The 72,089-nt window shown below is 33.3% G+C and overlaps 2 protein-coding genes across 3 annotated transcripts; one reads left to right on the forward strand and one right to left on the reverse strand.

Moving 5' to 3' along the window:
* The first annotated feature begins 797 nt into the window (after positions 1-797).
* Positions 798-26,525, forward strand: LOC144965139 (cilia- and flagella-associated protein 221-like). 2 transcript variants are annotated; one of them, XM_078900117.1, is made up of 23 exons: positions 798-1,312; positions 3,769-3,956; positions 5,277-5,372; positions 6,092-6,192; positions 6,409-6,512; positions 7,334-7,490; positions 7,986-8,133; positions 8,314-8,428; positions 8,730-8,776; positions 9,076-9,228; positions 10,265-10,357; positions 10,693-10,788; positions 11,219-11,312; positions 12,006-12,145; positions 12,485-12,565; positions 13,077-13,184; positions 14,101-14,343; positions 16,301-16,450; positions 19,204-19,304; positions 19,748-19,840; positions 20,265-20,381; positions 23,387-23,458; positions 24,712-26,525. In XM_078900117.1, exons 1-23 carry the CDS (start codon positions 1,144-1,146, stop codon positions 24,836-24,838), a joined length of 2,793 nt encoding a protein of 930 aa, XP_078756243.1. In that variant the 5' UTR covers positions 798-1,143; the 3' UTR covers positions 24,839-26,525. The 2 variants fall into 2 exon arrangements, with proteins under 2 accessions (XP_078756243.1, XP_078756244.1); XM_078900118.1 differs by lacking the exon at positions 23,387-23,458 and having other exon boundaries at positions 999-1,312.
* A 1,842-nt stretch (positions 26,526-28,367) lies between these two features.
* On the reverse strand, positions 28,368-39,384 carry LOC144963678 (defense protein l(2)34Fc-like). Its single transcript, XM_078897636.1, has 3 exons — positions 38,749-39,384; positions 29,698-29,935; positions 28,368-29,193 (listed from the first exon to the last, which is right to left on the reverse strand). Exons 1-3 carry the CDS (start codon positions 38,996-38,998, stop codon positions 28,983-28,985), a joined length of 699 nt encoding a protein of 232 aa, XP_078753762.1. The 5' UTR covers positions 38,999-39,384; the 3' UTR covers positions 28,368-28,982.
* Between the last annotated feature and the right edge of the window lie 32,705 nt (positions 39,385-72,089).

Below are 72,089 nucleotides of genomic sequence, written 5' to 3' on the forward strand. Positions count from 1 at the left end.
CGCAGTCCCAGGTTCAATCCCCATTGGTGCCCACTTCCTATAGTCTCACTTCATTCCCTTCGGTACCCAAATCCCATAGTCCGGCTTCAATTCCCACTGGTATCCATCTCCCATAGTCCCAGGTTCATTTTCCACTGTCCTCTTCCCATAGTCCCAGATTCACTCCCCATTGGTGTATACCTACCTGAGTCCCAGGTCCCAGGTTCACTCACCACTGTTGCCTACTTCCCATAACTTTGTTGGATATTGTTGGGTTTCGAAAAAAAAGTAATTGCTTTTTTTCTTTACGAAACCCATTCCCTGTTCATTCCCCAATGATGTACACTTTCCTGAGTCCCAGGTTCACTTCCCACTGCTGCCTTCTTCACATAACTTTGTCGGGTTCCAGCGGGTTTCGTATAAAAGAACGCTCTTTTACTCACATTCACTCACCGTAAAATAAAGTACGTGGCCGTACTTGTCAGGAAAAAAATTGATAACATCGCCAAACTGGCGTCATGTCTCGTTTGTTGCTGTTGTTTAGGGACCCCTTGTAAAGCGCTTTGGCACATTTGGTGGATATTGTTCTATAATATAGATAAATGCGCATGTCTTTTTAAAAAAATATACTTTTGTTCGTTTCACACAATAAAAATCGGGATAAACCTTTGCTCCATGGGCTCTGTACATTATATTATTTATTTGTTATTATTATTATTTTTTTAATTATTTATTTTGTTTTTGTTTTTAATCAGTGCACGCGAAAACTTGGAATATAAATAGAAATACAATAGTAAAATCCAATCCAACAATACTGTAACCATGGACAGGGAAACTAGTTCTTAGATAGATATTACTCCGCTTCAGCAACCTTAATGTTTTAAAAAAAATTGTTGTGAAATAAAGATTCACGAAACCTATATGAAGCTAAATTTAAGAAAGCAAACACTACCTACAAGCATTATCTTGGATAACATTCCATTCTAATTTGAAATTGATTCAATAAAATCAGCGGATTCATATCCGTTACTGAGAAAGTGCCGAGGGAGATAAACAATATGGCGTCGCCCTCAAAACTAACAAGAATGAAAGAATTTTTATAACTCATTTTTTTTATTTCACAAAATGCACCCAAGTTTGTAGTATTTATAGTTTTTTTAAAAGATGCCGACGGTACTTGAACAACAAGACAGGGCCGTTGAAGGCTCTGTCATAAGCGAAATCGGTTCAGGAGATGGCGAACCTATCAACGAGAAGGCGCTTCTCATTGAAAATATGGAGCTTGTTGAAGCAAAGAAGGCAGTTCATGTTCCTAACCATATTTTGGAAACCAGTAAGAAATTAATCCACCATTCAATTAGTCAAAGTCAACCTTTTTTTTCATACTATAGTTTGAAATGTTTTCATGATCCAGGCCTATCATTTTCACGGCTGAACTGATACTGTTACTGTTACTGATAATAATATAATATAAGGATCCGTAATAATAATAATAATAATAATAATAATAATAATAATAATAATAAAATAATATCACCGACATATTATCTTTACTAAATTTTTCCTCAAAAATTTGCAAGATAACTTTTTCCGAATACCATTCACCCTTGAATTGTCCAGTGATTAGTTAATCTTACTCACGCTGGTATACAATGGTCTCTGTTTAGAAGTAGGCTAAGCATGCGGCTATTCGGACTCGAGTCTGATTAGTCTCCCGTGGCGATTCAGACTTCAATCCCAATGCGCATGTGCAATCAACAGGTTATCTGGTCTGAATAGTCATCCTTGGCAATGTAGTTTGTTGGCAATATATTTTTTAAAATATTGTTAATGAAATAGAATAGATGCATGACAAAATAGCAATTATAGTAACTTTATTTGATAAGAAAGACAAAATTATTGATCAAAAGTAACAAAAGTAAGTTAACGTAACTGCGTTCTAAAGGAAAAGCTTTGTTAAAAACACAACGCGATTTCCAAACAAAATCAGGACAATTTTTTAAATTAACATATTCTAATAGTGTTGGACAAGCAACAATCCTTCTACAGTCCGAAGCAGGGGTTATGAGACTCATGAATAATTTTGACATGAAAAAACAGAATTTCTTCTGAACTCTTCTTCTGTTTCTTTATCAGTTCTGCCCACTGCCACACTGTGTTTCACACATTGGAGTCTGAATAGCCACGGGAGACCATTCAGTCTCGAGTCCGAATTGCCACTTCATTCGGCCATAAGAAAGCTCGATGCATGAAACAGAATTAATAATTTTACCATATCACTTTACCCCCATAAGCACACAACGAAAAGGAATCTGCTTATAAGCCCACCCAGTTTTCTGGTCATTACTTAAACAGTACTAAAGAAATAAGTAAAAAGGAAAACATTTAATTTTCGAAGTGGCAATTCGGACTCAAGTCTGAATAGTCTCCAGTGGCTATTCCGACTCAAACTCCAATGTGCATGTGTATACAGAGGGGAGGACGACACAATGTGGGCAGTAGGCAGAGGGTGGAACTAGAAAAGAAATAGAAAAAGAGTTCAAAAGAAATTCTGTTTTGCCCATATTACACTGATTCAGCTCATACCCCTACTTTGGACTGTAGGAGGATTGTTGCCTGTCTCACTGTATTAGAATATGATATTTTTAAATTATTTATTTTTGTCCTGATTTTAGTTGGACATCGTGCTATGTTGTAAGAAAAGCTTTTCCTTTAAACCATGGTTAATTTGACTGTCTTTTGTTAATTTTTACAAGTTTTCACTCTTTCTTTTTAATTTCTATCTGGTCTTCCAATTTATCTATGATTTTATCTTTCTTGTCAAATAAAGTGGGTTTAGACTACCTGTTGATAGTTACTAAAATCGTAATTTTGATTTGCATTAATTTTATGTAGTTATCAATAATTAAAATATTAAAAAATGAAAATACAAACTTTACTGCCATGGGTGACTATTCAGATTGAGTCTGAATAACCTGTTGATTGCCCATGTGTGAGTTTGAGTCCCAATAGGCGCAGCCTTTAATTTTTCTGAACATTTAAAAGATTTACTATCAGGGTTAATAGAAATAATCAAAATACTCTGCATGCTTTGTAAAGCATATGAGCACGATTAGTGGATATTGCGCAATATAAGAACTCAAGTTTTTTAAATATAAAAAAAAATATTTAATGAATGGTTCAGACCTCACTGTTACGAAATGTCAGAAATACTCACCGTTCAAGAGTCATTTTGATGACCACTGTTTGTTTACAGAGGTGTAAGGTTTACTTACAATGTGAGGTTTGTATACAAGGCTCGCATCTGTACTCATTGTACTCAGTGTCTTTCTTGATTTCATGCATGATAATTAGTTTTCTAGTAGGGTTTTGTGATGTATATAATTTTCATGGATAATTCCATTTTATGGTGCTATTAGGCAAATTTTGTTACTTGTGGTAACGGTTGTAGTGGTAATAATGATGATATGGTAGTTGAGAAAGTGGAAGTGCTAATGATAAAGCATTGGTGGTCGCTGTAGTGGTAATGGCGATGATGATGATGATGATGATGATGATGATGATGATGATGATGATGATGATGAAGGGAGGGGGGGGGGGAGTTGTGGTGACAGTGAAGATGATGCACAACTTTTAGTTGCTTGTATTGAGTGGGATGATAAAATCAAAGGTGCAAATAGTCAAAAATATTTATTATCACCCAGGGTGCAAACAATCACTTTGTTTTGAGAATCCCATAAATGTATGTTTTTGAACTTTTATGATCATATTTTTATTATTATTTTTCAGAAACGTTTGCCAAGGTTGGACTCAATCCTTACATTCATACAAAACCAGCTGTTCTCCATTTTGAAGGATTCGAGGTCGGCCAAAAGCAAAGCAAACGTCTTGTCTTATTAAATGCATCCTCTGATGTTTTACGAATGCACATAATTCCCCCACAGACTAAACACTTTTATGTGAAATACAACAAGCCGGTAAGACATGCATTTTTGCATTAAATTTGAATTTGATTAGGACCACGTAACTTAGCAAATTAAAAAACAAAAGATCCCAAAAGATATAAGCTTAATTTCATATTTTGATTATCCTATCAACTAAAATATATATAAGGAGTAATTTGGTATATTGTAAACTCTTGAATGTATATAGGGAACAGAAGATTTTTGAACGAGAATAAATTGAAAGTAGGAAAGTTGTCATAAATATTGTTGACACGGTAAACAATCTTGGAGCATTCTTAGGTTTGGAACTGTCGATGGACCATCAAATTAAGTCAATGATCCAATCATTGATGCGCCATTTGAAAATATTGGGTCTACTCGACAGTTCCTTTCTGATGATGTTACCAAGAAACTCGTCGTTTCTCTTTTATTTTCAAAACTGGATTACTGTGATGCTCTGTAGTTTGGTGTCTTGGAAAGTAAGCTCAGGCAGCTGCAGATGATCCAAATTAATGCTGCCAGATTTGTCTTTCAAAGGCAGAGGTTTGACTCTGCCACACCTCTCCTTCGAAGATTACACTGTTGAGAAAAGGGTCAAATTAAAAGCATGTGTCCTAATTTATCGTTGTGTGGAAAATACTGCCCCTCCTTACCTCACAGAACTTCTAAAGATATATTCGACAACCCTACCTTTGCATTCCTCCAATTACACCACCCGTTTGGCTATCACACGCATTCGTACAAAGGGATGAACAAGGTCCTATTCTCATTTTGGTCCATCTGTATGGATCACCATTCCACAGAGCATTCAAGAATCCAAATCATTGTCTGTTTTCGAGAAATCCTTGAAAACATTTCTTTTTTGATATCATGTAGGCCTACTTCCGATATTGTTTTGTGTTGATGGAATTTAAAGTCTCTAGAGCCTCATTGTTGAGGATGCCATGTACTCTATATGAGTATTATTATTATTATTATTATTATTATTATTATTATTATTATTATTATTATTATTATTATTATTATTATTATTATTATTATTAGTATTAGTATTATTTATTATTTAGTTTTAAAAGAAGAAACTATTTATTTTAAGTTGTCTCATGGAGCGGAGCTGATCTTGGAATTGTAGGGCTGTGTGCTATTCTATGGATTTCATATTCTATCACAGTGTACTTTCTGCGAGATCTAACAGACCCATCTTTCCTATCATTGCTCAATGGACAAAATAAAACTTCTCTAGGTCAAAGCTTATCCCTTTGTTTGTGAATTGAGTGCTCTGCATATTGTGTTATCTTTATCCTTTCAGGACCTTCCATGATTCATTTTAAGTACCCACATTTTCCTTTGCAGGCGAGAATGGTTGCTGGTATGACTCTGGATTGTACAGTTGAATTCACTCCTGATGAGTGGAGATATTACTATGACTGCATCCGCATCCATTGCCCGGTAATGTAGTTATTATATTTTTCTTTTTACTCTTTGGACTCACAGTTAGACTAAGATTATGTTTGAGGGTTCAAACCAACGATTACACTCATTGACGATATGCCTTAAAAAAGGCATTTTACCTTCACATTTGGCCTATGAGAGACATGCATTAAATTCAGTGATTCCATTGTTTTAAATTGAACTCATGTCTAATAGGCTGCATGCCTCATTCTGTGTCAAATTTACAGTTCCATTATCAGGAGTTTAATGTGGTGTTTAGTGCATACAAGAGTCATATGAACGTTTTTTTTTGTTGTTTTTTGTTGGGGGAGGGGGTGTTGGGATTTGAATACTTAATACAAAATACATTTTGCTAACATTTTTTGAGGTGGGCGAGTTGAGAAAGGAATTTTATATGTTTACGACATTTTTTTTTTTTTTGAGGTGAACAAAGATAACTATTATTCATTGACATTACAACACATTTTCAAAGCATAGCTTCACTTTTGCATTTTATTTAAAACTAAATTTATTTGATAATGCATGTTTCTTTTTTTCTTTTTTTAGTAAACAATGCTTAATGAAATTTGGTTTTTATCAAGCACTTTTTAGTTGATAAATTCACTAAGAGTGAAATAAATTGTGAAAAAGAAAATGCATTTGGCGGTTTCTTATGATATTATTTGTGATTTTTTAGCCATTTGAATAGACTCATCATATTTTAATATTTCTTTCAGGGTGAGGAAAATTTGGTAGTTCCAATCCATGGTTATCCTATAATGAGTACAAAGGACTTTCCCAGAAACTTTACTTTTCATCCGATTCCTGTAGGACACAGGTAATCATTTATTCCCGTTTTTTATCTTTGTTTTTTAGATCAGGATCAAACCAATGCTGTTTGTTTAATTTTGCAATTTCACAGTATCCCATAATAGAGTTAGATCCATTTTAATGTCCATGTTCATGAATGCTATTCATCGCTTTATCTGTTTGAATCAGGATTTGTAAGAAAAAGAATTTTAAAAATGAAAGTTTTTTTTGTCTTTCTTTACAGAATGTGTAAGTCATTTCCTTTGAAAAGCATGGCGCCAATTGACTTTGAATTCAACATTAAATATGTCCAGCCTCATCCTGCTTTCTTAGTTGAACCGCTGTCAGGTAAGTGAGAATGAATATGATGCAAATGACACATATTACTTATATTCTTTGTAACCATCTTCATTTTATTTAAAACTTTATGTTGCATTACCAGTTCATACTCAATATTCCAATTTAATTTCAAATGTTTTTTATTTCTTTCTTTTTTTGTGTGCTAGGGTAGGTTGTGCCAAATCAGACTCCCTACAATATTCACTTGACACTTAAGTTAAATAAAATAGAGCTAGGTTCCGCTTTAACACTGCTAGAAATTAATACCTGATAAATTAAGCCAATTTCAGTCCTTTTCTATTTCATCTAATCAACAAATTGTTCTTATTATCCTTGTCTCGCTTGGAAGATCGGGTACAAGTTTCTCCCATCACTTTTTTACAAATTCAAGGCACCTTACAGTCAAAGTAGCAATATAAAGCGGCAACATCAGCAATATAATTTCGCACAATTGAAAAGGATTTTTCTCATTTTGTTTTTAAATTTGTGTTGTCATGCATAATCTAGAACAAAAATCTATTTATATCTATGCCTCTTTTCTCGATTTATTTATTAAAATAGATCTTGAAAAAGGTTGCCACCAAATCATCACTTGTAATTCAGCCATCCATTCATTTCAATTTTTAATGTCAAACCCTTTAGGTGAAAGATCTATCCCCGCATTATTTCATTTTTTTTTACATTTTAGCAGTAAATGTCAAGCAAAAAAAAAGTATAGGAGGGAGATTAGAACGAAGTGTTTTTGTGCTAAATTTCACAATGAAAAATTATACAATTGTTTGAAAAATACATGTATCTTTTAACGCAACCTTTGCCTTTTTCCTTTACAGGAATAGTTCCAGCCAACAGCGAGACTGAAATTTCTGTGACTTTTGCCCCTTTTGAATTTCAAACGGCCACCATGAAATTAGAGCTTGCCATCTCACAATTTAATTCGAAAGGAATTGTGTGCACTTTTATTGGAAATTCACAGCCGGGATTACTCAAGTAAGAATATATTTTATATATTATTATAAAGTAAAGGCTATGAATGCTATCATATAATTTATTCTATTTATGAATTATTGTATGAAACTATGAATATAATAATTTTGATTCTATTTATGAATTATTGTAATGTAAAAGATATGAATGCAATAATTTTGATTATATTTATAAATCATTATAAGAGAGAAGCTATGCATGGACTAATTTTGCTTCTATATATAAATTAGTATAAGGTAAACGCTTTGCATGCAAAAAAAATTGATTCTCTTTATCATTTATTATTAGGTAAAAGTTACGCATGCAATAATTTTGATTCTGTTCATGTTATTATAAGATACAATATATTCATGCAATATTTTAAACTCAATTCACTTGAGATGAGTTTGGAAAATGGTTCAATTCTTATTCTGTGCATACCTCTACTCTTTTGATTTTACTTAATCTTACCAAATCAAGAATGCTATTTCAAACTTATTTCTGATATTTTCTTTTTAGGACAAAAACAATGACAAGCGTCCAAACAGAGGTGTTAGATCCTAGGTGTGTGTCCCCTTTAGATAGGGCACGTAATAACAGGAAGAGGGCAAAGGGTGTGAAGATTACAGAAGATGGAAAGAAGATACAACCTACACAGAGTAAATCAGTAAGCTTTGAAAGGAATTTAAGTTTTAGTCCTTTTTTGTTTTATTTGTGATTCTAGAGCTCATATTTGGAATACTTTTAATAATACGAAACTAACCTTTTAAAAATAGTTTTTCACTAACCTGCTCTTTGTCAAAGTTTTATCTAATAATTCTCATAAACTTACTAATATTTTTTGCAGGCTGTTTTCGAAAAAGGGGGAATTCGTTTTCCTTCCAACTTGAACAATCCACATGCAATTGCCAAAGTAATGATGCAAGAGCCCGGCAAACTTAAAGTTAATGAAATGAGAGAAAGTAAGTTTAGAATGTATGTAGTTAAGTCCTCAGTTATGTTATTATTAGAGCATGCTATTTATTAATGAGAAAATATTATTTTTAGGTAACAATTGATAAAGATGTTTCTTTGCAATAAAATTAATAATATCAAAACAAGACAATCAGCCAGCATTGAAGTTTATTTGTTGAAGAGGAGATTTATATATAGCTAAAGAAAAAAGAAATTGGAAGTGAGTATGATAATTGGACTGATATTTAAACCAAAATCAGTTTAGAGAATAATTTACATCTACAATATTTCTTTTTCTTTTTCTTTTAGCAATGCTTGCTAAATCCACATCCAGTTCATCAACACGACAAATGAAGGTAATGATATGTTGTGACGACAAATAATTTTACATTTGCTTTTTGTTCGAGACTAGAATACATCTTGTTATGATGAAAGAAACGAAAATTAGTTTAATGAAATATAAATTATGTTTTATAAAGTTTTACTTAGCCTATTCCTTTTTTTTTTCTTGTATTTTTTTTTTCATATTGCTTGACAAGCTAAATTTTGAATAGTTTGATAATACCTTTTCTGTTTATTAACAACTCATTTATCTGTTTATTGACTTAATTTAAATGTGTTTATTGGTCAGCCTAATCTGATTTATATTTTTCAGGAAGCCGTATTTGATCACTCGGTGCGGCAAAATGTATACGAAGAAAGACAAAATCAGCTAAGGTGGCAAGTCAAAATAGGAGATGATCCAATTTCAGCCAATGATCGATATAAAGTACTGGAAGACAGAAGGAAAGCTTTGGATTTTTACATGGTAAAATTATTATGCAAATGTATGTTTTTTAATGATATTTTCTCAGAGATGCTAATAAAATTCCTGATGTTTGATTTGTCTTTCTGATTGTAATTATAAAAGAAAAGGAGTCCCTTTGAACCACCAGCCCAATGGATATTGGACTTTATTCCAGATTTCTTTTGTGTGTATTGAAGAGTTACAGTAGCTAGATTCTCAATTTATAGGAGGCTAGTCTATTGAAGAGTGAGAAGCCATGACCTTTGATATAGCATTATATAGCATTAGAGACAATGTTGTTACTCGTCAGATACTCATTTCATATGAGTATGGTGAGAAAATATAAATAAAGAGCCTTTTTCAAGGATATCATTTTGTACTGTCATACTAAAATGCCAAAAAAGGCGTACTTTCCACTAGATCTCATAGAAACATAACTACCCAATCGATACTGGGTGTACATGGAGTCCAACAATTTGAGATAAATTTGTGCTTGAGTCAGGAGCTTTGATAATTGACTTTGAAAAGTATATTTTTACAACTACAGTGCTCACTGGATTCTAGCATTTCGAATTCCAGCATACTCTGCCATGTGGACGGTGGTCATGGATGACTGAATTTTAAATATATGATAAGTTGTTACCCTCCATGAGCATCAGGTCTGCACTTCTTCCAAGAGCATGCTGCAACCCAGCGAGTATTGTACAATTTTATCAACGTTAGTGTCCAAAACCATTTTTATTGAATGAGTTGTAGAGTCTTGATTGACTCTAACTTAATGATATACTCATTACCAGACTTGCATATTTCAAAGATGTATTTGTGCTCATAAAAAATATAAATGTGTCATTTAATATATGTAATTTTAAAAGTATCTATCTTTTGGGGTTTTTTTCTTCTCTGTTTTTTTTTTTCAAAAAAATTACAATGAACAACTATTTAGAACAGTGAATATATTAATATATGATTATTAATTTTTTTTTGTCTTTGAAACCTCATTGCGATGTTATGAATGAAATCCTATAAATAAAACGTTTTCATCTTTTATGTTTTCCAGTATAAAAAACGAGGTGATCCTGTTATTGAGGAAGAATACTTAAGATGTAAAACAGTTTGTACTTATAAAAGAACACTAAGGGATGCTGAATCTGTAAGTATAGATAGTAAAAGTTTGTTAAAATCACAGAATCACAGTTTCATTTTGTAAATAAAAAGTGTTATATGACAGGTGCATTAACCTGCCCTTGTTTGATCTCTGTACCACTGCATAGCTGTCTTCTAATACTAATATAAATTCGTAATTTTCCTAGAAATTTCATAAAAATCAGTACTAACAATTTAAGAAACTAGGCAGAACTGTTATCTTTACCTGCTTAATAGAAACATAAATCTATGAATTTAATGTGAATTTTTTATAAATTTGAATGTTCAAATGTCACCAAAGGTAGATACATACTTAAAATTTGTTTTCAATGTTTTCCATAGCTGGGATCTACAGACGCCATGTTTGACACCTATTCTAATGACCTTTGGGCTGCAAGGCATGCAGCTCTTGATAAATTTGTACAGGCTGCTAGAACCGTGAGTTAATAGGAAAAATTGATATTTTTAAGTATTTCATTTTAATAAATTATTATTTTTATATAATACGTTGTCGAGGAATAATAGGACACAGAGGAAGGCGATCATCATGTTTGATATTTAGTTTCTATGTGAACATATTTTCAAATTTTATAAAGGGACAAACATCATGGGCCCTTTTAATCATTTTTGAAATAATGAGAGCATTTTGTGCGGGTTTTATAGTTTTTTTCCCTAACAATAGATACATATAGTTTAGGACTCTTCAAAACAAAATTTTAAATCTTACATCATACAATTGTTGAGTTTGAGGGGTAGACTAATATGACTTTAATCGCACTATAGTCACTAGTTGAATGGCTTGATAATATACTCACATCATCTAACTCATATAGTATATTTTATTAACTTTTATTGCTTGTCCTTACAGATTATTATTCGTCTGAGAGCTGGAAAGAATCTAAATAACCTGAAACATTTTGTCTCGGACTGGAGCAAGAAAAAATTGACAGGAACTCAAGATTGTTAGTATCTCAGTTCATTTGCATAAGATTACTAGTATGTTAAATTTGCGTGTATAAATATTGCAAATATATTTTTTTAACATGATCGAGTTTTGAGCATAGACCTTCGTCAACAGCTCAGGATTCAATAACTTTTTAAATGATGCTTAAATGATTTGTAACATATTCGCTTTCTAAAATTTTCCTTACAACATTAGTACAGAGACGTTATTCCTTCCAAAATTATGACAGTGGTTTATGTTTTCCTAAGCTGCTATACTGCCCATGGGATTTTGAAGCCATCTTGGGATATTATAATGTATATTATTATAGTAAAATTCTTGCCCCTAGAAATGCCTTTAAATTTAAATATATTGAAGATTGAAGATCAATCGTCTGGAATGCCTTACCAAAAAAGAAGAAAACATAAAAAAGTATATATATATATATATATATATATATATATATATATATATATATATATATATATATATATATATATATATATATATATATATATATATATATATATATATATATATATATATATATATATATATATATAGAGACCAGAAATGTAGAAGTGATTATTAAAAAAAAAATATGCTACATAACACATTTTAGCATTATGGAATAGACATATGCATTTTAAAACTTACTTAAATGATAAATTGTGTTTACATTAATTATTAAGTTATGGTTATACTTTTGCAGCATTCGATCGATCCAAAGTGGAGGATATGGAGCACTTAGAAAGCCTGAACAATGATTTGAATTATTACCTCTTCAGTGCTGAGAAGGTTCAAGGTCACAAGTTCCCCACATACGTCACACCAAATGTGAAAGATGACATGGTAAATAATTTTTCTTTATTTAGAAAAGTACAACTTATTTGTTTATATATTTATAGTTTTGAAATTTATCTTATATTTTCTCTTTTTATTATTATTTTGTTTTATTAAGCGTGAGACTGTCCCTCAGGGTGTATGTGGGTTTCTGTATGGGTCTGTATGTGTGTGTTTGCACGCGCATGCATCAGAGCTTATGTGTGTAGGAATGTGTTTGCGTTTTGTTATTTTTTAAACATGTGTTTGTGTGTGTTGAAAAGCTTAAAGCAAATGTTTTAAGAATAATAATAATAATAATAATAATATGTGCGTTCTGATTTCAAGAACATTTGTATTTTTTTTCAGGCTCCTGATGCTCTTGGACAAGTTCCTTACAAGGGAACAGAAGTTATAGTCAAACGAGACGTGCCTTTCTTCAACTTAAAGGTCTGCATTGATAAACCTTGGATTAATTTTCATTACATAAAAAATGTGAAATGAGATCAGTTGAATACAATATACTTCTAATTTAAGTTCTTGAAAAGATTCCATGTAAGTTGTATTACCTGCATTGTCTTCTGTGTTATTGATGGAGCCAGATGACAATGAAATAGAACAGAGAAACAAATCGAAATATTCCTGATATCTGTTTTTGTAATGTTGAATTCTTCTTCTTCTTCTTCTTCTTCTTCTTCTTCTTCTTCTTCTTCTTCTTCTTCTTCTTCTTCTTCTTCTTCTTCTTCTTCTTCTTCTTCTTCTTCTTCTTCTTCTTCTTCTTCTTCTTCTTCTTCTTCCTCCTTTTTTTTTTACTTCTTCTTGTCCTTCTTCTAAACTGATTGACTCAATAAAACTGATTATTACTTTAATACCGATTTACATATAGAAGAAATAAGAAACTTAATTTTTTTTTTCTTCTTTTCATAACTATTTATAAAAAAAAAAAAATGTCTCAACACAGGTGCCACATTTCTACAAATTGCAAGGCTACAAGCCTCACAACTCCCATAATGCCTCCAGCGGATATGTTCCAACGAAAAGAATCCGTTCCCTAAGAACAGGAGCAGAGGTAAGTTTGTCCTAGATGAATTACTCCATATAATGCGAGAAATTTAAGTATGAGGAAAGTTTCTTTAATATAAAATACAGTCTTTGTTTTTAAAAAAGTATTAAATAAAAAAGGAAATTGGATTTTCATCCATCAAAAGAATAATTGTCTATCTTCAATCTTCAATGGCTTGTATTTGGAAAAGGCCCCACGGTCCCATCACTGCACATGTTAAGTTACAGTCCAATCAAAACAGGGAAGAGTCACAAATTACTTTGACGAGCGAGTCCAATGATTTTGGTTGAATGTTTTCCCATTACAACTTATAGATAGATTATTATCTTGATATCAGGCAATTGATAAATTTCTTGGACAGAGGCATCCATCTATTACTTTAAAGAAAAGTGGTAAAGATCAAAATCTAATTGAATTAGACCCTGATGCTTCTCATGGAAAGTAATATATTCTGTTTGAATGGTTTAATTGCTTTGTTGGAGATGGACTTGGAAATAGGATAATTTCTTTAAATGACATAATTTTACGATATTTAGATGCCAACTCTTGTAATTGTCATAAATCTGACAATGTCAAAACATTGACTGAACAGGATCATTGTCTTTATGGACCTCCATGTTCTATTTCTTTTTCTTATAAATCAACTGGATCAGTCAGACTTAGCATAACTGTCGACACCGATTGTGAAGATAATTTTTAAAAATTGACTCATTAAGCTTTGCAGTTTAAAATGAGGTTTCTTTAGCATTATAGAGAGAATGTAGATTGTCATTTATGAACAATTCCTCATGGTGCCCCAGTGACTAAATTAGGATAGTGATTAACATTTTGAGATTTATAAAAAGATAATAAATGTCTTGTCAGAATGTATTGTTAAAAGTAAAAGTTATAACAAATCTTTTATCACATTTTTTCGCTATAGGATGAAGTCATCAAACTGCCATCAGATGAAGCACCTGCTCTACCTTCACCTCGTGTTGGGGAAAGTATTGTAGATGATCAACAGCTGGCTACCGTCCCTCCCACAGGAGCAACCACAGCACCATCCACTGTTGCTGCCGCACCAACTGACATCATCCCCACCACATCCAATCACCAACCTGTCTCACTGACCCCTCCAGAGTCGTTATTTAATTCTATGGATTATCCCAGTCTTCATATAATGGTGAGTTTCTTAACAAGTCTATCTGTGCATGACAAAATAACATCAGTGCCTGCTCCTAGTGTTTGAACTTCATATTTTCATGTCTTCTAGAATAATACATATTCCTGGAGGTATCTTTGTCTTAATATTTTTAATTTCATGCTTATGTTTGAAACTGATACGGATGTGGAAAAAGAATTTACAGCACCATATATGATACTTTATGTGATGAATACAGTTATTAAATTGCATTATTGTAGTTATCCAGAGTTGAGTATCCAAAGTAGGGGCAATGCGGCTCATCAAACGGTCTTTGCTTAGTACCCAAAAGGTACAGAGTTTGCCTACCTGCCTCGTTGTGTGGCCTTGAGCAAGTCACCTCGCCCTATCTCACTTTGCAGTGCTGCACTGCGGCTAACGCCTGGGTATTCCTGTCTTCCCTTGGAATAGACCCTAAAGACAAATTTCCCCTTGGGGACAAATAAATGGAATTTATTTTTATTTTATTATTTTTTTTGGACAGCTTATATTTCTGGTATACAGAAATTTCAAAGTGGATCACCAGACGTGTCAAGCTGCTTTTTGAGGATGATTTTGTCTTTGCTATTTGGGGATTTCTTTTGTTCGAATTATTTTTTTCTTTTCCAATTGGAATTATGCAGTACTGAGAGTAATGTAGGAAGAATGTCAAGAATGTATATGAATAGGTCATATAAATGATCATATATGACAATAACGTTCTAGATTGTTCCTATTTGTAATTATTCTTGAAACTTTTATTGTTTTTTTTCTAAGTCTTTGTGACAAGATTCCATCCCTTTCGTCCCCTTTAAAACACTTTAAGATTCTGACACTGTATTAAGCAATTCAATTTTATGTGACTTTGAAGTGATTTATCTCAGTTATCATTTCAAGTTTTATAAGTTTAAAGTCTTCTGTGTCTCCCAAAAAATATTGCACACTTGCAAGGTGAATATTTAGAAGCTTATGAAAAATTTCGGATTATTTAAATCAAATGACATTTCAGGATAATATTATATACCCATCTAGCAATGTAGAATGGTAGACTCATATATGTAATTGTTATATTACAATTCACATATAGACCAATATTTGTCGGCAAGAAAATCACATCTTTTGTCTTATAATAATAATAATAATAATAATAATAATAATAATAATAATAATAATAATAATAATAATAATAAAAATAATTATAATAATAATTATAACAATAATAATAATAATAATAATAATAATAATAATAATAATAATAATAATAATAATAATAATAATAATAATACATAGCATTTATATCGTTCATTTTCATCACTGTGCTATGCTCATCAGACGTTACAACTAAATATACAAAATTTACATATATAAAACGTATTTCACAATGCTATCAATAGAAGCAGTGTATGGAATATCGTATCAATATCATGGAAATGTAACGATAAAAAGGCAGTGCTTTAACATGATTTAAAACTATCAATAGATTTTGCTTCTCTTATCCTTCTGGGCAGGTCATTCCACACAAAGGGCCAAGTTTGGGTAAAGGAACGGCCACCATAAAATTTATAATTATAATTATTTCTAAAAGCAAGCTTAGATTTTTCAGTCGAGGATCGTAAATTCCTATTTGGTACATATATTTCTAACATGCTTTTAATGTAGTCAAGTGCTTCATTATTTAAGCTTTTAAAACAAAACAGGCAATCTTTAAAATGATTCTTTCCTTGACAGGCAGCCAGTGCAGCTCATACAGAATAGGCAGTGAGTGTGCCGGTCTCTTTTGTCACTAATATAATAAAGATAACATTTCCAACCTGTCTAATTTGGAATATTTTTATATTGCAGAGGGATATATATATATATATATATATATATATATATATATATATATATATATATATATATATATATATATATATATATATATATATATGTATGTATTTACATATTTTTTCCTCTCTAGAATCCTACGCCAGGCCTTCAAGTATTTCAAGCACCCAAACCATACGCCGAGGTTGACTACGATTTCCATTTGTGTCCTTTGCCACGTTATCCCAAGAATGACCCAACAGGAAGGCTGCCTCCAACTCAAAAGAAGTTCTTGGACAGAGAGGTGAATTTTTATCTTTATTTTATTTAGATTCTTTTCATCTATGTTTAACCTTACTCAGCCAACTCAAGAAATTGAGTTGGTGCCAGTTATAAAATCTGATTATTCCATTTTCTTAAAAAGTAAACGTTTATAGTACAATTTAACTTATTACCCAAATATCGGTTTGGTGATTTAAATTTTGTTCTCACCAATCACAGTGGTTTACCAGCGGATCACTTAGTTGAGATGCTAGGTCAAGAGGTCACTACTCTCCTTCTCTTTACCTGCGCTCTGGTATGGCACGTGCCTGCAGTCAGTGAAGCGAGCAGTCTAATTGGTCTGATAAATAATGGCATAGCCAAGCCACAATTATCTTAAATGTAAATCTATATCACTCATGTTATAGATTGAAATCCCCCTCACACAGTGGACTAAATATCATAGATATCATCAGTATATTTCTTTCTCAGGAAGACAGCAAAGTAGACTCACATTTTCACTACATTTATCGTTTAAATCAAATGTTTCTGGAATCCCTACAACAACAATCGGACGTTGCAGTTTATTATTATTCACAATAGTACATAGTACAAACCGTCTACTTTCTGTTGCACTAATGTTAATTCAGTTCAACAAATATGTAACAAGTGTAGGGGTGGGGTATCAAATTTCACTGGGAATATCTAGCAGTCCATGAGATGTCTAGGCTAACGTGGGTGATGAATTTGGACCAGTTACACAATGTAAACAATGTCGTAATCATTTTCTGGACTCCCCACTGACCATGGAACACTTTACTACACCAATTCTATAGTTTTATCATTAAAAGTTCCCACGAACATGGTAAAGGAGTGAAGAAGTCATACTTATTGTAGTACAGGAACGTATATATATATATATATATATATATTATATATATATATATATATATATACACAAACACTCTCTCTCTCTCTCTCTCTCTCTCTCTCTCTCTCTCTCTCTCTCTCTCTCTCTCTCTCTCTCTCTCTCTCTCTCTCTCTCTCTCTCTCTCTCTCTCTGCAAGTAGCCCTACAATAATAGTTCTTAAAGACACATCTGTTACTGATTTAAGAAATATGAAATGAATGGGTCTGTTTCAGTCATGTCTCTGTTGATTGGTGTGGGAAGGTTTTATTCACCAGCTGCACTACTTGTACATTATATTGAGAATAATGTCTGAATTCTGTTAATTCCTAGGTGGTGCCACTATTATTTTCTCTATCTTGGCTATGTTTGAGTACTACCCCCACCCCCCCCCCCCCCACTCCCCCTCTTATTTTACCCAGTCAAACTTGCCTTTGTGGAATACTATCTGCTGTACTAACTGTTGATGTTATATCGTTGTTGTCAGTGATATGAATTAGGTGTAGTGTGAATGTGATGCATTTCTCTTAGCCTGTCTTTTACGTTTGTATCTGTGTATGTATGCATGTGTGTATGTATGTGTGTGTGTGAGAGAGAAAAATAAAGAAAGAGAGAGTGAGAGAGAGAAAGAAAGAGAGAGAGAGAGAGAGAGAGAGAGAGAGAGAGAGAGAGAGAGAGAGAGAGAGAGGGGGGAATGCCTTTTTCTGCCATATTCATTGCTTGTATTATCTACTACGCCACTGTGATGGTGTTGTTGTTTGGTGTAATGATGGTGGTTTTGTTTCTATTTGGAATAGTCAAGTAAAACCTACACACACAATATATTGCTTTATATGTTCTTTAGGAGTGTGTTAAATTGTTTAATCCACTTATCTCCATATCTTTTAAATACAATAAAAAATACAAATGAAGAGAACATACCTTATGTCCAGCCCATTACATTTATGACCATTAAAAACGTAGTAAAAATGTGTTGAATCAGAAAATGAATGTTTTACTGTGTGTAATAATATTAAGACTGGACAAATCATTAATTAGTTTCGGAATCCAACGTCTGATTTTAAAGATTTGAATTTTTTATTGTCCGCACAACAACAAAAATATTTTAAAATAGTAGGGATTTTAAATTGCTTATAAAACCTATCAGAATAATCACAATAAAACGAAAAAAGAACCAACATAACAAGTGAAAGTAGTACTGTCTGTTCCATAATTTAATATTATTGTAATGTAAGTGGTCATCTAGATATGGTGTTATATTACATCATGAAAATGCAATACTTTGCGTCTTAACTCTCAAAAAGGGGAATCCCCGTCCAGGTAGCCAATTTTACAGCATGCAGCTGCTGTTGTCAGTCACTTGCTGGGTTCCAGCAGTATAACTAAGTGATCCGATTTTATGAAGAAATAAACAGCAGTGCAATATTTAAAATAAAGAAGACAAAATTTATTACCAAAAACTGCTCTAAATAACAACAAAATACACTTAGATTGATAATCAAAGGTGCAAGGCATGTGATATATCATTTGCTTGTCCTTTGGCAACATGAGAATTTTAGATGGCACATCTTGTATTATATATTTGAGAAAAGATATGAAAACAAATTTTACCTATTCTTGTAAGATTTGAAATAATCAGTATTGACTGTCCTAGTAAAGTGCATTATAGAGGATACTATGTCAAAAATGTGGCTGTCTGTTGTTTATTCCTAAGCGCGTTATAAAGAATGAGTCCAATGAATCAATATAAATATCTTTTACTGTATTATATTTTTCATGGTTTAGATAATTTGTATTTTTATGTTTAGTAGAGAGGGTTTTTCAATCAACAAATTACAAACATTATGGTATATTTTTATCACCCCTCCTATTTTACCACACGTGGTTAGGACACAATCCGTGGAATGATGAGTTGGAAGAAGTTCCCTTCCCAGGGTCTAACATCCTTGTCCAACACTCCCACCCTGACCAATGTTTGGGTGCCCAGATGGTGAGTTTTTGCTAGCAGCAACTTGTGCTCTGTTAGTAAAGTTTATTTTTTAATGATTAGTATGTTGCATTATGTTTTTTGGAAGATAATTGAAATGACATTTGATTCGAATATAAAAAGTCAACAATTAAAAAAAAAGTCAAATGTGTGTTTAGTACGCATCAATCCTTGTGACCATCATTTCACATAATGTAATATTTTTTGTTTGCATAATTCGCTTATTTTGATATGATCATTTTGAATTTTATTTCAATCCTTGTGACCATCATTTCCCATATTGTATTATTTTCTGTTTGTATATTCTCTTTCGAAATCCCATTATTTACATATGATGATTTTGAAATTCATTTCATTGTTTTTCATGCTTTATACAATTCTGATTATCAGCAACATGTCATTTTTCATATATTTTGATATAAAATCTGTATATTCTTCCTATACAGGGATGACTGCTTCAGTAAAGATCTTCTTCCAGAAGATGTTCCTCCACTCTTTGATCAGCTAGCACCAGATGATGCAGAAAACGTCATTGAGGAGTATGCTAATTAATCAATTAAAATAATTTTTTTTGGTTTAAACAAATAACAATGTCATTTTGTTATGTAATTATTTTAGAAAAAAATAATCAGTGTTTTGATTCGGTATCAAAAAGACATTGAAAGCAAATTGCTCAACGAATACACACAGAGCGTATCTATCCAAAGGAATGGCGACTGGCTTTGTCACTGATTATTGATTATTCAGTATTAATTGTTATCATGTGTAAATTGGCATTGACTCACTAAACGGGAAGGGAATACAGTAGAACATATGACCTGGCATGAATGAATCTGATCAGCTCTGAATAGAGCATTATTTTCTTATTTGAAAGGATATGAGGTTGAATCATATTAATTTGTCAAATTGATGTTCTTTATTTATAAATGGATAATCATTTTTATGTCAAAAATTAATTTGAAGGGATGATGATGACTTTGATGAGGAGAGCAATGCCATGAACCTCAAACCTGAGATGATAAATGCACAATTTACACTCATTGATCCAAGCCTTCCTACAGAAGACACCAAAATGCCTGCGTAAGTCTTCAAATTTTAGTTATAGCCCTAACATGCAATGTGGTAAAGAATCAATGTACAGCTTTACCCAAACATATATTAAGAAGACCATTCAGACTGATCTGCCAACCCCTGTTTAGCTCACTCAAACTCAAGAGACTTTTGGTACTTTTCAAAATTGAAAAAATAAACATACTCAGTTACTCAATCTAAATGAAAATTGGCACGTTTTATTCAACGACAATCATAAAAACATTTTAAAAAGTAGTTTTAATAATATGTATATGATTTGTCTCAGAAAATGTTAATATTGTTGGGATAAAAGGAGCCTCAGTCAAATACTGAGATAGTTGGTGTTAGGGTTCTGAAGCTGAATCTGAACTGAGTGAGTTAAAACAATATTTTTTCTAACCTCCATTCTATTTTTTTTTTTTTTACTCGTTTATTCATTTGTTCTTGGTTTAAATAAATTCGGCTAGTTGATTTTTTTTCTCATTAGAGGCTGATACTTTTTTTCTTGAAAGGGGAGTCAGAACACGTTTCTATTTTTACAAAGTTAATTTTAGAATGATTGCAATGTTTTATTTCTATACAGTGGTCTCCACTTATAAGCACTCTAGCTACAAGCATGATCAGGCTATAAGAATTTTTACTATAAAAATTAACCTTATCGAAAAGGCCTCCACTTAGAAGCATGCTCAATTTTCTGACTATTACTTAAAAACGATAAAAACTAGGAAAAAAATAAATAGATGACTAAAAATGAAAATCAGAAACCATCAAAGTGCTCCGCAAGTAATGTATAGTTCACATCTCACTATTCAGTCATTACGCTCTTTGTACAAAACAATCGAAACCTCAGTGATGAAACAAACAATCCATCAAAAATCTTAAGTGGTAACAATAGGCAGACTCAGAAGCTCATTAAAATTGGCACAGAAAAGAGGGGGGGGGGGGGGTATTAGGGATGGGCACGTTGTCCACTTTTAGTGATGTTGACACAGTGCTGGAAGCGGAGTTGGGGAAGGGAGGGCTCAGACAGTCACCAGATGTGGTTATATTTAATTATGATCACGTCAGTCATTTTTGATGACCACAGTTTGTTAACAGATGTGTTAAGTGTGCTTACAATTTGGGGTATGAAGACAAAGTTGACACCTGTTCTCTTTGTCTGTGACTTTCTTGATTTCATGTATGCGTCTAGTGACAAGTCTATTTTGTGCTACATACCTGCACTCTACCAACAGCCTCATATGTTAAACGTGCAATTCTTCTTCTTCATTGTGGAGATGTGGGTCCAGAAGCTTGTCTGGACGCCAGGTTGGATCATTCTTAGTCTGACATTTCACTATCAGCTGTTCTAGTATGATTGTATCTACTCTGACATCTCCTTCAGGATCATTAAGGTACCCAAGCTCCTACACGACGACAACGTGACGATCCTCCACAAGAGTACATGCAATTAAAACCATGAGACTTTATCCTCAACTCAGTGGCAGAAAATATAGAACAAGTTCGCAGGAAAAGAGGATGACATAAATAGTTGCATCCAATCAAAAGCTAAACAAGCAACAATGACAAGCTTCTTTTTCTCGTCCTACTCCTACTGCATATTGCTGTCGTATATTGTGGCAGAAAATAAAGGGTTTAGTTGCCCTCTGATAAATAAAATCAAAATGGACAAAAAAATTAAAAGCTAAAAATGCCTTTTTAATGGGCCAACAGAATGTAGAAGTCTGCATCTTGGTGCATACCATTATGTGTGTACATTTGAAAACTAAGAGGAACAATTTATTTTTACTGTAAAATAAAAAAATCTGAATTCGCTTATAAGCACGATCCGGCTATAAGTCTACTCTGCTTGATTCCTGATGACCTTACTTATAAATGGAGACCACTTATTATTTAAATTGTAAGTTGATCAGTTTGAAATTCCATTATTAATAAGTAGTTGTTAGAAATTGCTAAATTATCTTCTTAGACATAAGTTCGTTGCAGTGAGATTATTTTTATTCTAATAAAACTCTGTAGATAATACTTACATGGTGAAATAGTTTTAGTGCAGTAAAATAGTTAAAATACAAAGCTTATATAGAATATTGTATTGCTTGTAACATTATTTACTTACATTTTTCTCCTTGCTAAATGTTGAAGTGAAGAAAATGAAAGTGATTCGGAAGAGTAAGAACATTAGTTTGTATTTTGAAGTTGGTCTATCTTTGTTTAAACGTTCGTTCAGGATCATAATCGTTCAATTTCAATATTCTTGTGAGACACCTTTCACAATAAAACTCTCCTTTAGATCACTGTTTATGTCATTTTACAGTTTGATTTTTGAACGCTTTTTTGTTGTTGTTGTTGTTGGTATTTTTATGATTTATCAGTGAAATATATGCAATTATTAATTTTGAATCCAAATATTTGTTTATCATTATTTTGCTATAATAGTGTGTTACAAGGTAACGTATCAAGCCAGTTTGTTAGGTATTCATAGACTTTTCACAAATTAATTTTATAAACAAATGATTTCATAGCATAACAAAATATTTTATCAGTCCTCCTATCGATCACTGATTGTTCTTTTTCTCTCACATGTTACGAAGTAATTTCACTTATCTTATTTTACTCAAATCACACAGATGAGATTTAGCTTAATTGTTTTCAATTATTATGATTCATTTTCATTTTCCATATCAATGAGTGATTTAGATTAAGTAAGTTTATTGGTATTAGTAACTGTCATTAATTTCGTATCTTGATAACCGAAAACCAAGACCTTAGTTCGTTTTAAAATTCCAGAAGACTTAGATTTTTAGCAATTATTAGTTTGAAATACATTCATGTTTTAGTTTAGAATGATGATATAGAAAATTGTTAATACCTCCATTGTATGTTGAAATGTTTAACCAATTTAACATAGTATTAGTTGCTTTTATTATCTCGAAAATCCTTGCGAATGGTAAGAAGATCAGCAGATATCATGTTCTACTTTTCAGCCAATTTCAATGTATTCAATTTTTCTACAGTGATTTATTCCCATATGGCAATCGCATGCCAAGCACAAACATCCCTGTCGGACCCCACGGTCCTGTTGCAAGGTAGGCATATTATTTCTGTGTTCAGGAAACAAGGCTGGTGGTCTTTAATGCCATTTTCTTCTTCTTCTTCTTCTTCTTCTTCTTCTTCTTCTTCTTCTTCTTCTTCTTCTTCTTCTTCTTCTTCTTCTTCTTCTTCTTCTTCTTCTTCTTATTATTATTATTATTATTATTATTATTATTATTATTATTATTATTATTATTATTATTATTATCATCATCAGTATTGGTATTGTTGGTGTTGTTATTATTATTATTAATTTTTGTTTAATTTCATTGTAAAGCCCTTTTATAAAAATAATTACTATATTAAGAGCTATCTTTCAATGCTTTGGGTATGTTTTTTTTTTGTTTTTTGGAGCAAAAGAAAATTGTAAATTAGTTTAGATTCATAGATTCCATGCTATTGTCACTTAAAATTTTTAACAAAATATTTAACAGATTATTCACATATTCTAACTACCATGCCGATAGAGTCGTGGCCTACTACAAAGTACAAATCCTTCCTTGAAATCTAAGAAAAGATATGTGTATTGATGATTAATTAATTCTTTTATTTCAATTATGACCTCTCCTATTTGAAAATAGACAAATATCTCAAAAGGGTACAAGATTTAATTAAATTAATCCTATCTTTGTAAGGCAATTTCAAGTAGCATTCCTTCTTTTATTCGCTTTCTTTGGTAGAGATACTTTGTTTCTTTGCAAACCAATCGGTCACATTAAATTTGTTTTTTAAAACAACTAAGGATTATAAGAATTTCCCGCCCTATTTTAGACAAAAAAGAAATTGCAATTTCTGCTCTATTTAGCGTACAGTACATGGTATATGCTGACACTTCTTAGTGTTGGGAACATGACAAGGCAAATGGCTAAGAATTTTTAATAAATGATTCTACTCATCTCTGTTTTATGTTATTACTGATGTTGATATTGCTTTTACCACTCATAGAATTATTCATAGTCGTCGTTGTAAATTCATGGGCTTTTATTGATTCATAATTAACCCACCAGCTGTAATGTTTGCTTTATCTTAATTCCAGCAATTGACGAAGAAAACTTTATGATTAATTGTTATCTTGAAATCACTTACAACTAATAGTAGTAGCAATAAACTGTTCATGCTTGCTTTATTGTCAGATTGTTGGATAGTTAGTACTGCTCTTGTTTTTAATTTATATTCATTTTCAGCTCTCAAACAATTGTTTTACTGAATGCGTAATTATTCCTTACTACTATTCGCATTTAATTTACAGGGAGAAGAGAGAAGAGGAGCTGGAATATTTCATGACCAAAAAGTACAACCGACTTGGATTAAAGGTCAAGGCCAAGGTGGAAGCACTCAACGCTCTTGTCACAGACAATGACCTTGTGTTAAAATAATCTTGCAGGAAGGAATCTTAGCTATCTTTCAATATTTTCACTACAAATTTTAATGCAATATTGTAAATAATGAAAGAAGGAAAATCGTAGTTCAGAATTTTTAAAGATGCTTCTATGGGTTATACTATAAAGTTTTCGGGTGTATCAGACTCTTCAAATAATTCGAATGCGATTTAATGGTTAAAAAAAAGAGGAGGAATCAAATATTAATTCAATGATTTGAAAATTGGTAAATTTGGTTATTATTTTTAATGTAGTGACATGAATAATTCTACTGAGTGTATATATTTGTGAATATAAGGCTGTGATTATCTCTTTATACAAAAATGAATGTTTTTCCACATATGTAATTTCCTTCTCTTGCTTTGTTTCTAATCATCTCATAGTTTACACAGTGCAAATAATTTCAAAACTAAAATTTCTTATAAAAAGATGAGATAAATATTATCAATGAAATAATAAGGAATCAGGTTATGATGAGCCCGGTCAATTAATGAGAAATAAATCGGATAATTGAGAAAAAAATCGTGCTAATTAATTTGTCTGATAATTCAGTAAAGAATAAAAATATGATTTATATACAATAATCTTTGTTATTTATGACTATCGGAAGAACAAACCTAATATTAAACCATTTGAAAAATAACAATAAAAAATTTCACTATACGTTTTTGCATTATTTAATTAACTATGGGTGATAATGTCTCGTCTAAAGGAACGATATAGGAAACCCAATAGATTGATTGCTAGAGCAATCACCTAGCTTGCTAACGGACTTTTTATGTGCTTATTTAAAACTCCTCTGTCCACTGGGATAGCTTGATTTTACTTAAGTCTGACAGAAAGTACTCTGATAAAGACCAGTTTCCTCTCAAAAGGATAGAGTTAATCTCTTGATTTGATGCTATTGAATCCTGAATAAACTTTTAAAAGTGTTCTTCTATTTACCAAAACAAATGGGGGAAAAATATTTCTACTGATGTTTATAACATACATTTGGAGTTAAAGTAAGTGTGTACAATTTTTCTCAATGACATTAATTGGTTTTGTCATTCTTATGAAATATGTCTTTAAATTTGCATGTGCATATTTATTAAAGGTTTTTTTGTGCCCACTCTAGAAGTAAAATCTATTCTTAGGTTTAACACGCTCAAGCTGGCTTAAAATTCACAAGCAGAATGAATTGAACATTTTCAATAACTACAAATGTAGAGCTATGACTTAACTTGTCTTGAAAATATGGGGAAAAAATTAAATGTCAGCAGCTATTTCTTGTTAACAATATGCAATTTTTGTGAGCTGCTCTTTTAAGTTGATCTTTTTTTTCTCATTTATTTTTACGTAGGCTGTATTTGAAAAACTATTTAAGAATACTTTTCACATTTTGTTTATATACATCTCGGTCTCAGATAAATATATTCTGTATCGAAAATGCAAATGTCAAATAACGTGATAATCATGACTTTTTTTTATTGTTAATTATTCTTTGGGACAAAGACAGCTTTGATTTTACATATCAACATTTAGCTACTATTCAATATTATTTATTTTCGTTCTGATTAAGGTTAAAAATCACAGTTAAGATTTTAAGATATAACTTTAAAAATTGCCAATAAGATTGTTTTAATTACGTACTTCACCATTGTTATACGTCTGTGATATGGAGTAAACTATTTGATGATAAAAAGAGATTTATTATATGTTTTTTAATTGTTACTTTTTTGTTGCTTTCCTTTTGTTTAAATTAAGGATTTATAATTCAGCCTACTTATAACGACATCTGTTATAGCGACATCCTCTCAAAAGTGACAAGTTATGGAATTCCCAATTTTTTCCCCCTATATATAATGTAATAAAAAAATCACCATATCATCATAATATTTTATTTAAACCCTGTATAGTGACATTGATATGGCTGTAATCAGCAACTTCAAATTGAAGGTCAAGAAGAAATTTATGGTCCAATGAAAACGTGTGCTTTCCAACAAATGAAATCCTGTAATCATAGCTAATGAAAATGCTTGATTGACCATCCAATGATATCCGGTCCTCTCCGGGCCATTTGACTTGGGCTTTTTCTGTAGATGAGGCAAAGCAAGACAAGATCATAGCTTACCTGGCACTTGCCATCGCACACTAATTCACAAGCCAGTCGATCCACGTTACAAGCAAACAGCTAGTGAGTGCTCCACCCCAATGGAACACGCATCAGGTATAAGAAACTGCACTATCGACCACTATTGTTGTTTCTGATGACACATATAAATTCAAAAATAATCACATTGTCCACGCCGACTTCCACCAAGTTGAGGAAAAAATCGCAGACTATAGTACCTTTGACATGCAGTACAGTGGTTGAATGGACGCTTGTGCAACTCGCAGCATCATCCAAGCTAGCTTTTTGACTTGACTTGCCTCACCTACAGAAGGGTATTTAAACTTGACCACGATCATCAAGAACCAAGAGGAAATGAAACAACATGGGTTTGAACCACAGAGAAAAAAATGACTGCTAACAAATGCTGATGTTGATGCAACCATGCTGAGGTAGTTCAGAGTTGAGCGGTCAACTAACCGACTTCATGGCCTATTATTATAGACCAGGCAAAGATAATTGCAGTCAAGCTAGGAGTAGGAGTTACGAGTTTTCAAGCAAGCAAAGGTTATTTCAAGAAGCAACATGGTGCTTTTCAAGGTGGCTTTGGCTGAAAGCGCCACTGTAGATGGTTGGAAAAGATCCAAAGTCAAGTACTTAAACCCCCACCACCCTTTGTACCATTTATTTTGGTTGCTCGCTACAGTGACAACATCATCAATAATATATATATATATATATATATATAATATATATATATATATATATATATATATATATATATATATATATTTATATATATATATATATATATATATATATATATATATATATATATATATATATATATATATATATATATATATATATATATATATATATATATATGTGCTCTAACAAAAGACCGTTTTTTGGTGGTCTTTTTTTTCAATTTAGCCAAAATACCTCAATTATCAATCACTTAAGATGATCCCAAACTTATCAAAATGTCTTAAGCCTGAGACTCTTAAAAGTTCAAGAAATAGCAAATTGGGTCAGTTTGACGTAAGAGTTTTCATGTTAAAATGAAATGTGTAAAAAGATGTGTTTATTTTATTCAGAGTATGATAGAACTCATTCCATGTCTTTCCAATGGTCCAGTTTGTTATCCATCAAGCTAAATCTCACCTCTAAGATGTACCATTTGTTTGTACTATATAGTATATTCTGCATTGATCTAATGCTTTTGCATTACAACAAGACAATAACACACTGGGGTATCTCATTTCGATACAAGTACATTAGTTTTCGTAGGTCCCTTTTCTTGGAAGTGCAAGTAATTCCTGGCCTTTGTGACCTACCACGTTAATCTAGCACCACCAGAATTACAACAACAAAAATTCTCGTAGGTAGTGTAAGAAACCAACCCATGCGCTTCCCTCAATTTAAATATTTGAATTTCTCAAATAAATATATTTGGACTTAAAATTAAACTTCCAGCAACAAGTTCACCCCTACTTCTTAATACCGATTTGAGGTGTTTGGTCACAAGTCTTGTTATTTTCTACACTTTCTCTCTTGTCGTATTGCAGCCTGCTCATATTATTTCACCATTACGTCTATAACAAAATCAACAATGAACGCATTGCATAGTGTATAAAAACATGTTATCGTCAATCATGAAAAGGGTATTATTCTTTAATTACATAATTATACCCCGGTCTCTCCACAATTCCCTCTCTTCCCACACTCACACTTATATCTTTATCACACACATACACACACTCTTTCTCTCTCTCTCTCTCTCTCTCTCTCTCTCTCTCTCTCTCTCTCTCTCTCTCTCTCTCTCTCTCTCTTTCTTTCTTTCCATCTCTCTCTCCCTTCCTCATCTCATCTTTCACTCTCTGTTATATATAAAAAATATGCTCGCACACCATCTCCTCTTTCAATCTCTAAATTTGTGATAAGCGCACATTTTTACCATGTAGCCTGCTTGAAAACACTCATTCCACCACTTCTAATAAACATTTAAAACAATTTTACCTATTTCGACAGGAAATGATTAAATGTTTATGAAATCACTTTTACAAATGTTATAACAAGGAGAACTGTCCATGATAACCAATCAACTGAGCAACGGGGACTGTTATTATTTTTATTATTATTATTATTCCGTATATTTCTTGGAGCGTTCGATGCCGACAGGTCCAATTTGCCAGATCCTTGTAGTTGCTCTGAACGAACTGCCCAAAAGTTGTCTTTGCTTACAGCAATGGAGCCTCTGAAATAGAACAGTTGGATGAAACATTAAACAAGAAATCATTTCATCGAAGCTACATGAAGTCCGAATATCACACTCCTCCCCCTTCCCATCTTCTACCTCATTCGGCCTATATTATAGGCCAATAGCGAAACGGTTTTCCAATGTGTTCCCGTTCTTTAAATCACAAATGTTATTATACCTTTAACATTTACATTTTAATCAGAGGGCAGTAAGTCAAAAAAAAAAAAATAAAATAAAGAAAAAGAAAAAAAAAAGTTCAGGGCATTACCCCGGTAGCTCATACTTAATGACATGAGAAATAGTAGATGCTCCAGTGGGAATGAAGTTATGAGATCCTGTGCCCATTGTCTCTAAATATAAGGCCATAAGTGCCGTCTCTCTCTCTCTCTCTCTCTCTCTCTCTCTCTCTCTCTCTCTCTCTCTCTCTCTCTCTCTCTCTCTCTCTCTCTCTTCCCACATACATTTATACTTTTTGGTACAAAGCACCTAGTAGATACTCACGTAATTGATATTTTACCCACATTTTTTGTGGGCGGATGCCAGATGACCTCCATTGCCGGCCTGATGAAGGCTGCTGTGTGCGTCAGAGTGTCGTCATCACCATAACACGTCATTGTTTTGGAAGCACCTGGCAAATCCAGTTGTGAGAAGTGCCCAACAGGTTGACCAAATTCGGATCTTGCTTGTAACATGAATGCCATGAAATTATTGGCTCCTGGACCAATGGTTGTCACGGTAACTGAAATGGTTATAGAAAAGTTTGTCAACCCCAATCATAATTTTAAAAAAAAAAGAACTCACACGGATCACTCATAATATTCTATCATGTATAATGCAGATTGCGAGACACGCGAACACATACGGGCGCGTGCGCGCACAGGCTATTTGAAACTATGTTTTTCGTTTGATACAGTACCAATTGCCTGTTTAGTGTCCTTTTTGCATTAACATTATTATAATATCCGTCCCTGCTTATAATCTGTTACTCATTCACACCTGAGTGGAGTTGAGTCATTTGTGCCTTACACAAGGAAACACTTTTCCAAGATCTCTGTCATCAATCCTGCCAATGACCACGCTTAAAATGCTTAGTTTTTGTGTCAAGGGAGACACGTACTGCTGAACTACCGAGCCCCATTTCAATCCCCCCCCCCCCCCCTTCCACGCACACACATACCCCTGGTTTCCCTATATTGATTTATTCCACAACTTCTACTAGTGAGACTTCAGAAAAATGAGTTGAGCATGAGCAGGCACTTATGTTGATGATAACAAGAAATGAAGCGAGTAGAAATTTGTCGGAAGGCAAAAGAGAATAAAAACTTTGCAGCGATGAAGATTCGAACCCGCGACCAGAATCGTCATCGCCGCGATTTTTTAATTTACTATTGTCTTCAGGCACTTTTCTACTGCTTCATTTCTAGTAAGACTTCGTGGACTAGTTGTTTGACACCCGTCTGTCGACTAGTGGGTCGAGTCCCGCAGTGGATGACCCAAAATTGTTTTTATCAAAGGCTATTCAGTTTTCCTCATCACACTCCGGTGTAAATGAATGTACCTGGCGAGCAATAGCGTTGTCCCTGTCCAAAAGATATGGACGTCGCTTACCGGCTGCACGCCTCGCTCCATCTGCCTTACTGATTTGATTTTATATTATAATTTATCTTTGAGTGATATTACATGATAATCGATCGCTTTATCATTACAGGCTGTAGCATCTCAAACAATGCTTTTTGCAGATGACTGTCTTCTCTTCAGACACATCAAATCACCATCAGACCAAGTACAACTGCAAGTAGACTTACAAAATCTCGAACAATGGGCAGACACGTGGGGCAAGCGTTTCAATGAAACAAAATTTTATAAGATAGAAATATCCCGCAGCAAAACACCACTTAGATCCAACTGCACACTGAACAATCACACAAAGGAGCAAGTGACGGAAAATCCATTTTTATTAGGCATCATTATACAAGAAAACCTAAAATGGCAAGCACACATGTATCAACAAAATAATAAATAAAGCGCTAGGGTTCATCAAAAGGATCATCAGACATTGCCACATAAACCTAAAAGAAACTGCCTACACAACACTCGTAAGATCCATCTTAGACTATTCCTGTATAGTTTGGGACCCACGCCTACAATCGGATTTTCACGATCGGAGGATCAAAACTCCGGTCTACATACGAGCTTTGCGCACCATGTTTTACTTAATTTTGGACGGATCAGACCTCTGATGTACGCTTCAGAGTTTTGGTCCGCCGATCATGGAAATCGAGACTTCAGAGTATTGATCCGCCGACCATCGATATTTAAATTCAATTTCCATTGTATCACCTGGACAAAACACAGTTTTGAGGCAGCAAGTCATATAATTAAATTCAAGTGGATGAACTTACATTATGTGTGACCCACTTTGTTCAAACCGATATCATGTTGGTGAAATTTAGTGAAAAGCAATTTTAAAATCAAAACGATCAAAATTACAAAATCAACATTAAAAAAGTTTAAGAGCGTTTATATCTACTTGAATTAAAAATTTAATTCTTTAAATCTTAAATGCAATTTTCAACGTTAGTTTCATCTCAAACTATACCGGAAATACCAGATTGTGATTTTTTTTGGTTATAAATTGACATAAGCATGTCCTGATATTAGTATGAAAGAAAAGCAGGGTGTATAGCAGACTAAGGAGTTGTAAGGTGAGTAGATCGATAGATGGGTAGAAAGGGAGATAGATAGACAAATAAATAAATAGACAGATAGATAGGTATAGAGATAGATAGATAGATAGATATGGATGTAGATAGATAGATAGATAGATATAGAGATAAATGGATAGAGAGGGAGATAGATAGACAGATAAATAAATAGACAGACAGATAGATAGGTATAGAGATAGATATATAAATATAGGGATAGATAGATAGATGAATATATAGATATATAGATAGATAAATATAGAGATAGATAGATAGATTGATAAAGAAATAGATGGAGGGAAGGAGGGATGGATGTACAGTGGACTACAGAGACCATTTCATCAAATCCTCACTGCATTTTGATTATTTGTTTTTGTTTATTTTCTCACAATTAAATGATTTTGGTCTCTTTTGCTGAGCTTTCATTGCTTTGATCCGATGTTTTTCTATTTTCTTAGCATGTATTTTAACAATTCCAGGTTTTAGACAGCCAGCCCCCTTATAATTGATATCACTCTCGATTCGCGACTTCACCGATTACCGTTTAAAATCAAACAAGATGGCAGCTTCAGCCAGTCGAATGAACAATAAAAATGTTCTTGTCCTTTCCTCTTTCCACCAATGTTCTTTCCTTCTTCTGTCTTCAATCATTTTAATCATGATAGGGACCTACATTAGACCAACATGTACGGTGCAGTTTTCGAAAAAAGCTGAGTGACTACAATAAATTAGTACAGTTTTATTCTTTATAAACTGATAGAGGGGGCAGGTGTTATAATTCAAAACCGTAAGTTTCATAACGCATTATCAAATTAAAGGAAAGCCAACAGATGTAGATTATGTAATTCTTTGAGGGACAACAACACCAAAAGGGCAATGACCTGTATCCAGACGACTTTGCTATTTTGTCTGTCGGTTTATTAACAGATAGCTTGGGTATAATATTACATACATTTGCTGACCCCATAGAATTAAACGAATGAGAATACGTACGAAGCCTGAAAAGTGTCCACCAATGAAAGCATTCAGCGCCATTTTTTTTGTTGGCTGAGAATGTAGTAATTACCATTCATTCGGTATCTATGTCAACATAACGACACAAGAAAAACAACAAACAATATCAAAATCCACAATAAAATGTTTCAGAACTGTTGCGTATATTTATGGCACAACGATGCTGTCAAAAATGAAGTTAGAGAATGTGTGTAATCATGTATTATAATAACCTGTAATGTGTTTTCCAACCACCACATCATCTACTACTACATCCACCACCACAATATCATCACTAACACTACTACTACAACCACCAGCCCCACATCATTATCACTACCACTACTACTACACCACCACCAGCACATCATCATCACTACCACTACTACAATCACCACAACCACATCGTCATCACTACCACTACTACTGCAACCACCACCAGCATATCATCATCATTACCACTACTACCACAACCACCACCACCACTACTACTACAACCACCACCACATCACTACCTCAACTACTACAACCACCACCACAATAGCATCACTACCACTACTACTACAACCACCACAACCACATCGTCATCACGACCACTACTACTACAACCACCACCATATCATTACCATTACCACTACTACTACAACCACCACTACCACCATATCATTACCATTACCACTACTACTACAACCACCACAACCACATCGTCATCACTACCACTACTACTGCAACCACCACTACCACCAGATCATCACCATTACAACTACTACTACAACCACCACAACCACATCATCATCACTACCACTACTACTACAACCACCACCACATCATCATCACTATCACTACTACTACAACTACAACCACCACCACATTATCATCACTACCACTACTACTACTGCAACCACCACCACCATATCATCATCATTGAAATATTTTTTTTTAAATTGAGCTTTATATAGTGCAATATCTACTCAATGTGCTCAAAGCGCTTTACAAGGGGTCCCTGGTCAACATTTAACATGTAGGACGGGACATGACGCCTGTTAGGCGATATTACAATTTTTCGGACAAAGACAACTCTGTTAACGGCCAGGTTTTCATTTTACACCTGAGTACGGTGAGAGAATGTAAGTAAAGAGCCTTTTCCAAGGACTCAACTATGCGCCGAGCGCGAGGCTCGAACCCAGGACCTTCCGATCCGGAAGCGAGTGTCATACTACTAGACCACATAGCCGCATCATTACCACTACTACTACAAACACCACCACCACATCATCATCACGACCACTACTACTACTACAACCACCACCACCACCATATCATTACCATTACCACTACTACTACAACCACCACCACATCATCATCACTACCACTACTACTACAACTACAATCATCACCACCACCACATCATCATCACTATTACTACTACAACTACAACCACCACCAACACCACATCACCTCACTATCACTCAGTACTACAATCACTGCCATTAGGTTTTGGAGCTTTACTTCATTTGAAATAAGGAAACTTCGGAATTGTATTTGGCATTGTGTTTATACATCATAATATAATTCTAATCAGTTATCTATTTAGAACTAGATACTATACAATATGTATGCCAAATACCACCCCAATTCCCCTTTCTTGTGTGCGGGAATTCCTCTTTCGGCATTGAAATTGAGTGTGAGAGAGTCATCACTACACACATAAACAACAGAAACAATTTAAAAACAAGACTATGACACGCAACCACTCACACACGAGGCTATACTATTTATCCTTTTCTCTATATAGAATAGGACAAGACAAACAATAGCTCGACTCTCGCTACACTTCGCATTGATGTTTGTCGTCTCACGAGTTCAACTCTCGGTCGACTTGTCAATATTCCTTTTTGCCTCGGACGTAATCATTAATAGAATGTTGTGTGGTTTTGACCGTGAAGAAAACCTTAAGAAGTCACATTTATATCACTTTAGAGAGATCGTTTTGAATAATTTTGAGTTAAACGAGCGAGCAGCAACTTGTTTTCATGAACGGCCGATCAGCGCTTGTTTACTATAGTAACGCGATTCCCAGCCAACATCAAAATGGCGGATATTTTTCTCATCGAGGCCGCTGGTTGGTTAGCCAATAAGAGCTCCGTACGGTTTCCATTGGGTAAATTCCTTGGCTGACCCAGAGATAACCTGATGGTATCGGTAATCACGTAGAATAATAAAAATATTAGTGAAAGGTGCCAGACAAGGAAAGAAAGAGAAAAAACCAACAACAACAACAAAAAAATTCCAATAATCAGTCTACCTCGACTGGGGATCAAACCTCAGACTTTCTAATTACCTTCTGATGTTCGATCCCCAGTCGAGGAATATTCAGTAATATGTTTTTTTCTGGTATTTTTCCTTGTTGCTTTGTCTGACACTTTTCATCCACCTATTCAGATCTTTATCTTACATCGGTGCCCGCTCCTAGTTTCTCAAAAATTAGTCTGTCTGAAATTAAATATTATAGACTGTAAACGTATCAACTGAAATGAATACAAACGCTTAGAAATTATAGGAAAAATAAAACAAGAAATGTTTTGGACTCAAATCCCTCATCAGCAAATCTAGACAGACGAGAAAATATATCTATTTGACTCTTGTAAAAATGGGGGAGAAAGTTCAAACTGTTTTTAAAAATTTTGTTGTCAAGTTATTTCATGTCTTGTAGCGTGAGGCTTGCACCTCGATTCTATCAACTGGCTTACACTCACAAAATACATTTTTCTTTTGTCCAAAAATGTTCTCACCAATAATATAGGATTGTTTTGTTAGGTTATAAACACAAGTTATAATTTAAGATTTTTACGATTTTGACGAGTAAAAAATCATAAATTAAAATGAGTGTTTATAACCTAATAAACGTGATGTTATGTTATTATAAACATATTTAAAACAAGGAAGTCTTTATAATTAAGAGGACTGAAGATATAGCGATTGAATTGAATTGAAACTGTACCTAAACTAAGATTGTTTCTGCTACCCTCTGCATGCATTTTGGCTTGACAAATTAAGCGTGGTCAAGAGGCAAGGTTTTCTCCCCCTTCCCACCCTCTCTCTCTCTCTCTCTCTCTCTCTCTCTCTCTCTCTCTCTCTCTCTCTTTCTGCTTCTCTCTCTCTCTCTGGTTGCGTCATCACTTTTCGTGCTGATGATCATTAAGATGTCTCATAATGGTGTATGTATGGAGTTTGTTAGTACATGCTTACGTCACAAAGGAAATGCTAGACAAAAAATAGGGATGTGACAATTTTTCTTCACATGTTAGACAATTGCAAAATATTTTAAGACTAAGACCAAAAAAAAAAAAAAAAACAAATTAATGAAGCCTTTTTTTCAGAAGGGGTCGAATATTATTTCGGTTCTTTTCACTATCTCTTTGTGACCCTGTGTCCCTTTGTAGGTCTGATAACCCAATTGTTTTGGGCTCATTTTTGTAATGGAGGGACTATAAAACAAACGCTAAATATTGTCCAATATCAAACCCATAATTGCATACGGTTATCAGACTTGAAAATCTGTGCACGCAGCTTTGTGGCAATGATGCATGATGAGAAAAAGGTGAGTGTAAAATCAAGCACCGCATATTATTACTTAAGGGATGAGAAATGGCAAAGAAAGTGCTCGACTAACTGTGTCACAAAACCAGGAAACTCGTGAGAAAGTTTTCTAATATTATGTATTTATATAAAATGGTGAAAGCAAATTTAGATTTTAGAAAAAGTCTGTCATACACAACAGACTGGGGTGTGGGAAAAACAAAACTGACAAACCAAGAACGATGAGATCAAAAACCGAAGACAAAACAGCCGCGTATGAAAATTTGAGTTTATAACGGAACTTCCAATTGTCGCTCCAGGTGTTATGTCCAATTATGACCTCAGCACAGAATTGGAACAACGGAACTCCAACAGAGGCGACAGGCTTCTTCCTCTTTCATTTAATGACTGCTTTGATCGTTTGCAAAGCAACCTCCTCCAGCCACGTATTGCTGTCCGCGAATGAAAATCCTGCCTGGCGGGTCAATGAGATACCCTGTTAGATTACATTTTGTCGCGTAAATTGGGTGCTCCCTACGTGTACACATTTGCAGGTCTGATAACCGAACAGAATTATGTGCTCGTTTAACTTTGTAGTAATGGAATATATTTTGTTTTGAGTTGAGAGGATTTCCATTCCAAAAATGAGCCCTTATCAAAGGGTTATCAGACCTCCAAATAATTCCTGAACAGGTGATCCCCATGAGAGGCCGGCCAATCGAGGTAGGCACTGAGCGATTAGAAGCTAGCTATCCGTTGCATTGTCTCACCCATGCATTATAGAATTCCTTATCGCTTGCGTTTGACATTTTTATTGACGCCGTTGTGCATTTAATTACAAAAACCACACCACGGTAACTGGTAAGATTAATTAAGAATGTAAGTGTAGGTACAGTCATTTTTCATAATGATCTTTCCTGTATTTGTTCCAATATAAAACCTATTATTATTATTATTGCCCTTTTTATCACAAACAAAAAAATTGTATTGTACATGTGATAGCGGGGAATGGCCAAAACAAACAAACAAAAACAAACAAACAAACAAAAAAACTAACAATAAAAAAACACCCCAAAACCGCCCCCCCCCCCAAAAAAAAAAAAACCCCAAACCCCCCCCCCCAAAAAAAAACAACAAAAAAAAAAAAAACAAAAAAAAAAAACATAACAACAACAACAAACAAAACAATAGCCTGTCAATTGTGGTCCATTCTTATATTATAGGTCTGTTTTAAACTAATTCAAAGTATAAAAGAAATTAATCGAGTGAATTCCATAAGTTGTAATTTAGTCATCTTCACTGGAATGACTAGACTTTAATCATAGCAATCTCTAGCAAAGCCCCAAATGTATTTAAGAAATAGAGAATAAAAAAGTAAATTAGGTAAACAGCAGTAACTTAGACCTAGTAATCCGTATAAGACGGATATTGATCTGCAGGTGACAATTTTAACATATTTTACAGATTGAAAGAGCGGACTTGTTGTACTCTTATATTTTGTTGACTATTCTGATGGTGAAATGCATGTTTAATCTTCACCACGACAATGCTGTTTACTGTTTAGGTTTGCAACTTTGAAATTATAGATTCTTTTTATAGATATAGTATTATCAATTCAATAATAAGATTCGATCTTAAACATTTTGTTCACTCCTACATAACATAATGTGATAGTGATATTGCGAAAATGCGATATTTTATTTCCTCATAATATATGATTATCATTAGAGATAAATCGTGGTGATAACAATTATGATAATGTTGATGAAGAGGATGATGATGATGATTATGATGATGATGATGATGATGGTGATGATGATGATGATGATGATGATGATGATGATGATGATGACGATAATAATAATAATAATAATAATAATAATAATAATAATAATAATAATAATAATAATAATAATAATAATAATAATAATAATAATAATAATAATAACGATGACGATGATGGTGACGACGACGACGATGGTGATGAGGATGATAACTTCCATTTAATTTGTTCAATGCGATTTACACGAGTCCCAAGACAACGGCAACACGTAGAACGAGTTTTAACGCCAGAAAGACATTGTATTACATTGTTTGTTTTGAATAAGAATAGGCAATTACCGGCCACGAACTCCTTTTACACACGAAAGCGTTGAAAGAGTCTTTTCAGCAATCCACAATGGGATTTGAACCAGGGACCTAGAGGTCAGAAGCGTATGTCATATTCAACGACCACAACGACTATTTACTATCATTTTTAACACTATATACTCACGTTTCAAGGGTTCCGAGCTGTAATTTGTGTCATTGAGTAACAACAAATAAGGTGACGCTGATTCCATCAGCTGACCGTTCATGTGGACAGGCATAAGATGACTGCACGCTGTTAGAGGAGCTCCAGATGGAAAGGCGTGCGTACCCGGAGAAAACCACAATAAAATGGTTAATATTATTCCCACAATTGCTAGAGAAATATGACAGCATACATTTGACTTGCGACAGGAAAAGAAGCGGAATATTTCCATTGTGATTGAAATATTTACTGTGATAATTTTTCGAAAGTAAGCTTTATGAAATTGTTAAATTTTGTGAGTTAGGATAATATGTGTAGTACTACAAAACTCCTTGAGCAGAAAAAAACAGAAGTTCAAGTAATGTATGAGTTACATTCGAATGTCTATACAGTCCAATTAAGATATATAATTTTCAAACGTCTCAACAAAATTATAACATCAGTGCATGGTTCACAGTCCTCGATATTTGTTCACCAGAAAATTTTACACAGGGACATTAATTATCAATTACGAATCGCTAAATACAGTGAGTTTAAAAGTAGACGTGATTTTATTGAATGAAATGACCCGAGGCAAGTAGTCAGTGTCTTACGTCGTCGTGTTGGAGGATTGGACACATGATTCTGAGGTGAACGAGACGGTATAGGTAATGATGACCACACATGCAAAGAGGATGTAATGTGTCTTGTAATACCAATGCACATGAAATCAAAGGGGACGTACGTACATGATCCTATCCCTCGTCATACTAACCTGCGTCCTCATAGTATCTACTTTTTATTGGTGTTTGCGTCTGTCACATGTCATCGTTCTTTGTTTTTATAAGCTGGAATATTATATCCAAAGAAATATATTCATACACAAACTGAAGCAAACTACCATATGTACAAACACACGCACATAATATATACTGTAACACATACGAACCAAATTATGCAAAATGTAAATAAAAATAAAGAAGCAACATTGACGATACAAGTGGCTTGAGAAGGCCGATTTCAATGTTGTCCCGTTGTTTGAAGTAAGTCCTCTCTTTGTCTTTTGTTTTATTAATACATTTGAATTTTTGGTCAAAGAAACGTACCACTGCAGATGTTGATCTCCATGTCAGAATGTTAGCTGGATGATGCTTTTGTTTTTTGTTGCTTTTATTTTACACTCAGTTCAGAGAGACAAAAAGTACTGTGTTGTTTTAGTTTATTGACTCAAGCAACACATGATTAATTTGCGGTGTTAATCATTGCAAAAGTTTGGCACAATCTTATGAATAACACATGCAATAGTTGTCTCCGTGATTACAAAAGGCAATACATAAATAGATAAATAACTAGATAAATAAATAAGGCAAATAAATGGAAGGCTATGGTCGAAAAGACATGACTATTTTATGAATATAAACATCTGTTTTAAGTAATGGTTTACATGCTCACAACCACAAAGGAAAATATAATTTAATTGAAACATGAGGGATTTTTAAAATTAAGGTACCAAGTCTCTTTGGTGTTTTCACGAAACGGTATTAAACATTACGATACCCAAATAAAAAAAAAGAAAGAAACAATCTTTATTTACAGCTATAAATTTCTTGTTCAGGTGAATCGGAAATGAAAGAAATTCGAGGGGAAATACATTGTGTAATGAAAAAGTAAATGACATTTCTAACACAAATCCGAATTCTTCTTTACTCACCAAATGTATGAATAAATAAAATATATTATATGTTAATAACTTGATGGAAATAAATATAAACGGAAATTGAACATATTTTAAGGATTCACTGTGCTCAATACATTTTACAATACTGTATGCAATCCCCTATTATGCTATACTACGGAACCAAATTTACATGTACACAATTAGTACCTACATGTCGCCTATCAGATGCCTTCTTGTATCAACTCTCCTAAAAATCATTCATTGTCATTGTACATATTCACATACATGCGTCGCTTGTAAGGTGCTATTCCAAGAACCTAACGCCGGTACTAGAATTTGTTAATAATTGTCACCTAACCAATCACTGACCTAGCTTATCATACAAAACCAGACATTGAGTTCCTGATAATTTGACGCCACAATGCGTATCTTTTTCTTCGATTTCATTGCATAATTTAAGAAGCTTTACCTGTAACATGAAACAATTCTTGAGGAAGGCGATCGTTTGTTAACATATTAGTGTCTGTGCCATATAGTATAAAATAAGACGATTGAGTGTATAGTAAGATCTCACTCCAGAAATCGTATTATAACCAAATTATATACGACAGGAAGAGTCTCAACACACTTAGGTGTAAAATGAGTATCTGGTTGGTAACAACGTTATCTCAATAAAAATATGATAATAGTGCCTTGCATATTATCTCGTCTTACATGGCAAGAGTAATTGTTGGTCTCATAGAGAGCTTTGAACACAATTTAGCTGATTGCTCTCTATAAAGGCTCACTTTTTTCACCATATTGTGTCATTTATCCGCCACTCTATTGATAAAAAGACAACCCAAGACATATTCATAATTTGTTCTTTGTTCTGGCAATGGAAATTAAAGGCAATTTCATTTTTTCTTTATGCCACTGCAAAAAGTAATTATTGTTAATAATATTATTATTATTCGTTTCACGTTACAGAAACCGAGGTAAACTCCTGCTTTTATTCCTCATTTTATTCCACATTTATACGTCCCTTTACTCTGCTTGTCACGGAGAAGATCAGCGGCAATGTTCTAATTGAACATAGATTGCACAAAACCTATTAATAGAAATGACAATAATCAAAATCAAATATTCCTAATTGAATATTTCACAAAAATTGAGATATTTTAATACAGTACCACACAAACTACGTCAACAGGCATTGAAGTGAGCAGAAAACTATCGGTAGAGGTATTTACAGCATATTTTGATAACTCTTTGTGTAAAAATGACACTTGTTCGATGATCATAATGGTGAGGACAGCAAATTATATATTATATATCATCATTTCACGTTCTCGTCTATATATATATATATATATATATATATATATATATATATATATATATATATATATATATACTAGTAAAAAGCCCGCAATTTCGCGGGGAATGAACTATTTCCATTCGATATTATACCCACCATTATTTAATGAGGGCAGATTGGTAAACAACGCTGTCTGTGTAACTTGGTACATCCTCTGTTGATTTTTATGTGTGGCCCAACATGAAGTGTAAGCCGCTATAGCTTCTGACCCGTGATACAGCAACATATAGTTGTCCGTGTAGGAAAACAGGTTGTGGTAATAAAATCAACTGCGAAAATAAACCTGAAGTAGCAGACGTGAGCAGAGCTGAAAGATGATCCTGGGATCGAGAGCTTACCTTACAGTGCAGTACTCTGGTGATCATGTTTGGTGGCGATTGGCACCGTTTTTATGCACCTCCACTGACTATATTTAAGAAAGGATTTTCAATTCCATTGTATTTATCTTCCAACAACATTCTACATGTTTTTATATTTCACTTTCTAAACTGCATTACACAGTTCCTCCCCGCCTCCGCTCTTTTCACTTAATTAATTGCGCACCTTTTTAGAAATATCTAGCATTCTGTTTTAATTCGTGCTTCCTTACAAAGGATCATACTAATTTCCTGCCAACCAATGTTTTGTTTATTCATCTTAACTATGCCACTACCACATTATCTCATTCATCTGTGGTGTTTCATCATCCTGTTTTGTTGATAAAGGGGAAACCCGAAATGTTCATTTGATCTGTTTTTTGTAATTAAATTGAAGCTTACATTCAATTTCACATGATTATTTATTTCTTCGAGCTTAGAGCAGCAACATTTTCATTAAGTGAATACATTATACTGGGGATGTAGGAGCTTTCGGAATGTCTCCCCTTTACCTTACTTATGGAAAAACAAACATCCTAGCACCTTTACTAAGACTTATGACTAACCCTAATAGAAAAAAAATAAACTCCAATATCGAGCTAACCCTAATAGAAAAAATGATGACAAATTGAATAAATAAACGCCTGACAAAAGATCAAAGGTGAAAATACAAATTTAAAGAATACTAGGGAGTAGGAGCTTTCGGAATGTCTCCCCTTTACTTAACTTATGGAAAAATAAACTTCCTAGCACCTTTAATAAGACTTATGACTAACCTCTCGAGCTAACCCTAATAGAAAAAAAAATCAACTCTCGGACTGCTTTGCACTACCTTTCAATATTTAACAAATCAAAATGGCGGCTGAAAATCAAAACAATGGTCAAATTAAGAAATTTTAAACTTTATCAAATCTATCAAGGTTTGTTCTAGAGTTTTTAAAATACTTCTAGATATAATGACAAATTGAATAAATAAATGCCTGACAAAATATCAACGGTGAAAATACAAATTTAAAGAATACTGGGGGTGTAGGAGCTTTCAGAATGTCTCCCCTTTACTTAACTTATGGAAAAACAAACATCCTAGCACCTTTACTAAGATTTATGACTAACCTTAATAGAAAAAGAAATATCCTCGATCTCGAGCTAACCCTAATAGTAAAAAAAAAAAGAATCAAAATGGCGACTGAAATACCTTCATGTGATCAAGTGAATAATATCACTATGAATGCCACGATTTGCTGAAAAATGCCAACACCCACACACACATGTATGCACCACACACAACACACACACAAACACACACACGCACACACACACTCACACACACACACACACACACACAAACATACACACAATTAGAACATACATAACAACACTGATCACCGCTAAATCAACAACACAACGGAAGTAATAATAATACTTGATGTCATAAATAGATGACGCAAATTGACAACTTTTTACAGTGTAAAATTAGTTTATTTTGGGAGTCAAGTGTCGTCGTTGGTACATATTTTATGATATCTGTTTATGATATCAACGAACTTTCAAACTGACTTTAAATTATAAAAGGAAATCAAGTTATCTGTTTATCTATCTGTAAAAAATACATTTCTAATTTTCAAATCTTTCAGTAGAGTTGTGCGCCGTATCAATTTTTTTATTGACTCAAATAAGCACAATGTTCTCCACAATGCTACATTTTTTAAAGAAAGGATGTAACTTACGCACTAACAAGGGATTTACATAAGTCAATCATTTACAATCAGTGTGTCTGTTACTGGACCATTCACTCAATCAAAACTGTTACTGTTAACCCGTAATATGCCACACGTTTCATTCACAGCATAATATGATTTATTAGTTAGTTTAAATTTGTTGTTGCAGTAGAAGTAGTAGTAGCAGTAGTAGTAGTAGTAGTAGTAGTAGTAGTAGTAGTAGTAGTAGTAGTAGTAGTGTAGTAGAAGTAGTAGTAGTAGTAGTAGTAGTAGTAGTAGTAGTAGTAGTAGTAGTAGTAGTAGTAGTAGTAATAATAATAATAATAAAAATAATAATAAAGATAATAATAATGATAATGTTAATTATAATAATAATAATAATAATAATAATAATAATAATAGTAGTAGTAGTAGTAGTAGTAGTAGTAGTAGTAGTAGTAGTAGTAGTAGTAGTAGTAGTAGTAGTATAATAATAATAATAATGATGGTGATAGTAATGATAATAATAATACTAATAATAATAATAATAATAAAAATATATAATAAAATAATAATAATAATAATAATAATATAATAATAATAATAATAATAATAATAATAATAATAATAATAATAATAATAATAATAATGATAATAATAATAATAATAATAATAATAATAATAATAATAATAATGATAATGATAATAATAATAATAATAATAATAATAATAATAATAATAATAATAATAATAATAATAATAATAATAATATAATAATAATAATAATAATAATAATAATAATAATAATAATAATAATAGTAAAGATAATAATAATATATTTTATTTTTAAAAGAACGGAAAAAGAGAGGGAAAGTTTGAAATGCCTAATTTATCATATTTGATATAAAGTTTATCACTTCCCAATATAATCAGGACAATAAATATGAATGGTAAACAAGGTCTGTTGGCCCATATAACCACTAAGATGATGTGATAATGAAATTAAAAAAAATTGTTTTATTTATCAAATATTTCAACAAAGATGATTATGAAGTTTGTGTTGTGTTTTGTTTTTGTATTTTTTGTTTATGTTTGTTTCTTTTTTTTTAATTTAATAAATAATATTTCTGAATCATCTTCTAATATCAATAACGTTGAGGCGGATATACATTGGCTATTTCTGTCAAATTGACTCATTGTCTCACATAAATCGGCATTCTGAAATTTTATTTTCATAATTTGCATTATTTTCTCAATCTTTAAAAGTAAAGAAAGAGGGATAATTGAAACACAAATAGACTACATAAAATTCTGGCATTTAAAAACACTTTCTATTGGAATCTAACATTGGAGTTGGAGGGTTAAAACTTCAGAGCAGAGAATGCGTATAAACTTTACTATATATTTTTATGACATCAAGAGTTCATCAGGTAATAACCGTTAGCCACTGCGATGACTGGACAGGGATGGACAGTGACACCAGCCTCCGATCAATCAAACATTAACAACCCCAGGGAAGGGAGGTGACAGGGGTAATATTCTTATTTCGTAAACGGTTAGATAAAATCGTTAATTTTTACAATCGATAGTTTTTAATTTATTTGGTCCAGTCGACGCTTTTAAAGTGACAATGTCTGCAGCTTGAATGGCACATTTCTTTAGCAAGTAGTTTCTATTTCTAGGCAGGACAATGCATCTCACAGTGTATATAACACACCGCGTTAATTAGATCTTTTCTCGGAAGGGTAAAACCCGACGTGTACTTATTTTCAGGTCTTATAACTCAAATTCTTATTGGCTCATTGTTGTAATGAACATATTCCCAAAACAACACTACACATTCTCCATCACGACAACGTTAAACCAATTCCATAATTGCGTTCACATATCCGACCTTAAATATGTGCACGTCGGCTAAACACAAAAATGAATTAAAAGTGAAAATAATCCTAATAGATTCTTCTTTGCGCTGTTTAATAAACAAGACTTACACTTAAGTAAAGCTTGATAATCATATAATTTAAAGATAAAGTTCAACCCCCTTTAATAACGTTTGAGACTCTCGGCTACATATCTCCACTGGATTCAGTGGTCATAACTATTTTAAATTCAGGATGATTCATATGAGGTCAGTAGGTTATGAGATTGAGCGCGCAGGATAAATTATGTACCAATACTAGTTCAGACTAGCTTTGTTAAGCGTGCATGACATTATCTTGAAGTGATCAAGAAATAACTTTGAATATATTCGCAGTTATATTGAAAAAATATTAGTACAAAACTGTGAAGAAAGTAGAAAGACTGTCATCATTTTAATATGGTTATAATAGCTATTTAATAATAATTATTTGCATTTTAGCAGGTCAGACAACCAAGCGTAAAAGACAAGAAAAGTCGTGACATCACACCATGTACTTTTCCGGTTCCAAAATCCTTAGAAGTGTGTTTATAACCAGTCCTTTGGAAGACTAATTAATACTAAATAGGTTACATATTGAATCATGAGGTGGGCATTACTATTTTAGTAACAGGATGTATTGGCAGATTCTAAGGACTATGGGACGTAGAAGAGCGAGGACGGATGATCTTTATTGACGACTAGACTAGCGTATACTTAGACTAGAAAATAAGATGCCATCTATCTGAAACTAGAAGATCATTCACACAAGGTATGTATTCGGTCCTCCGGAAGCGTGGTTTTAAACTTCCAATAAGATTGGGAAGTTTTTTTTTTTTTGACATTACACTTATAATGGACTTGATTAAGCATTGTTGTAATCTACAATATCTTGCGTTAGTTTTCCATTACAACAATGAACCCAGATAATCGTCCAAGCTGTTTGTGCGGTAAAACTACCCAAAATTAATCTAAAGACTGCCCGACAGGATTGTTATCAGAACAGCGATGACTTCGACAACAGCTTTGCTTGTTAATTAGATTTTTAACAGAGTTTTTTTTGGGAAAGTTCCGGCATCTGTTGTATAATAAATAGGAGGCCAGATTTAATCAAATGTTGTAGAATCCCCAAGGGTTGTGGAGATAAAGACACAATAGTGAGTGTCATTGGCGCAGATGGGCAAGCATTGTCTGTCACTTGATGGACGGATGTTTTATTAAAGGCAATCTCGAGTCTGATATCTAATACTAATGGCACAAAAATGAAAAGATTCACACACACACACACACACACACTAACACACACAGAGAGTGTGTGTAAGAGAGAGATAGTTAGTGTGGGTGTGATAGAGATAGATAGATAGATAGATAGATAGAGAGAGAGAGAGAGAGAGAGAGGGAGAGAGAGAGAGAGAGAGAGAGAGAGAGAGAGAGAGAGAGCGAGAGAGAGAGAAGGTTGGTGGTGGAAAGGGGATCGACATTGTCGTCCATTGGAGGCTAAGGTGTGACATTTCCATTTCTACAGGGTTGACATCTGAAAATTGTCATTGACGAGTTGTACTCTGCCATTAGTGAATAAATGGATGGCATGAAAATAACCTACATCTTTTATCAGGTTTGTCGAGCGGCATATTTGAAGAAGAAGAAAATAAAATCACAGTACGTTTCGTGACAGTTGCGGATAGCATATGTTTGATTTTTGCTTTATTAGCTCTTTATTGCATTAATTAAAAATGTATGTCATATCATAACGTTTCATTGTACCCAAGACAGGATTGACGTATCATTTTACAGATTAATTACTTTATGGGCACAATATATCTCAGACAATAGGAAACAAACGCGTGACGTTAAAATACTGATACTATACACACGCACACACACGCACACACACGCATATATATATATATATATATATATATATATATATATATATATATATTATACATTGTGCAGCTGCTCTTCTGGTTTCAGAGTGATTGCATCTTATTTTCTATCCTAAGAAATTGCTGGTCGTCAATAAAGATAATACATCCTCACTCTTTTACGCTCGTAATCATACGGATCTGCCTATACATCCTGCTATAAAAATAGTTTTGCCACCTTGTGATTCAATATTATTAATTGATAATGCTTTGTTCGAAGGACTGATTACACACTTCTAAGGAGTTTTGAACCGAAAGAGTGAAAGGTTTGAGGTCGCGACTTCTGATCCTATTCCATAACGCCATTCCTTTCCCCGCAATCCTTCAATATGACCCGAACAATTTGAATTTGTTTTAAGTTAAACGATAGAAAAATTAATGGAAAATATCTTTATTGGACATTAATATATTCCCTCTCATGTATTAATGAAACAAACTGTTTCATAGTTTTAGATAAGATACTTATTTTGTGACATTGATAAACCAATTTTTGGTTGACCCCACATTGAAAGATAACTTATTAGCAAACTATAAAAATAAATCATACCAAGCGGTTCCTTGAATTTGTTAAATAGATTTGTTTTTGCTAAGAATTAGACCAATCTAATTGCACAAAATTTCATTATTTCAGGTCATGCTGGTGATAAATTATGGACACACATTTCAATCAGGTTAGTCTATTAAATCTTGGCCTTAAATTTGAAATAACTTTGTTTTCAGGTGACTTGTCAATTTTATTATTGTCATCGTAACAGACCTACTTAAATGATTTGAGTGGCAATATAACCAATACACTAGTTAGATTTGGCTTATAAACATTTTAAATGAAAAAGAGGGTCAAGAATAGCCCAACGCCAAGCCAGCGTGTCGTAAAAGGCGACTAATGGTGTGTGATTCCCCCATATTTGAGTCACCTGGTCCTCCAGGTTGGGGGTTGGCAAAGGGTTAACACCCCGTTAAACGCAAACCGTTACAGAAACGCAGACAGACAAACCAAATCCTTTTTTTTAGCTTGGGCGACCGAAGAGTTTCTGGAATGACAGAATTTATGAAGGACAACAGACAAAGCCGAAAGGACTCTGCTGACCCGATGACGTCTTCGCCAAACAAGCAGCTTCGAATTGCGTCGTGGAACGTTCGCACCATGTATGAAGCAGGAAAAAGCTCTCAAGTTGTGACTGAGATGAGAAGATACAGGCTGCATATACTTGGAGTAAGCGAAACCCATTGGATACAATCAGGACAGAAACACCTCAAGTCTGGGGAGAAGATTTTATATTCAGGGAGAGGGGACGGGATTCATACACAGGGAGTAGGAATAATTCTAAGCAAGTTTGCCAAGAAGTCACTGAGAGGATGGGAACAACACGGAGAAAGGATCATCATGATGGAGGTGGATTGGACACACGCTTAGAAAGAACGACTCCACTATAACAAAGAAAGTATTGGACTGGAACCCTCAGGGCAGAAGATCAAAGGGAAGGCCACGAGGAACATGGAGAAGAATTAAAGAAGCTGATATACAGAGAAGTGGTAAGACCTGGAATGAGATTAAAAAGTTAGCTCAGGATAGAGAAGGATGGAAATTGTTTGTCTGTAGCCTATACCCTGACCCAGGGTGAAAAAGGCAATGGTGATGATGAAGATGTTTAAAAAAAAATCATAATCTAAATCGAATTGAAGGCAATACATTTTGAGTTTCTTATTTTTCTTCTTCAATAAATTGTGCATTCATATGCTCTATTTCGTTTTAAACTTTTAAGATAACAGTCACAAATTGGTTGATAGAATAAAATTTGTTTTTGCTTGCTTTGTTTATTCCTTCAAAAGCAGAAACGCTTCAAAATAATTGATTCCAAATGTTACAGTTGGTAGGTAATATTCCGTAATATTATAATGCAAACATCTTTGTTTCGGGGACATGTAGATATATTAAAGTTACTACTCTCATACCAAATAAACTACAAGTGTGGTATTTACAAAGACACAGTTTAGCACACTTCGTTTTGAATAGAATGTGTGGAATTTTCAAATGCTGACTGTTTTCCTTTTGATTTGCTTTTACAAGTAGCCTACTTACATTATTTTTTCATTACAAAGTCAATCAAATGGTATCTACTATAAGGTCCTTCATTATTTTTTGCTCTATTTCGATATCAGGATGTAGCATTAGACCCAACTGGATATCATCTGGGTTTAATTCTTGTGTCTTCCTTTCTACTGAACAAGGACCCGATGAAATGACGTGGCAAGAGGCCCATGACCAATGCATTTCCATTAATCCATGGAGCTCACTGGCCGTATTTCCAACAGACGAACACGATGCAGTTATTGCCAGCAAAGCTAAGTACGTCTCGTCAAAGTCGTAAGGTTGTTATCTATTTTTATAGACAGGTAGATTGATAGATAAATCGATAGATAGATAAAAAGAGATAGATGGATAGAAAAACAGATATACAGATAAAAAGATATATAAGTGGAGGGAGAGAAAGAACTAGATGGACGGTGAGAATGAGAGATAAGAGAGAAAGAGAGAAAGAAAGAAAGAAAGAAAGAGAGAGAGAGAGAGAGAGAGAGAGAGAAGAAAAAAAGGAAGTGGAGAAAAAAGATAGATGCATGGATATATATATATATATATATATTATATATGTATATATATACATATATATAATATATATATGTATATATATATATATATATATATATATATATATACATATATATATATATATATATATATATATATATATATATATATATATATATATATATATATATATATATATATGTAGGGCGCGAGAATAAAAAGCGGAAAAAGTATGACGCTGTTTCATAACGATAGAGAAATCAGAAAAATTCGAAAATTTCAAGCACCAAGAAAATTTTCTTAATTTAATAATTGCCAAGTTTAATATAAAATCTACGATTGGTTAAGAAACTATGCCGGTTATACCAAAGTCATATAAAAATTACAATATCGAAAGTTTCCAAGCTTGCGTCTTGTTTTTAGCAGCTTGATGTTACTTGGTTTAGAAAGTTGCCCTGTCTTGTTGAAAACCAAATGATCTATCGGGATAGATTCTGGAAAAAAAAATCTTCTAACAATGTTTCTAGTATTCAATACGACGCAGAATTCATCTTTGATTTATTTCTAAAGACTAAATTATGGTCTCCAATAAATCCTGACTTCAATCCACTAGACTACAGCGTAATATGGGCAATGATGTCAAACAGTTTAAAACAGTGTATAAGACTCTTACTAGAGAAGCAGCAGAGCTAAAAGAGTCAATTCAAATTTCATGGAATCAAATCATTATCTAAGACATCTGAAAATCAATTGGATCGTGGATAATTAAACGCTACGCACAGTCATAGAGCAAAATGGGGGATCGACAGATCACATAAAAATTAGAGGATTAACACAAAATCTTCGATGGGCAATTTTGAGAAGTATGTTTTAAAACAATTATCAAATTAATATTTTTCATTTTATTTTATTTAAAATTTGTATATATGCTTAAAGTTCAATAAATTGGTTTTATCGTGGTGAAATTCCAGATTTGCGTCAGGTGTCGTCCGGTGGTTACAGGCTTCTAACTCTTGCGGGTTTTTTTCTTGCACCCGATATATATAAATATGTAGGTCTAACAGAAAATAATTTCAAAACAAGATACAACCTCCACACCTCAACATTTAGAAACACTAACAAAAAAACATCCACAAAACTCAGCGAACATATTTGGAAATTAAAAGACAACAAACTAGACCACAACATTTCATGGAAAATTTTATCTAAAGCAACAGGATACACACCAACATCAAAACAATGTAGCTTATGCCTGGAAGAGAAATATACTATAATCAAACCCCCTCATGAAGCCACACTCAACACGAAAAGTGAGATGTACGGAACGTGTCCCCATCGGCGGAAATTCTTGTTAATTAACTTTAAACCGGAACCACTTCAAGAAACAACAACAGTCAACAAAACAACTCAGTCCTGACGATGGCAAATTAAGCCTGAAACATTAATGTAGACTGCCTCAAACATTGTGGTAAATATTTTAAATAATATATATATATATATATATGTATATATATATATATATAAATATATATATATATATATATATATATATATATATATATATATATATATATATATATATATATGTATAGATATATATATAAACTGAATTATTTCTAAACTCACCAGGAACTCAACAGCTTACTGGGTTGGTATCCAAATACCCTCCAACGCTAGTCGACCATATAGTTGGATGGATGGAAGTGTAGAGACCAGGAATTCTATCTTCCCTGGAAATCTTCCTGCTCTTGTTGCTTCAATGGGAAGGTGATATGATATCATCACGTGATACCGTGGTCTTACATAACTTTCTATTTCCATTTAGGAACCATTCAATTCAAATATTGATTGCTTGCCAAACGATTTACCATTTGAGACTTCAAGAAAACACGATTTATTGATCAAGGGTTCAATATAAAATATGATATTATATATATTGTGATAATGTTATCTTGAAAAGTTGCTTTGTTATTGATTTTATTCCTCGCTGTTCCTTTCGTCAGAATATCAGTATATTTTGATTATATGTGCAAAAAAAAACACAACAACACGAAAGCTATTTTGTGGTAGACAACCGTTATATGAAATTGAAAACAATCAAAATAATGCCACCATCTAGATATCTAACGTAACAAAAACTGGAGAATTACTTTAATAATCTTTCGCTTCAATTAGTTGCTTAGCTTCTCCACTTCCATTGTATTCCAGTCTCAAGCAACTATGTGGTCATGTGACTCGAACAAAGCAGCCAGCTCATCTCCAGCTGTCGTGGTCCTTTGACGACTGCTTGAGAAAACATCCTTACATCTGCATTGTTGACAAGTCGCATGTAGGTCAGTAAGCCACGTTTGTAGATATAGATTCAACTTCATATAGCAAAATCTTTATAAGCTCGGGAAATTAGGAAACCAACATAATTTATGTCGGGAACCATCAAAAACATGAGACATTTGTCCGTAAATACCCTATCATTTAATTTCTGGGTTTTGAGATTAGGGCAATTGTGGTTGGTGGCTTTAACAGCTGGTTAACATTTCATTTTACTAATAAGTTCATCATTTTCTTTCCTGCTTCTTGAGCAAGACCTCAGCAAAGGTCTGTTATCTCTCCAAGGCACATGATACTTCATAATTTAAAAAAAACCAGCAGGATGAGTGAGGGTTGTTTGACTTTTTGGTTTGATTCAAGTGTATGAATCAACTCGAAATTGATTTGATCTAAATAAGTCGTCAAGAATAGTCCAGAATTAGGTCTGGATACCTGGATCAAAACTGGTTTTTCAAATGTTATAAATATAAGGCCATGGTGTTACTAATGCAAATAGACAGGTCTTACTTTAATGACATTAATTTATTAACACATTGGTGTAATTTACCTCCTATTGATACGCTGCCCAACCTCAATTACGAGAGTCTCCCACCCGCCTATCAAGATATTACCAAGACTGTAAAATCATCAGTTACTGGGCGTGCATAAAAAAGTAATTGAAACAATGTAGGTAATTATAGTAAGATATTGCAGCCAAAATTCGATAAACAAGATTAGAAATCATAATTACCAGTCTCCACCAAATATTTACTGATTAATGATTAGAAAATTACAATACAGAATTTAAGATTGTGGAAGCGTAATCTCTCTTGATTTCTTCATTATCAGCGTATACCACCACAAGAGTGGCATCGACAACAGCATCACAAAATATACCCAAAGTTTTAACTACAACAAAATCTAAAGCTAGAGCGAAAACAATGGCACAACGTATTCAAAAAGCTCTCAATTCAACCACCACAGCCTTTCCCAAAAACCTGGTATCTACGGGAATGACGTACGGTACTGACATTGAACACATGATCAAGGAAACGTTTAAGGTGGGTAGCTTTCTTATTACCTTGTTTTATATTCACCTGTTTATTTGTCGCCACGATAACTGAATATAAAGACGTTTTAGCCGCTAGAAAAGAAACAATCATCCCACTCTTTAGATTTATTGATCTCAATGAAACCTCAAATAGATCAAGTCAGATTTCACAGAGGGACTGATTTATAACGTTTAAAACCATAAACCACTCAGTGCTAAATTACTGCCTTATTAAGATAAATTTATTTGATATAATATACCACCTATGACAAACTTGGTAAATACTGAAGCTCGAGAGACTTTTCTTTTGAAGACAAACATCTGATTCTCTTCAGCGTTCATCAGTTCAAACAATTGAAACAAATGAAACAGCTTTCATTGTGATCTTTTTTAAAGCTCATTTTCCTAAACAAAATTATTTAAAATTGAATATATCGTTCATCCATGGTAAACTGGTTTACGTTACGAACAGTGACGAAAATCTGATATTGGCTCTAAATATATATTTTTGGCCAATCACTAGTAATAAGATATAAACATTACTTGATTTTTGAAATATTAAGTTTCATCATTATGCATCGCATGAAAAATATAACTATACTTGTAGATATGATCTTTTCTTTTGTCTAACAGTGTCCCAATTCAAAAAATGCTGTCCAGTGCTTGTACAATAATACTTTGTCCTTAAAACAAGGAATCATTTTGGATTCCAAAATGATATAGGAATCACATCTCCTCCTTATGGAAAAAATGGTTAAAAATCTCCAATCTTCAAGGCATAATGACACGGTATTAATAACTGAGGTACGATTACTCAATTTATTAAATTGACAAAATTATATCCACATCATTCATTTATAAACCTCGTCTTAACAAAATCAGAAAATCATCTTATTATAAAAATTGAAGATTTTATCCAGGTTTTCCCAAGATCTATGTTTATTCCCAAAAGATTAAAAGGTCTTATAGATATAATTAATAAATAAATACTAGTATATTAATTCTTTAAAAAGTCAAGTGAAATGTAAAGAAGAAGAAGAAGAAGAAGAAGAAGAAGAAGAAGAAGAAGAAGAAGAAAAAGAAGAAGAAGAAGAAGAAGAAGAAAAGCGGAGGAGGAGGATGAGGAGGAGGAGGAGGAGGAGGAGAGGAGGAAGTGGAGGTAAAGGGACAGGGAGAAGAAACCAAAAGAAACCAAACCTCACAGAATTCAAGATATTTCATGCTGCAAGAATCATTCTATTTAGTTCGTTGCATCCTCTCGTGTTTGGAAGAAAATGTTAGAAACACTTCGAAAACCTTAGTTTTAAAACCACTTCAGCCCAAAATCAGGCTATAAAAGACAGCGCATCTGTTAAACAGCTCGAATGCGACAAGACAAATTATGTGATTGATCTCCATTGAAACTCGAGAGACGCTAGAAACAACCTATCCAAATGCAGCTCCGTAAAACGATGGTCCTTTCCAGAGGATTTATCCAGTCGACAGACGGATCTAATTCAATTTTAGATAATAGCTATATTAAAAAAAAAACATGTTGATTATTTATATAAGATTTAATTTTAAAGTTTATTACAGAGGGCGTTGACAGTTGAAAAAAGATGATTAACAGCTTTTCCAAAGCACTTCAACAAAAAAAAAATAGGAGGCCTCAAAGTCTTATTCCCTTTACTCCGGTTTCATTGATTTGGTGTTTTATATAATATATATTGTTTTTATAAAATACAATAGACCTAGTATTTATATGTCATATTCATTTTCATCTTATTTTTAGATTTGTTTTTATTTCTCCAGGATTTTCTGTGCCTGTTTAGTTTACTCTTACAACAGACTAAGGAAGGGCGGCTATCGCATTCAAAAAAGGTACCTCGGAATTGAATGAGTTATGTCCCATAGTGCATGAACTGTCTGACTTTGTCCTCTTATTAAATGTATTAATTGTACAAATAATTCAGTGGTTGGATCCTTTAATTTTATAGTGTGCAAGAAGTAAATAAGCAGACATTATTATTTTTTTATGGATCATATTTATTCAGATTGCTTCGTTTTATTAAAAATGTTCTTTTACTTTAATTACTTCCTTAAAAATCCATCCACGGTTTCAAGAATGCTCTAACAACTTACATGATTGTGTACATAACTGATGTCTTTCAATTCCCCGTTTTCCCCTGAAATTTGGAGAATAATTGATATCATTCTATAATTTGCACCTGAGTATCTCAACATGAAAATGAAAAACATAAATGTTTATTCAGTTTCTATATATCCCATTTTAAATATTTGAAAATGTTAGATTTTTGTATTTTTTATAGAACCTTCGAGAAATTCAGATTTCTTTGATTCAAATATCCCTTGCAAAGATAAATAATTTGTAAAGCTTTTACCCATGCCAAAAATCGGAAAACAATTTTTAAAAATGGCATCATCCTATGACATCCACCAGATAAAGTAGTTAACATAATTTCTCAACAAGCTGGTAATATTCTTACGAGTTACACACCCGATTATTGCATCAATACAAAGAGAACAAAATCCGGAAATATAATATTTCAATCGTATGGTAAATGCGTAAAATAAAGATTATATAAATCCCTTCATCCATCCCTGAGGGAAATTCTTTTCTTTCAGGGATTATTCCAAGGAAGACGTTAATTGAGCTAAGGCGACGTGGATTGCTTTGGGGCAGTTTGGGTCTTTTCTAAAAAAGTTTTTAATTACCTATATTTGTTTTTTAAAAATAATTCTGTATCGGCATTATAGGTTAAAAACACCATTTTTAGTGAAAAATATAAAGTACCTGTGTTAATACCCGTTTTGCTACCTAATTTCGGGGTCTGGCATAAAAAAATATAACAATCTTGTGGCAAACGTTCCACAAAAGCTAATGAAGGAATGAACTCCATATTCTTCCCTCTATCAACCATTGTACCATAGTGTGTCACCATAGAGAGATTTTAGGGCTTTATCTTATGGACTTTTTACTAGAACATTACAAAGTTGAAAACAAAATGTTTTGAAAAAATGTTATCAAAAAATCTCTCTATGGCGACATACTACATTATCTTTGTGATAACTTTTGAAATTTTCAGATAATTACATTGAATAGATTCTGAGAAACGTTTGACACAGTATCCCATGCCCTTAGAAAATGATATATTGAGAAAATGACAAAATACTTCTCCATTTTTCACACTTTCTTTCTATCTGTACCCTTTTCGACTTTGTTTTTTTTTGTGCCTTTATAGTCTAGTTTTAGAATTCGGACTTCAATAATATTAATTCTAAGATAATTGAATATCTTTTTTCACTAAAATCTCAAAATCAATTTTTTGAAGGATTTTCCTAGTAATTAGACCCAAACCGCCCCTTATAGTCACATAGAACAGGAGAGGGGGGGGGGGAGGGGGGCAGGGGGGATTCAGACTCGGGACCTATATCGTGAAATGTCTCTTGTCATCAAAATATTTACATTGGTTGCAAGTGAACAAAATAACATTTTTAGAATTGGAGTGAAACCGTTTCCTCAATTTTAGCAGAACAGTTCCTAAAAGACCCTGTAATGATGCAAAGAGCAAAACGGATAAAGATGCACTAACAATTCTGGACAAAAACACAATAATGGAATAATTTGGACTGATTATACAGTTACGTATTCCTTTAATATTTCTGTTTATACCGTTGATGTCTCTTTTTTAAACATTCATAATATTATAATTATGTAACGCATCTGTTGCCAATCCTCATCCCGCTTATTTTCATTTAAATCGCTCTGATTGGTATAACATATGCTCTTTCACACTTGAGTCGAGTGGGACAATTTTTTCGAAGTCACCAATGCCAATCTGGAGTCCAACTTTATTCCAACTTAAGGCTTTGACCAAGTATTCTGCTCTCCTGTGAAAATCGAGTATACAATCAGATCAATGTGGGAATGGGGAAGGGTGGGGGGGGGGGGGGCTACTATGGTTTTCGCCTTGCTTTTAAATGAATAATAAACGTTTACAAAATTGTTCATTGTTGGTTCTTTGGTGTCGACTGAATTTTTTTTTTCAGTTATCGGTAATCCAACAAATCTCATTCAAACTTTATAGCGTGATTTCCGCAGAGTGTAGGAATGAATTAAATTTGCTATTTATCTAAATTTAGAATCATGTTCTACAGAAAAAAATGCCGTTTGTTTATCAATTAATGATTTATATTTTTTTTACATTACAACCATTAATCTTATAGAAATAACTATGCTATTCTCATTGAAAATTAAACCAAATAGAAAACGAATAATGCAAAGGCAGTATAATACAAATATTTACTCATTTATATATAATTAATGTGTATATACTTTATAGAATCAAATCGTCAAAAGACAAGTAAATAGTTTGAGCAAAAATAGATTTTTTACACTGCTTATTAGGATGACAAATCAACCTCGTTTAAGTACCAATGCTTAGCTTTTGTATATAGATTGACTTTAATCACTCATCCAAATTAAACGAACGGCCCTAAATCAGACATGTCCTCATTAGAACATGATTATTCTAAAATATATTGAATTGTTAAGTTGAATTGTTTAGTTACTGTTATATTTTCCTCTCTGATCTGCTGAACTAATGCTATTCTGAGAAACCATTGTCTTTCAATCACCGGCAAAGCAATGTACAGTGCACATTTTTATATTGGCAAATTCCGTTATTATCATGCAAAGATAAGTATGCGCTTGACCAAGAAGCTCACAACATTGCCATCCGGAAGTATAACGGACCAACACACAAAACTGTGTTTAACCTTGGACGTTTATAGTCTGGTTAATACAGTTTAGTGAGAATTACTCTTAAACGCGGATGGCAAAAACCAATAACAAGGACGCGAGTGACGTCAACTTCATTCTATCTATAGACACCCAGTGGAAGGAAACATAAGCACACCCCTCAACGGCTGTGTACTGTCGTTCAAATATAAACAGCTGCAGCTAGTGCTTGACTAACTACACGGATATTACAATAGGCGTTATGGTATGCGTTAATTAAAATGCTCACTAATTCGACACGCCTAATCAAACGTACGATCACACAAAACTATGTGTACTCTTTAACATTTATACTCTGATTGTGCGATTCTAATGTGAGCTAATCTCACAACTAGTGGTCGAAAGCAATAACAACTTCCTTGTAAACAATCAGCCATATTTGTCCGAGTGGGCTGGAGGGTGTGTCACAAATCTAGCGTTTTGATTGGTCAAAAATCTACTAATTAATTATAGTTAGAGCGAGCTAAAGATATATATATATATAATATATATATATATATATATATATATATATATATATATATATATATATATAGAGAGAGAGAGAGAGAGAGAGAGGGTGAGGGGGATGGGAAAAACTAAGAATGCGAACCAGTAGATATATATATATATATTTTTATTACGGTATTTGTGGCACCTCCGCAAGCTCGATCGGAAAAAGATATACCTGGTTGTTTACAATAAATAATAAAATAAATGAAGTCGATGTTACTCTGCTCTGTGTTATTTTGTAGACCGTTTGGTGGGTGTTTGCTAGTCTCTAATAATCTAGACTCTATAGATAGAATGCGCTTGGCCAAGGAGTTCACAACATTGCCATCCGGAAGTATAACGGACCAACACACAAACTCTGTGTAACCATGAACTTTTATAGTCTGGTTAATACAGTTTAGTGAGAACAACTCACAAACGCGGATGGCAAAAACAATAACAAAGGCCTGAGTGACGTCATCTGCATACTATCTATATAATATGAGGAATAAATAGGTCTCTGATGGAAACACTACTGTTTCCATCGAAGCCCTTCCACTTCACATTTTCCGTAGTATTTTCACGATCCCACGACGATTAGCCGATTGCTGCTATGCGTTTAAGTAAAATACTCATAACATCTACCAGCCTGATATAGCATAATAACATACAATACTGTGTGTAACCTTGAACGTTTATAGTCTGATTGCTATAATTTAGTTGTAACTAATCATTTAAATCGCTGTCTAAAAACAACAACAAATGACTGGTTGAAGTCAACTTCGTTCCTTCTATCCACGCGATGCAGATGTTGAATAGCATGTAACAGAGTTAGTGGCGGATATTGCCAGAGTGCTGGTACAAAATTTCCCCTTACATGTGACCTTTACTGTATTTTACGTAAATCTGTTCGATAATATTCGCCCTGGATGTGGACCAAATGAAGGAATGAGAAGCTATTTTAGTACAACGAAATACATTAGAAGTGTATAAGATCCCAGATGTCCATACTCGTATCTATTTGACGACTTTATTGCCATTATTCTTGTATCACATCGACGATATTGGAGCAATTCTAGAAGGTTATCACTACTCTATTATTATTGTTTTCCCTCTCTTACATTAGGAGTGAATAATTCATATCGCATGCCACACATACTAGCTACAATGAAACGCACACATCTTCCATTCTATCCACTCATCGTCATAGTCCTTCCAAATCGATAGACGTGTGATCACGACCTCATCATTATGGCTCATTTGAGATGTGCCATCAACATTAGAATGCACTTACTACACGCATCGAAGGATACGATCAGCCGTTTTATTTTTATAAACAAACTGTACATTACTAATAGCACTATCACACAAAATGTGTGAAATGTTAATCATTTATAATCCGCCGAATCAAGTATAGTGAGCACTATTTAACCTCACTGGCTTGCGAGAAAGAACAACAAACAAGAGTGTACAGTTTGCCCAAATCAATCCAAATGGAATCAAATTTGCAGTAAAGGCCTTGGCTGCCAGTCCGGTTTGATCGAGTTTGGTGTAAAAAGTATAGAAACATGCAAATTTGTATACGGTTAACTACTGTTCTTTGTTCTTCATCCGAATCTGAGTTATAAATTTGATTGCTGAATTTTAAATCTATGGATCCGTAAATGGAGTTTTCCCTGAGATTTTTCATATGTTACGTTTGCATGAATGAATTGGTAGAATGAATGTAATATTTTAACAAATAAATCTAAATGGAGAAACCAGGGACGCCCGAAAATGAGTTGTGGACAATCCCCATTGTTGGGCGCCGAGATGGAAGCTTCAAAGTTTCAAAGTTTATTCAATCTTAGGCTTTCGCCAAATAAGTCAAACAATTTGATGACAACATACATGAAAGTGGAAAAAATGGTAAATGGAATCAAAAAAATAAACTGATACAATTAATAACCACAAAAAAAATACAACAATCGTAATACCACCAATACGTACATTAATAATAATAATAATAATAATAATAATAATAATAATAATAATAATAATAATAATAATAATGATAATAATAATAATAATAATAATAATAATAATAATAATAATAATAATAATAATAATAATAATAATGATGACAATAATAATAACAATAATAATAATAATGATAATAATAATAATAATAATAATAATAATAATAATAATAATAATAGTAATAATAATAATAATAATAATAATAATAATAATAATAATAATAATAATAATAATAATAATAATAATAATAATAATAATAAAAATAATAATAATAATAATAATAATAATAATAATAATAATAATAATATAATAATAATAATAATAATAATAACAATGATAATATTACCATCATCATTACTAACCGTTCAATTATGGTTATTCGGCGGACCGGCAGAGGTGCCCGACTGCAAACATTCTTGCCTCTGCGACTCACCCTAGAAGACGTTGATACTGTTGAGGAATCCCTCAATATTGGGTACAGCTGGTAAGCCACCCCTATCCCATGCGCCTATGTGGTCTTGTGGTATGATAATCGCCTTCGGATCGAAAGGACCTGGGTTCGAGTCCCGCTCTGAGCGGTGCATAGTTCAGTCCTTGGGAAAAGCTCTTTACTCACATTCTCCCACCGTGATCAATTGTAAAATGAGTACCGGGCTGTTAGCAGCGGTGTCTCTGTCGAAAAAAATGGTATTATCGCCGAACAGACGTCATACATGGTCCCACATATTGAGCATTGATGTTGGCCAGGGACTCTTTGTAAAGCGCCTTTGGGCACGCTTAGTGGATTTTGCGCTGTATAAACGCTCATGTTTTCATCGTGACATGTCTTATAACCCATTCCAGTCGGATAACCTCCCCCCCCCCTCCTTCACTGACTTATTTTCACTTACAACAGCTACTATTTGACCAATAAGGCGGTCGCAAGGCTGAGGTAAATATGCATACGTCTGTAGGGAGTCTAGTTTGACCGCCATTAGGTCGGTCTGTAAAATCTGAGTCTTCTAGTCAATAGGGCGCCCACACAACCCAAAAAGCAAAGCCAGAGCGGGTACCGATGATTCCTGGAAAGTAGGAAGGAGACATACTGATACAGGCGTCCAGTGGCACAAAACTTTGTCAGGCGATTAACAGATTTATCTTTGTATTAAGGGCATCATTACAAATTATTAATTTGTTTTTTTTTTAAGGCTTGTCTGACCTGCTCGAAGAATAAATGAATAAATTTGAATCATTTTGAACACGATGCATCTGTGGAGATTTTCTGTATAACATTTATTTGTTTTTGTACAAACGCACTCACGAATTGTACACTAATAAGCAAACAATTGATATTACCCCTTTCATGCAAACTCTTTCAGTAGGCCAACTTTCTTTCTAAGTTTCTTTAACATCACCAAATCACTTGTTTATTAAGAATAATCCATCATGTACATCCTGGATTCAAAATGATACCGTAAAATACATTTTGTCTAAAACATCTAGCAATGTGGTGGTTCCTGTACCCATATCTTCAAAAATTCTTATTACAAAAGCTTTCTTTAACGAAACATGTTTTGGGGAAAAAAAACTTTTTTTATATTCATGGTTTTTCCAATTGTGTGGATACAAAGTGTTGAGATAAAATTCCAGATGTACATTAATGACTTTTGAAAACGAATAAAGATATCATTTAAGAATAGAATGAGCCTTTGTTTAACGAGCCCTTTATAAAATGCATTATCCATTTAACTACAGCTCCCATGTTGCGGTCTTGTGTGACGTACTTGACACAAATAAATTCACTTGTGTAAAAGATTTCCTGTGCATTTTCAGATTTTTGCCCCCAAATCTTCACACCCACCCAACTGAAAAATAGATTTTTCTTATTCAACCAAAAGCAACAAGTACATTATATCTATAATATTTTTCAACAATATGAAAATGGTTCAAAAGCTATCTTGGTTCTATAGATAGAATGAAGTTGACGTCACTCTGGTCTTTGTTATTGTTTTTTGCCATCCGCGTTTATGAGTAGTTATCACTAAACTGTATTAATGAGACTATAAACGTTTAACATAGTTTTGTGTATTGGTCCGTTATACTTCAGGATGGCAATGTTGTGAACTTTTTAGCCAAGCGCAATCTATAGTTCCCATACAGCGTGCTAGGAGATTGATTACGATATTGCAAATTGCATTTAGAAAGGATAAACTACGGAAATTCTCTATATAAAAGCGGATGTATTTATTAGTAGAATTCATTAGAGAAGTGATAAATGATGTGTTTGTTTCCTTATTAAAAATGTACTTTGATGTTATTCTCACAGAACATTGACATGATCTACGAGACTATTGATAAATTTGCAGATGTTTTGGTGATTAAAACAGGACATTTTCTGCGGGACAACTCATCCATATCCTCGTTTTCTTCGACACATTTGGGTGAATAAAACATGAACTTGCGTGTCGTTCAATGCATTTTAGTATGACTATGATCAACGACTACTTCATATCAGTCAGGAACTCATCATGGGGTTCCAAATAATAATGATAATGTTGTTGATGTTGTTGGTGGTGGTATAATGATGATGATGAAAATGATGTTGATGGTGATGATGATGATGACGATTATGTTGATGACGATCGATGGTGCTTTCGATAATGATGATGATGATAATAATAATGGTGGTGATGATGATGATGATGATAATGATGATGATGATGATAATGATGATGATGATGATGATGATGATGATGATGATGATGATGATGATGATGATGATAATGATATGAAGGATGATAATGATGATGATGATGATGATGATGATGATGATGATGATGATGATGATGATGATGATGATAATGATGATGATGATAATGATGTTGATGATGATGATGATGATGATGATGATGATGATGATATTTCTATAAGGATAGTGATTATGATACGATAATAATGATGGTGATGGTGTTGATGATAATGATGATGATGATGATGATGATGATAATGATGATGATGAATATGATAATGATGATGATGATGATGATGATGATGATGATGATGATGATGATGATGATGATGATGATGATGATGATGATGATGATGATGATAATGATAACTAAGATGACAATAATGACAACATGACTGCGTTATCAAAGACACTTGAAATGTTACATTGAAGAGATGACTGTTAAATCTCATTTTCATCATTCGGGAAAAACTTGTTCTTTTTGTCAATGATTGATCTCGTTAAACCCCCCCCCCCCCCCCCCCTTCCTTCTCCATAAAGAAAAAACCCAAACAACATTTTTAAAAAATGACCTTTTATAACGCGCAATATCCACTAAATGTGCTCGAATCGCTCTATAAGGGGTTCCTAGTCAAAAGCAATACTTAACATGTTTGACAAGGCATGGCAATTATGCGACATGTTTCGACAGAGACAACGATGTTAACGGCCGGGTACTCATTATCCACCTGAGTTCGGTGAAAAAATGTGAGAAAAGAACCTTTTCCATGGACTCAACTATACTCAGAGTTGGACTCGAACTGACGCCGAAGGCGCGTATCATACCACTAGACGACATGGACGCATACGTTAAGGGTGAAAATGTCTTCCTCAAAAAGCAATACAGTGAGTGTTATAAATACATGTTTTCTGTTGATTTTACGGTGCCGAAAACCACGTTTTCACATTTTCTATCAAGATGTGACTTAGCAGGTTATAAAAATCACTTCATCAATCATCGTTTAATAACATAGTGGTTTTCTTTTTTCTTTTATTTTATCATCTAGAATTTTACATATCAAGCAAAAAACTGGACAGTTTAAGAGGAAAAGAGATAAATCTTAGGCAGGCGCAAATCAGGATTGATAATATTTCTGACCCGACTGGTCAGCAATCCTATTCAGGTGAGTCCAAGAGTGTCTAAATTATTTACACAAAAGCGCAGCATGCATGACCAAACCTCAGCCTACATGTCATCTCAGATTGATTGCAAGATCAATTAATGATCAATATCAATTCATGATTATAAGGATCAATTCATTTGGGAAACTGGAATCAGTCAAATAAGATAATCAACAAATGTAGAAGATTACAGTTGGGAGTATTTGGTTATTAAAATGTACCGGATTGTTGATTGACGACTTCGATTATAGTAGAAAAAAACCATAATTGCTTTATTGCGTCAAAGCGCTTTGTATCAATGTGATTTCAGTGTAAAAATGAAAGTATCAATATATAGCACCCTGAAGCAAACCAACCACCAGGGCAATAGTTTTGTGACCGACGTAATATGTGAACTCTAAACTCGGACAAATTAAGCAAATGGTATCTCCAGTTATCCCAAATTTCGATGTCATGATTATTTCAAACGTCGAATATGATGTTTACAAAAGAAAGCCTCTTGCGAATCTGTGCAAACGTTTTATTTTGATTCAAAACACAAGCGTGATTTAACCATCTACGTCATATATAATATGTTGTTTGGAACCGTAAAAGTAAGAGTGTGACGTCACAACTTCTTTGCTCTACTTAGGACAATGAATGCATTTTTTTAAAGTGACAAAGACTAAAATTTCACATTTCTGGTTTTGAGACAATTGGTCACAGAAAATACGATATTTAAAGTGATTTGAGAGTGATTGAGCGCTTTAAAAAATGGATAAAATGTTGATCTTTATCAAAAGATCAGTTGTAATACCTGTTTCTTGGACATCTCTTTTATGGTATTCAACAGTACGAGTCCCCGGTGGTACTCCTGAATACCATTTCTGAAATGAACCCCGAGGTAGTCATGAATTTCAAAAGTTTTTTTTCCACTTTTATTATCTACCCAACTACATTCTCATAAAAGGATTTTACAATTTGAAGCTTATAAATAATTGAATAAAAAAATTTTTTCTGCGCTTATTGATGTGAAATATGTGTCTTATCTTTTTTTAAGCGATTGTCTCGGTGTTTTATTTTTTTAACCCAGTCCCTTCAAATGAGAATAACATCCACGCTAATTAAGATAGTTACAAAATTCAACGTGCATTTTGTCCAAAAATGGTGCCACTATTGAAATATATTATCAATACGGGATTCGAATTTTTCCGCCTTCCAACAGGTTTTGCCAAATTAGCGCACATATATAGATGCACGATTTTGTTTGTTTTAATTTTTTTTAAAGCAACTCTGAATCCGACGTCACACCATACAAGAAATAAATAAATAAATAAATGAATAAAATAAATAAATAAATAAATAAATAAATAAATAAATAAATAAATAAATAAATAAATAAATAAATAAATAAATAAATAAATAAATAAATAAATAAATAAATGCATGATGATATTCAACCATGACCCCAAATAATTCCAAAGATATCTATATTTAATCAAAAGTTGCAAGACCTCTAGTGAGGCTATTTATACGTACTAAAATGAGCACATATAGCGCAATATCCACTAAACGTATTCAAAGCACATTTACAAGACGAGACACAATGCCTGTAGGCGATTTTACAATTGTTTTCCGACAGACAATGCTGTTAACTTGAGTACGGTGAGAGAATGTGAGTAAAGACCTTTTTCCAAGGATTCAACTATGCGTTGCTCAGAACAGAACACGAACCCTGTCCGAAAATGAGTGTCATGCATACCACTAGACCACATAGAACAACTTCCAATTTCTTTTCGCACTAATACAATACCTCAGTTACTGATGAAGTCTCATTACTGGCAATGGTATCCGATGCTTTATGGTCCAAATCGTGGTTGGTTGATGATGACCAATCAGACCGGAAACAGCACGAGATCCGGCTGACAAGTCCTATCCTAACCCTGTCGGCTTCTGTACGTGGTCAATTGGTCAGCTTACAGCACCGCTTCCGATTAACATCGTACTTTCGTGACAACAACCATCAGGTAAGCCAAAATAAATAATTTGGTATTAATGTTAATTTCACAAAAAGAGGCTTATTCTTTTGCAATATAAATTAAGAATTGGCCTTAATAAATAGACATATAGCGTTTTGAATTGTAACTACACCACCGATCACGAAGGACGAAATTAAATTAGCTCCCTCATCTTTGATCAGTTTCATTCCCCAATGCTTCATCTATTGCCGAAGCATATATTATGGAACCAAGTGTCGATTTCATAATACATCAATTCTTACGTGTTTGTTTTGCACTTGTGTCCTTATACTATCCTTTCCCGCTTATAACTAGGTACTAATACACACTTAACTTGAGTGCGATATCAATTATGTGTGAATTGACATACTCATTAATTGAATCAACATAAATTTTCAGAATTTTTCTATGATTTTAACCATTCGATCAATGAGCATGCTCAGCCTTGCTTGACTTGTTCTACTACAAAAGCCATTTTAAGAGGAATAAACAAAAATGAATATAACAGCTTTAAAAAGGAAGAAAATATCAAACACAGAACGCTTCGGACTCAAGACCCTTCTTCAGCCAACAACAAAAAGCAATGAAAACATAAATACATTACCAAAAATGCAGATCGACGGCAGAGACATTTTCGGTACTTCCTCTCTGTAGAACACTCTTGGAATGACATAAGTTGTTGGAATGGCAATTTAAGATTTTCCGACAGAAAGGACGTACCGAAAATGTCTCTGTCGTTGATCTTTTTGTTTTAGTCATGTATTTATGCTTATACTATCTTTTTTGTTGTTTGACAAAGAGGGGTTTTGATCCCAAAATCTTCCGTGTTTAATATTTTGTTCTTTTATGAAGCCGTTATATTCATTTATCTTTAGTTTTTCGTTTTGCAGCCCACAGCTTCTAGCAGGTTAGTATCACTATGATTTGTTTTAAGAGGAGAGTGTTTCCGTAGAACTGCCTTTCGATGTCAACAATATATTATATTAGTTTGCAAATCAGTCTGATTTCTAGGGCAAGAACTGAGACAATACATTACTTATATTATAAAGGTGGTTTCTTGATTAATCTTACATTCACAATTGAGTACTTGGTTTACAGGCAAAGATGAATGATGTAAGCGCTATGATACACATAAGGAGTTCTAACAGGTAACTTATAATACATAAGATTTAACGTTTGATGCTAACATGTAATCGATGGTAAATATTATTCCTTTGACAAAAGTGTATCGGGGGTCTACGTTTTATTTAATTGATGAACAGTGTCAATTCCGCATGCTGATTTAAGTTATTTTTCCACAGGCCAGATCGACATTTTGCATCTTTCGATTCACAAAAGATTCGTAAGTCTAAATTTGATAACACCTTTAAAGTTCTTTGAACGCAATCCGATAACAAAACTGTAAGAGTTATTATTAGTATCTAGTCAAAGGTGTGAATGAACATAGATAGAAACATGTTGAATATGATGTGCCCAGTAAAATAACTAATTCAAAATAATACATTCACGTCATATTATGTACACCAAATGAACTAATGTTTATATGTGAAGAGGTCGGAGAACGAGATGGGTTAATAACACGCTAAAGCAGTATTTGAATTTGAAGCGCATGAAAATGTTGTATAAAACAATGTACATAACTGCAAATCTATATTTGAATGTATTATACAGTCAATCTTACTGGGATACATTTGGATGTCAAACCATTGAACAACAAACCTGGGATATTAATAGATGCCATAGTAGAAGTATCGACAATAACACAATCAACAACTCTACAACTGATATACCTACAAACAACAGCACGGAATGCGAGCTGGAAAGCAATAGCAGCAAAGTATTAGAATGTCATTGCAGTCATACAACTAGTTTTGCGATCATCATATCTGTTGTGGATATTCAGGTGTGTAAAATAAATACGTTACCTAGAATCTTGCTGCACCTTCAAACGTAATGAAAAATTATGCTGAAAAAAAAGAAATATATTGTACTATTGCTTTGTTTTCTGGAGAGTTAATATCTTATCTGAAGAAGGTACCAACATAAATTTCTTTCCTCGTCTTGCTTTAAAATAAAAGTCTGTGAATATTGAATTGATAAATGAGAAAGATTTCAATGTCCCAACGAACAGTTATATTTCTTTGATGAATTGGTCACATTACTTGCCATTGTAACAAAAGTCAATCTGAGATTTTACACAGAAATCCGAGTAGCTGTACTTCTTCTTGCTTGCTTCAGATTAATATTTATGATAGTAATGTTGTGCACCCCTCTATATGTTGTGAGCTTGGTGGGGATGGACATGCATTGCTTTAAGCATTTTAAAATCTTAAACTGTGATCGAGCTTTGCCACTGTACATTCTGGGAGGTTCTATCAAAAAGTCAGTATAAATTGGTTGACTTTTAGCAGGGCATTTCTAATTTCTACTCCAAAGCTCTTGATTACGCAATAAAGACATAATATGTATATTGAACCTAAGCTATCAATATTATCTGTAGAAAATCTTTTAAAATGATTTCTATATAATCTATTGACTATGGTCTTTTGCGCATTAATTAATCAATTATATTTTTCATGTTTGTTATTTTAGAACTACATACTTTCAATATTTAAATGATTAAAAAATAATCTGGCCCCATGGTAAAGAAAGAAAGCAAAATTCATATTTTCTTTATCTTTGATGATTTCAGTTAGATGCCGTGAATGCCCTGGCATTGGATATCATCACCTACATTGGGTGTGGACTGACCATTGTTAGTATGTGTATTGCCATAACGGTATTCACTTGTATAAGGTACGCTTGCCATTGGCAGTATTGCTTAGAACCGGACATTCTATTCTTTTTTTACCTGATTATGAAAGTGATCAGGACTGAATAGACACAAGTAGAATTATGCACCTTTTAATTGTGCATTATCGAGTTTTCATAGTGTTTCATTTATTTACCACCTCTTCATTCCAATATGTTACAAATCACAAATCGGTCCTTTTTTCCAGCTACTTTTAGAACCAGAAGCAAAGTACTCTCCCATACCGAAATCGATTGTGAAATACACAAATCCTTTAGCATATTTTACTTTTATTGACTCTAATTTCGCCAACGTATATTTTCTTACCAATATATGACTGTGTTACAAAACAAGATATAGCAAGGACTGTGACATTAAAGTCATAGCGATCTCTAAACAAAATGTTCGACACACTTGAGATCTCAAGTTTCATATCCTATCGGGAAAGGTTTTTTTTTTCTTTTTGCTCAACCTTTATAGTTATCTTTTTATCCTTCAAAACATGGTATTACCTTGCCATTTATTTCATCACACGTAGGATAATTCTATATCAGAGACGAAATTGAGGTTAGATGAAAAAGAAAGTAAATAACTCAGTACAATAAAACCCATTTATATCGTCACGTTTCAAACTATGGGGAAAGTTGGCATATAACGAGGGTTGGCGTCTTCACCTTAAGAAGCATTTTTTCCATCATAGCCGCGAGGAATTGTCACGTTGTTAATTACATGTCAAGTGTAGAAATATGTATGAAGTGGTTTGCAATCGACATAACGCCACGGACAGAATATCTACCCTCTAGTTCGTCTCCGACATAGTATTATCCTACGTCTACGAATGTTTGTCCCCAAATCATCTTTCAGATCGTTGGATTCCGAAAGAATTTGCGTCCATCGTAATCTTTGTGTTGCTATTCTGTGCTCACAACTCATATTTCTTATGGGTGTCCAAGCGGTGGAGAATAAGGTAAATGGATATAAGTTTTCAAAAATATTTTTTTACATGGGTTAGAAATGTTTTAAAGTTAATAATGCATTTTCTATTTTTTTTCTAAATAAGAAAATAATATGAAATCAATTATTATATGACAATAAAATCATAAGACCAGAAAAAGTGTTACGCGGCCTACTACGATTTTGATTATAATGAGAACCAAAGGGAATAGAGAAATGTTACATCAAAACAGAGAATAAAAATAACACGGTGCCAAGGAGCCAAGAGGAAGAGAGAGAGAGAGAGAGAGAGAGAGAGAGAGAGAGAGAGAGAGAGAGAGAGAGAGAGAGAGAGAGAGAGCGAACCATCCGGCTACTTTTTAGAAAGGGCTTAAAACTTAATACTGTCGTCCTGGCTCACTGACTGGCATGTCGACGCCCACACAAATTTAACGAGAGAGCGTCATTGCGCTCCACTTTGTACAAAGCAAGACACATATGATATTATATAAACGCATAATATTGGAACATACAGGTTAGCTCTAATATTAATATTGTATATAACAAAGGATCCATTAAATACCTCCGGAGTAGGAGTTTATCCCGTAGATGGTGTCAATTGCCAATTGCTTGTTGGTCTTTGGATTGGACGCTATCTAAAAGATACGACAGACCCAGCTATTTAAACAATTCTGTTTGGGCCGTCAGATGATTTCTCGTCATATATCGATTCCTTTAAAATGTCCAAAAGCCTTAAATTTGAGTTTTTTTAAAACATCTTTGGGTTTGCAACGTATGACAATGTATCTATCGATACATGGTAAAGATCTCTGGTTGATACAATATTATATATATATATATATATATATATATATATATATATATATATATATATATATATATATATATATTAATAATTCTGCATTCAAAGAAATACACGTTAGAAACAGGACGAACATCATTAATGAAAAGAAAAGAATACGCCTTTATGAAGCGCCAGTGGTGCCAATCCTTATATACAACTGTGGTACGTGGGGTCTCACAAAAGAATCTGGGTACCCTGGACTCCCTTCATCGCAAACAACTGAGACGAGTTATTGGGGTACATTGGCCAGACAAAATCAGTCATAAGGATGTATATGACGTGAGAATACACCCAGTCAGTACGCGAACGAAGAAACAAAGATGGAACTGTTCGGACACGTGCTCCGACGAGATGAAAATATTCCATCACAAACCTCGATGGATGATTACTTCAAACAAGGAGCCAAATACAGAGGGCGTACACCAACATCACTTCCAACAACGTTGAATCAAGATCTCAAAAAAAAAATAAATATCAAATATATTTAGAAACAACAACCGAAGAACTGATTTCAACTACACAAGGAAACATCCAATTCCCTCAGCACCTTAACACACATGATAACATTCAAAAGCTAACACTTGCACTGGACTGAGATTTATGGAAACTAATTACTAACTGGATAGTAGAAACAGACTGACACACTCGAAGTAACACACATATTCATGGCAAGCTTCCATAGAGACAGTGCAGCGATATTCATCCATATATATATATATA

This window comes from Berghia stephanieae, chromosome 2, assembly GCF_034508935.2.
Source record: "Berghia stephanieae isolate SIO BIC M18660-M18661 chromosome 2, UCSD_Bste_1.3, whole genome shotgun sequence".
Classification (NCBI taxonomy): domain Eukaryota; kingdom Metazoa; phylum Mollusca; class Gastropoda; order Nudibranchia; family Aeolidiidae; genus Berghia; species Berghia stephanieae.

Excerpts from the sequence above, each read along its gene's own strand:
- LOC144965139 (XM_078900117.1), top strand. The coding sequence starts at position 1,144 with ATGCCGACGGTACTTGAACAACAAGACAGGGCCGTTGAAGGCTCTGTC. Across the intron at positions 10,358-10,692 it reads CACTAAGGGATGCTGAATCT|CTGGGATCTACAGACGCCAT; the intron begins GTAAGTATAGAT and ends TGTTTTCCATAG. Across the intron at positions 12,566-13,076 it reads TGCCTTTCTTCAACTTAAAG|GTGCCACATTTCTACAAATT; the intron begins GTCTGCATTGAT and ends GTCTCAACACAG.
- LOC144963678 (XM_078897636.1), bottom strand. The coding sequence starts at position 38,998 with ATGGAAATATTCCGCTTCTTTTCCTGTCGCAAGTCAAATGTATGCTGT. Across the intron at positions 29,936-38,748 it reads CAGCTCGGAACCCTTGAAAC|TTACCGTGACAACCATTGGT; the intron begins GTGAGTATATAG and ends TAACCATTTCAG. Across the intron at positions 29,194-29,697 it reads GTGGGTAAAATATCAATTAC|AGGCTCCATTGCTGTAAGCA; the intron begins GTGAGTATCTAC and ends GTTCTATTTCAG.